At 44.1% G+C, this 72,089-nt stretch overlaps 2 protein-coding genes across 2 annotated transcripts; both read left to right on the plus strand.

The window, feature by feature from the left end:
* Positions 1 to 22,031: 22,031 nt before the first annotated feature.
* LOC309562168 (uncharacterized protein) lies at positions 22,032 to 22,819 on the plus strand (the record flags this gene model as incomplete). Its single annotated transcript, XM_082266291.1, has 2 exons — positions 22,032 to 22,754; positions 22,802 to 22,819. 2 exons carry the CDS (start codon positions 22,032 to 22,034, stop codon positions 22,817 to 22,819), a joined length of 741 nt encoding a protein of 246 aa, XP_082122417.1.
* Positions 22,820 to 22,909: 90 nt separating this feature from the next.
* LOC309562169 (uncharacterized protein) lies at positions 22,910 to 23,647 on the plus strand (the record flags this gene model as incomplete). Its single annotated transcript, XM_082266292.1, has 1 exon — positions 22,910 to 23,647. The coding sequence occupies one exon, from the start codon at positions 22,910 to 22,912 to the stop codon at positions 23,645 to 23,647; it is 738 nt and encodes a 245-aa protein (XP_082122418.1).
* Between the last annotated feature and the right edge of the window lie 48,442 nt (positions 23,648 to 72,089).

The raw sequence follows: 72,089 nt of genomic DNA on the forward strand, positions 1-72,089 counted from the left end.
CTCCTTCATTATTTTAGCTGTGTGCTTAGGGTCATTGTCTTGTTGGAAGGTAAACCTTCGACCCAGTCTGAGGTCCAGAGCACTCTGGAGAAGGTTTTTGTCCAGGATATCCCTGTACTTGGCTGCATTCATCTTTCCCTCGATTGCAACCAGTCGTCCTGTCCCTGCAGCTGAAAAACACCCCCACAGCATGATGCTGCCACCACCATGCTTCACTGTTGGGACTGTATTGGACAGGTGATGAGCAGTGCCTGGTTTTCTCCACACATACCGCTTAGAATTAAGGCCAAAAAGTTCTATTTTGGTCTCATCAGACCAGAGAATCTTATTTCTCACCATCTTGGAGTCCTTCAGGTGTTTTTTAGCAAACTCCATGCGGGCTTTCATGTGTCTTACACTGAGGAGAGGCTTCCGTCGGGCCACTCTGCCATAAAGCCCCGACTGGTGGAGGGCTGCAGTGATGGTTGACTTTCTACAACTTTCTCCCATCTCCTGACTGCATCTCTGGAGCTCAGCCACAGTGATCTTTGGGTTCTTCTTTACCTCTCTCACCAAGGCTCTTCTCCCGATAGCTCAGTTTGGCCGGACGGCCAGCTCTAGGATGGGTTCTGGTCGTCCCAAACGTCTTCCATTTGATGATTATGGAGGCCACTGTGCTCTTAGGAACCTTAAGTGCAGCAGAAATCTTTTTGTAACCTTGGCCAGATCTGTGCCTTGCCACAATTCTGTCTCTGAGCTCTTCAGGCAGTTCCTTTGACCTCATGATTCTCATTTGCTCTGACATGCATTGTGATCTGGAAGGTCTTATATAGACAGGTGTGTGGCTTTCCTAATCAAGTCCAATCAGTATAATCAAACACAGCTGAACTCAAATGAAGGTTTAGAACCATCTCAAGGATGATCAGAAGAAATGGAAAGCACCTGAGTTAAATATATGAGTGTCACAGCAAAGGGTCTGAATACTTAGGACCATGTGATATTTCAGTTTTTCTTTTTTAATAAATCTGCAACAATGTCAACAATTCTGTGTTTTTCTGTCAGTATGGGGTGCTATGTGTACATTCATGAGGAAGAAGAATGAACTTAAATGATTTTAGCAAATGGCTGCAATATAACAAAGAGTGAAAAATTTAAGGGGGTCTGAATACTTTCCGTACCCACTGTATATCCATAATATTGTCATGTTTTGCATGTGTTCTTGCACTATGATTCAGCCCGGGGGTGTCACTGCGCAGAGTTCCTATTTGGGTCCCATCCGACACATGTAGCGGGTCTTGCCTTGGGGTGAGTGGGGATTGGAGATTCCAGAGCGGAGGGCGGTGCCAATTCCTTTATATACTGGTACACTTGTCCCACTCCCTCATTCCCCATCTTGTGTGGGGAGGTATACTTTGATCAGGTCAACAAGAGGTGAGTCTTTTCTTTTGCATCCAGGCACCATATCCTTTTTTCTCAACCCCATTGTTTGCCCAATCCTTGGTTTTCTAACGATCATTTTCCCTCTATTTAGCCCTCCTTTTCTTTTCTTTTTTTTTTCAGCCATACCCACATTTATGGGTTTGCTTGACCTAATTTTACCTTTATTATTTTTCGAGCCTGGACCAGGACCATATAGGATCTGGGTAAATGATAACAACATATGTCTACACATACATATTTTTTTTCTTTAATATTACCTTTTTTTTCTTATATATATATATATATATATATATATATATATATATATATATATTTTTTTTTTTTTTTTATACATTATTTATACATTATTTATATATATATATTTTTTTCTTTTATACATTATTTATACATTATTTACATATATGTGTAATTCATCATCAGGTCCTTTTATTTATTTTTTGGCTTTTGTTTTTTGTTCCTTATTTGGGTTTTCCCAATAGGATTTTTTTACATGCTTGCCATGTCCCACTTTCTTTCATTTGATTTTTTGGATATATTTTTTCTTATCTTTTTTCCCTTATTTATTTTTCCTTTTTCATTGCCTCCTCTCCGTTTCCCGCCTCTCCTCTCCCTCTCCCCTCTTTCCCCAGATTGGATTTGCTGTGTTCCATTGAGGCTCCTGTTCTTTTGGTCCTCAGAGGGGGGCTCCCGCTCTGACCTGCTCCCAGGCTTGTTCATATGTGGATTGGATACATGTTAAAAACCACAATACATCAGTGCTAAGTCACCTGTGGATGGGCTACACATGTGTGTAAGTTATCTTGCTTGCCTGCTTAAAATCCTCTCCAGATATATATTCTTGATGTTATGTTGTTTGGTATAATGACTTACTCTATGCAATATGTACACAGATCTCTTCTCCCAAAGAAGTGTGGACCAATATATATGTCCCCTCAAGAAGGCTTATATCAAGTTGAAACGCGTTGGGTCTATTGGTCACCCCACTTTTCGTTTTTTCCAGCTGCATTCCCCAGTGTGTGGAACCCACCTTATATGCTCAATGCTTTCTGATGTGTTGAAGGTTTCTCAGATTTATTTACCCTATTAGTGTTCTCTTCACTGATTGGTATTCCCTGTGTTATCCATGTGAACATATTCATTGTAATTTTGTGAACCTTTTTTGTTGTGCTAATCTTTTTAACATGAAATGTATTAATACATTTTGATATTTTTATCTACACATCCGTATCTTTTGCTTCACATTTCCTTTACTCTAGCATCACAACATCCCCCTTCCCCCGCTTTGTTTGGAACATCAACCTTTTGGTGGGGTTTTCAGGTTTTTCTCTTTTCTATTAATGGGGATGGATGCCACAGCATTACTGTCTACTTAGGAGTGTAACTGAGCATATCCGCCTTGTTCTTTTTTCAGTAATATGTATCACACAGGTAATGTGAGAAATGCAATTAAAGGATATTATTACAGAATATCAAGGTAACCAAAACCCATAACTTCTGGAATGTGAATAATAGCTTTCCATGAGCTCACAAAGGATAGAAATTTGCCCCCCCCCCTCCCGCCGCATCCTGGTCCTTTTCCCTGCTTAACGGACCCGCCGGCAGCGGGGAAATCGATCGGGTCCCGGATCCTCACAGACAGGACTCTATGATCTTGGAGGACAGGAGCGACGGCAAACATCATTGCCTAGCAACCGGCTTAAAGGTCCTTTTTTTTTTTTTCATTTTTTTTTTTTCTTCTATCTTTTAGTGTACTTGTGAGATCTGAGGACTTTTTGACCCCAGATCTCACAAAAAAGAGGTCCTGTCGTGCCTATTTCTATTACAAGGAATGTTTACAATCATTCCTTGTAATAGAAATAAAAATGATCAATTTTTTTTTAAAAATGGTGTAAAAATAGAAAATAATAAATAAAATAAATAGTAAAAAAAAAAAAAAAAATTAAAGCGCCCTGTCCCCGTTAGCTCGCGCGCAGAAGCGAACGCATACAAAAACCCGCCCACATATTTAAACAGTGTTCAAACCACACATGTGAGGTATCGCCACGATCGATAGAGCAAGAGCAATAATTTGAGCCCTAGACCTCCTCTGTAACTCTAAGATGGCAACCTGTAGAAATTTTTAAAATGTCGCCTATGGGGATTTTTAAGTACCAACGTTTGTCGCCTTTCCGTGAGCGTGTGAAATTTTGAAGCATGACATGTTGGGTATCTATTTACTCGGCGTAACATTATCTTTCACATTATGGAAAAAAATTGGGCTAACGTTACTGGTTTCTTATTTTTTCATTCAAAAAAGTGAAATTTTTCCAAAACAATTGCTTTTGGAAGACCGCTGCGCAAATACGGTGTGATAAAAAATATTGCAATAAACTCCATTTTATTCTCTAGGGTCTCTGCTAAAAAAAATATATAATGTTTGGGGGTTCTAAGTTGTTTTCTAGCAAAAACAACTGATTTTAGCTTGTAAACACCAAATGTCAAAAATAGACCTAGTAGGCAAGTGGTTAAGAATACATCACAACTGCCCCATTTACTATAGGCTAAAATCAGCCTAAAGTTCCCAAGATAAAAAAATATAGACCAGTCATCCTGCAGTTAGAATGATCTAAATTCAAATCTTGATGCTATAAGGATAACAATGGTTCAGTCAGATGTATATGGCAAATGAATTGCCTTTAAAAAATATAGAAATATATACTTATATAGTGTGACGGTATTCACTGTCACTTTGAGTGAAAGTCAGATAGTTAATGGTTTGAATTGCTTCAGATGGGACAGTAATATTTGTCAGCAATATCTTCATATAGAAATATGAAGATTTAATCCCACTTTACACTGGGAGACTTAGACTGTTGTAGACCATTGCCATGAAGTCTGTGACTCCTAAATAATGTGTGTATTACAGATCCCTCAATGTCAGACAGGTTTTCCCTATTGTTTGTGTATTGAGATAATGTGTATTCCAGCTTCAATGTGAGAGAGACACACAGACTGTCATTGGCAGCCTTGTCCTATAGTTTGTGTATTGAGGTGGAATGTGCCTGTCCCATTGTTAGATGTTAATGACCTCACATTGTTCTGTCCAGATGGCTAGATTATTAGTTTAGGTTAATTATTTTCCTGTATACAATTTCATCTGCATATGATACTGTAATCAGGCAGAGGGGAGGGATTGTGTACACTGTATGGGAGTGTAAAACTCTGTTTTCTTTGGATTGTGAATTTCAGGGCCTGTTCCCAACAAGGTCCACCTGGGCGGTAACCTTGTGGGGGAAACCTGTATAAAAGAGCAGCTGTACCAATAAAGTTGGAGTTCTACTTCACCCTCAATTTAGAGTCCTGTCTCTCATTGGGGGAATCTGCTATAAGGGATTGCTATGCTCTTCATACTACCTTGGATAATCACTAAGCTCTTGTAAGAGCTTGTTCCTGTTCCTGCTGCACTCTCTGGGGAAAGAGGGGCTCACCCACTGGAACCTGGAGCCTTGTCGTAGGTCCAGGGTGGGTAGGAGACGGCGAGACCCCAACCAAGCTGCAGTGGTTCGTGGAGTCTGAGGTGGTTATGGTGTCTGGTGGAGTGCTTGGAACCCTTGGGAAACACTAGGAGCATCCGCCAATGGAGGTATCCAGTCGGGGTGCCAGTTGATCCGCTATATATAGAAGATATAGAAATATATACTCTGAGATGTCACGTTTGAGTAGCCTCCTCGGCTTCAAATGTCTCCCATCAGTGTCGGAATCTCCTTAAAGCATCTTACTCCCTTCATGGTCTGTCCAATTCTCCCCCCGTCTCTCACTTAAACTAAACATTTTTGCTATGGGAATGTGGGCATCGATTTTGTTTTTCACGTGAAATCACCTAAAATAGGGGCTCATTCACTAAATGGCTATAACTTTGCCATATCAGTAGGGGGCACTGTTTGCCTGTATAAAAGTTGGGAGATTGAATTTAATTCAACTTTTTTCTCAAAGATAACCTTCTGACCTAAGCATTGGAAAGAAACTTAAATCTTATGGATGTATACCCCCATGTCACTTTCCTGTCAAGAATGGTGTCTCTACCAAGATATACAGTATATAACCTAGATAGGATTTTAAAACGAATTCAATAAACATTCCTTTTAAGTGAAGCAATTTAAGTGGAATTAGTACTTAGCTCTTTAGGCAAAAAAACAAACAAACAATGCTATACATACAGTGCCTTCCGAAAGTATTCGGCCCCCTTGAACTTTGCGACCTTTTGCCACATTTCAGGCTTCAAACATAAAGATATAAAACTGTAATTTTTTGTGAAGAATCAACAACAAGTGGGACACAATCATGAAGTGGAACGAAATTTATTGGATATTTCAAACTTTGTTAACAAATAAAAAACCGAAAAATTGTGCGTGCAAAATTATTCAGCCCCTTTACTTTCAGTGCAGCAAACTCTCTCCAGAAGTTCAGTGAGGATCTCTGAATGATCCAATGTTGACCTAAATGACTAATGATGATAAATAGAATCCACCTGTGTGTAATCAAGTCTCCGTATAAATGCACCTGCACTGTGATAGTCTCAGAGGTCCGTTTAAAGCGCAGAGAGCATCATGAAGAACAAGGAACACACCAGGCAGGTCCGAGATACTGTTGTGGAGAAGTTTAAAGCCGGATTTGGATACAAAAAGATTTCCCAAGCTTTAAACATCCCAAGGAGCACTGTGCAAGCGATAATATTGCAATGGAAGGAGTATCAGACCACTGCAAATCTACGAAGACCTGGCCGTCCCTCTAAACTTTCAGCTCATACAAAGAGAAGACTGATCAGAGATGCAGCCAAGAGGCCCATGATCACTCTGGATGAACTGCAGAGATCTACAGCTGAGGTGGGAGACTCTGTCCATAAGACAACAATCAGTCGTATACTGCACAAATCTGGCCTTTATGGAAGAGTGGCAAGAAGAAAGCCATTTCTTAAAGATATCCATAAAAAGTGTTGTTTAAAGTTTGCCACAAGCCACCTGGGAGACACACCAAACATGTGGAAGAAGGTGCTCTGGTCAGATGAAACCAAAATCAAACTTTTTGGCAACAATGCAAAGCGTTATCTTTGGCGTAAAAGCAACACAGCTCATCACCCTGAACACACCATCCCCACTGTCAAACATGGTGGTGGCGGCATCATGGTTTGGGCCTGCTTTTCTTCAGCAGGGACAGGTAAGATGGTTAAAATTGATGGGAAGATGGATGGAGCCAAATACAGGACCATTCTGGAAGAAAACCTGATGGAGTCTGCAAAAGACCTGAGCGTGGGACGGAGATTTGTCTTCCAACAAGACAATGATCCAAAACATAAAGCAAAATCTACAATGGAATGGTTCACAAATAAACATATCCAGGTGTTAAAATGGCCAAGTCAAAGTCCAGACCTGAATCCAATCGAGAATCTGTGAAAAGAACTGAAAACTGCTGTTCACAAACGCTCTCCATCCAACCTCACTGAGCTCGAGCTGTTTTGCAAGGAGGAATGGGCAAAAATTTCTCTCGATGTGCAAAACTGATAGAGACATACCCCAAGCGACTTACAGCTGTAATCGCAGCAAAAGGTGGCGCTACAAAGTATTAACTTAAGGGGGCTGAATAATTTTGCACGCCCAATTTTTCAGTTTTTTATTTGTTAAAAAAGTTTGAAATATCCAATAAATTTCGTTCCACTTCATGATTGTGTCCCACTTGTTGTTGATTGTTCACAAAAAATTACAGTTTTATATCTTTATGTTTGAAGCCTGAAATGTGGCAAAAGGTCGAAAAGTTCAAGGGGGCCGAATACTTTCGCAAGGCACTGTATATGTTCCTAGAACCTACTAAATTTAGTAGGCCTATGTATATGCCTCACATAATACAATAACATAATAATATTGTTGCTAATACAATTACTACAAATAATAATGTTTCCTCAAGCATATTTTTAAATGAGCCTAAAAAAAAATTAAACATTCTGATCTCTTGTTCATTGTTAAAACTTAGACAAGACTGACATCACTCTCATTATAACCTAGCTTGTCACCATGACTAGCCCTTATCTTGGCATGTAGTCTGGGGCCCCTTTAACCACTTTACCCCTAGAGCATTTTGCTGTCTTACGTCTGGGCCACTTTTTGCGATTCGGCACTGTGCGACTTTAACTGACAATTGTGCGGTCGAGCGACACCATATCCAAACAAAATGTATGTCCTTTTTTCCCCACAAACAGAGCTTTCTTTTGGTGGTATTTGATCACCTGTGCGATTTTTACTTTTTGCGCTATAAACAAAAAAAGAACATAAATTTTGAAAAAACAATATTTTTCACATTTTTTTATATGAAATTCCCCCCAAAAAAATGTAAAAATCAAAATTTTTTTAAATTTTTGGCCAATTTGTTTTTTGCCACCTATGTTTGGTAAAAAAATTCACAATAAGCGTATTTTGATTGGTTTGCGCAAAAGCTATTGCGTTTACTAACAAAGGGAAAGATTTCTGTCATTTTTGGTGTTTTTTTTTTTAACGCGTAATGGCGGTGATCTGCGATTTTTTTTGCGGGACTGCGACATTGCAGCGGACAGATCGGACCCTTGACTGACATTTTTGATACTTTTGGGGGTACCAGTGACATTACTGCAGTAATCAGTGCTATATACAGTATATGCACTGTTACTGTAAAAAATGACACTGGCAGGGAAGGGGTTAATTTTATTGGAGAGGGAGGGGTTAATGTATGCCTGGTGCTTACTGACGTGTGTGGGGGGAGGTGACTAAGTGACACAAGGACAGATCCAGGGTTCAGCTATGCTGAACCCTGCAATCTGACCCTGCCTGTCACTTGGGAGATCCGCCCGCTTGTGTTTACACAAGCAGGCGGATCTCCACACTAGATCCCCGACGATCGGGGAAGAGCGGCGGCGATCGCCGCCGCTCTTCCCCTGGCCCGACTCCCGCTGTGACTGAATACAGTGGGAGCGAGTTTCCGGCGGCGCGAGCGAGGGAGGGGGAGTGTCTGACGATGTAGTACTACGTCGTCAGACGATAACGAGCCACTTTGCCGCAGTAGTACTACTCAGACGGCAAGTGGTTAATTTATGGCTTGAGAAAGTCTTTGCTGAGACTCTAAGATTTTGTATGAGAAACCTTACCCAAGGACAATGAATTTACAGTCACATCATGACAAAATGGCTGCCAGGCTGCCCAATAGAACAATATGCATAAACTAATATGTATGTGCCTTTGGACATTCAATCTTGGACGTTGGTTTCAATAATGAATGGTTTCCTTGCATGTTCTAAAATGTCTCGCACCCTAGACTGAGCTCTGCTTATATGTGCAATAAACCATTCTTGCATCTCCTCCAACTAAAAATAGGATGTATTGTAATTCAATGGATATCTTTGGATCCAAACTCACAAAGATCTTCTGAAATAAAATCTTCCTTTCCATTAATAAGAATCCTGGGGCAACTTGCAACATAATTCCTTATGAAGGACCCGACTTAATAATAGGTTCTGTCCTGAACTGGACCCCAAAGATTAAGATGACCCATCCGATCGCTGTGTTTTTTGGTATTCATCATCGACTGTACCCATCAACGAGCTGGTTTGGAAGGTCAATTTCCTCCAATTAGATAAAACAGACATTATAAATATATATTCTTATCAATTGATATTTTGAAAGATCAATGCAACTATGGAGAAGCTTTACATGTAAAGATCTGTCAATTGAGAGAAAATATCACAATGTCAAATCATTATATGCACATCCTCTGGATATACTTATTAGGTTTTTTTCTTCAGCTTCACCTTCCAGTATTCTCAGTTGAGACCTAGGATGACAAGCACGTAATTGATTTACATGAACCCATTTTTTACAAAACCATCATTCTTGACAATTTTTATTTTGTAAACCACAGAAGAGATCTTGTGAATGATGTTGTAAGGACCTTTACATGAAGGAAGAAACTTCTTTTCTTTTATTCTATCTTGAGCAAAATTGTACAGATACACCTTATCACCTGTCTCATACTCCTTCTTGGTGGTTTTTGAGATCATATTAAGTTTTGTTACTTACGGCTGCTTTCTCGAGATTCATCTGTACAAAAGCAAAAGCATGCTGAAGATGTTGACGTAAGTTTTCCACATATTGATGTGTCGTGGCTGTATTGATCAGGTTATGATCTGATGTGCGATACAACAGATGTTGTGGAAGAACCATTTTCCTACCTGTCATTAGTTTAAAGGGTGATATCTTGGTAGCAGTGCTTGGCATGGCTCGAATAGCCATGAGCACTAAAGGCAACTTTATGTCCCAGTCTTTACCTGATCTTTAATGAATTTCTTAAGGATGATGACAATTGACTGGTTATAGCGCTCCCCTGCTCCACTAGTTGCTGGACGATATGCAAAGTGTAATTTCTGTTTGACCCCCAAGATTTTCCACAGCTTAGACATTACCTCACTTGTAAAGTGCCGGCCCCGATCCGACTCGACCCTAATGGTAGCCCAAATCTGGAAAATACATGGTTAATAAGCAAAGTGGCACATGTTTCGGCAGTATTATTATAAGCTGGTAAACACTCGATCCACTTGGTAAAAACACAAGTGACTGTTAACATGTATTTGTTTCCCCTGGATGACTTTGTAACAGGACCTATAAAGTCAATCTGTATATCGGACCATGGCAATGAGAAACCCTTTCTCTGAAGTGGGGCAGGATGTGTAGGACCTTGAGGTTGGAACTGAGATCAAACCAGACAATCCTGACAGTAAGTTTGGACATCTTTCAACAGTAGGCATAATCACGTAGTAATTTGTAGGTAATCTTCTCACCACGGTGACCTGCTGTGGGTGCATCATGAGCATGTTGCAACATAAGGCCCAGGGCCGGACTGGCCTACCGGGAAATTTCCCAGTAGGCTGGCAAGTCCCCCTGCGCTGAGGCTGCTACAACCTGTAAAAAACAAATGGTCACGGGCGGCCTGACATGCGCACTGCGCATGCGCCACCGCCGCTCAGGAAAGCCCGTACACGTTTGGCTATGTCCACAGCCCTGCATCTCCTGTACCATGTCCACAGCCCTGCATCTCCTGTACCATGTCCACAGCCCTGCATCTCCAGTACCATGTCCACAGCCCTGCATTTCCAGTACCATGTCCACAACCCTGCATCTTCAGTACCATATCCACTGCCCTGCATCTCCTGTACCATGTCCACAGCCCTGCATCTCCTGTACCATGTCCACAGCCCTGAATCTCCTGTACCATGTCCACAGACCTGCATCTCCTGTACCATGTCCACAGACCTGCATCTCCTGTACCATGTCCACAGCCCCTGCATCTCCTGCACCATGCCTACAGCCCCTGCATCTCCTGCACCATGCCCGCAGCCACTGCATCTCCTGCACCATGCCTGCAGCCCCTGCATCTCCTGTAAATTGTCCGCAGCCCCTGCACCATGCCCACAGCCTCTGCATCTCCTGTACAATGTCCGCAGCCCCTGCACCATGCCCACAGCCCCTGCATCTCCTGTACCATGTCCGCAGCCCCTACACCATGTCCGCAGCCCATGCATCTCCTGCCATGTCTGCAGCCCATGCATCTCCTGCCATGTCCACAGCCCATGCATCTGCTGCACCATGTCCACAACTCCTGCATCTCCTGCACCATGTCTGCAGCCCCTGCATCTCCTCCACCTGCCCGCAACCCCTGCATCTCCTGCCATGTTCGCAGCACCTGCATCTGCTGCACCATGTCTGCAGCCCCTGCACCATGCCCTCAGCCTCTGGATCTCCTGCACTGTGTCCGCAGCCCCTGCATCTCCTGCACCGTGTCCGCAGCCCCTGCATCTCCTGTACCATGTCCACAGCACCTGCATCTCCTCTACCATTTCCACAGCACCTGCATCTTCTGTACCATGTCCGCAGCTCCTGCAACTCCTGTACCATGCCAAAAACCCCTGCATCTCCTGCCATGTCCGCAGCCCATGCATCTGCTGCACCATTTCCACAACCCCTGCATCTCCTGCACCATGCCTGCAGCCCCTGCATCTCCTGCACCATGCCCGCAACCCCTGCATCTCCTGCCATGTCCACAGCCCCTGCATCTGCTGCACCATGTCTGCAGCCCCTGCACGATGCCCTCAGCCTCTGGATTTCCTGCACCGTGTCCACAGCCCCTGCATCTCCTGCACCGTGTCTGCAGCCTCTGCATCTCCTGTACCATGTCCGCAGCACCTGCATCTCCTGCACCGTGTCCGCAGGCTCTGCATCTCCTGTACCATGTCCCCAGCACCTGCATCTCCTGTAAAATGTCTGCAGCCCCTGCATCTCCTGTAGCATGTCTGAAGCCCCTGCATCTTCTACACAAGCCCACAGCCTCTGACGTGTCCTCCTGTACAATGTCTGCAGCCTCTGACATTTCCTGTACCATGCCCACACAGCCTATGACCAACTCCTGTACCGTGTCCCCACTTTGATACCCCTTAGACCGGAATTTTCTTATATATATATATATATATATATATATATATACACACACACACATATACTGTGTGTGTGTATATATATATATATATATATATATATATATATATAGCCCTATATGCTTTCATATCTGGCTAATATATATATAATACACTCTTCAAATGTGCTTTAAAATGCATGATTTTCCCTTTTTGTGAACAAAAAAATAATGGCGTTATGCTGTTGGGTCGGTATAATAATGCTATGGGGCTGGTATTAAATTATTTCCAGGGCTGAATTTTATTCCCAGTCCGGCCCTGATTAGGCCTCTAAATATAGTGGGAACTACCCACTGTTGAACATAATTCTTAGATGTCCTCATTAGTAAACCATCTGGGATATCAAACTGTAATCGGAGGTCTTCTTTTTGGGCATAATCCTCCTCCGATATGGGGTTGCTACTAGGATCTGCTTATAAAAGATCCCAAGTATAGGATCTTCCTTTTGGCTTTTAATTAGATCCTCACTTGTGGATTCTTAACTCCATTGTGCCACATTATTTGTAGTTTGCGCTCTAACTCGTGTTCTAGCTTTAGTGACAACTTCAATGTGTATCAGTCCTAGTAGATGATCTATGTCTACATTTGCTCCATTGATGGCACCTTGCTTGGCAAGTTGATCGGCTAGATCATTACCTTCTTTGTCCATGTTCTGGGTTTTAGAATTACTTTTAGTTCTCTTCCAATAAATGGTTAAACCATTACTTTTGACTAATGCATCAATGGCACAGAATAACTTGGCATGTTTTACAGGTTTGTTATTAGACCGTAACATGTTATTTATTAGCCAAGTAGGCAGGTATTCAACAAAACTGTTACGTACATAATTGGAGTCGGTGACTATAACAAATTTGGTGATATTATGCTCTATAGCAATTTGAACAGTTTTGTATACAGCTGCTAATTCGGCCACTTGGCTGCTTTTAGCACAAATACTGTATCCTACCAAAACCTTTGGGAATTCACTTGTCCAAGTGATTCCAAAACCTGCTATCAGTTTTCTCTCATCCCCTACGGTGGTGTGATAAGCACAACCATTAATATATACACATGGAAGTAAAGGACAGTAATCCTCCTCATATGCTTTATAAGGGGAAGAGATTTGTTCCTCCAATAAATCCTCTAACGACTCCTCTTTATGAGAATGAGCCACACAATCTTGAAGTTCGGAAAGTCCTTGAGCTACTGGACTCTATATTTGTTTATACCGGACTTCTAACACGCAGTTATTCTGCTGTTGGACAAATTGCCATCCTTGATTTTGTCGCTTTGTAAATATTGTAGTGGTTGGTGTGCCGTTTCAATGATGACTTCTAAAGTTTTCAAGGGCCCAGACTGTGGCTAATGGTGCTTTTTCACAGTGATTAAATTTTACCTCTACAGGTGACAGGGAGTTGCTGGCATATGCGATGACCTTGTTCAATTTGTCTTGTTTTTGACACAGTACAGCACTGATACTGAGGTTTGTAAAACCAGTCTCCAGATAAAAGGGTTTTTTTTTTTTATTAAATCTTTTATTAATTTTATCAACATACATATATAATCTCACAACAAAAAAACAAAATACATATTACATAAATTCCCCCATTACCCCCAGTCATATACATTCCGTGAAGTGAAAGTGAAATGTGAAAAAAGTGAAAAAGTGAAAAAGAAGACAAAAAAAAAAAAAAAAGGTGATATATAAGGGAAAGTGCAACCCACCTTTCCCTTGTCATTTAATCACCGTGTCAACATATCACTAAAAAAAAAAAAAAAAAAAAAAAAACATCATCACATCCAGTGTTTTTCAGAGGGGGTCTAAATTGGGGGTGGGGTCTAAATGGATATCATATCAAAAGACAGAAAAAATAAATAAATAAATGCAAAAATCTGTCACAAAAATCTCTAGTAAATCAATTCAAATTAAACTGCATCATGAAATATGTGCCGTTCTAAAATATAACATGTCATGTTCAGTACACTCCATAGCATCATCGTGAGGGCCGTGGATTATCAGTGGGCAACTGTTAACCAAACTGGGCCCCTCGGTCCCTCTCCAGGATCATTTTCCATGGGGAACACTCACCATCAGAAGACCACTGTCATTCAAAGATAAACTAATTCCCAAGCTCTGTAACATCACCATGTCGTAAATACATTATCACCTTGCCTTTCTATGGTTTTTGCCCCTGATGTAACCTGTTATACCAAACTCTGTAGCATCGCCATATCGTATATACTTTATCACCTTGCCTTTCTATGGTTTTTACCCCTGATTTACCCTATTATACATAACATTTTGAAGACCTATACCATTTTTTCTTGTTACCCATGTACTTATCAGGCCCCCAATTAACAGAATTAAACACCTCACCCCAACTTTCAGACTCCGCTAAAGAGGGGGCCAGTACCCAAAAAATAAACCCAAGGCCTCCATCGTTCCCTGACCACCTCTTCCGTGTTACTCAATGCGGCAGTAAGCACTTCCATTTTGTGTATCTCGTTTACTTTTGAGATCCATAAGCTATCTGGTGGTGGAACAGTTTGTTTCCAAAAAACAGGTACACACGCCTTGGCCGCATTGAGAAGACGGAGGGTCAAGGACTTCCTATAATTCTTAATTGAAATTTGAGTCATATGTAATAGGCACAATGCCAGATTATCCTGTACATCTACATTAGTTAATAATTTAATTACTGAGGCCACTTTTTGCCAGAAGGGCCGTAGAAGCGCACATTCCCAAAAAATGTGTATCATAGTTCCCTCAGCCAGTCCACAGCGCCAACATGTCCCCGCCTGGGTCGCATCCATTCTTTTCAGCACTGAGGGGACCCTGTACCATCTAACAAGAATCTTGTATCCCAATTCCTGTATTTTACTTTCCATCGATGACCTATGTACTAGGTTCAAAATTTTATTAATTTGTTCCTCAGACAAACTAATATTCAGCTCCTGTTCCCATCTTCGAAGAAACCGTAACGGCTGGGCTTCCGTCTCCTCTATTAACATTACGTAAAACGTTGATATCAAATGTTTAGGAGATTCACCTGATAAACATATTTTTTCTAATGGGGTCAAATCCCGCTGAGTATATCCTTTTCAGTGAAATGCCCGAATAAAATGGCCCAACTGATAGGCACTTAGGTGGTCTAGTGAACCACCCGACCACTCCCTGATTTCCTCAAATGAAGGTGGGCGCTCCCGTTGCCATACGTCGAGTAGTCGAACTTTACCCTGTTGTGCTAAATTTTGTATTTTGGTATTGGTACAACAAAGTTACATAGTTAGTGAGGTTGAAAAAAGACATCAGTCCATCCAGTTCAACCTATGATGTGTGTGTGTTTGCTTTTAACCGTACATTGTATACCCCTGTATGTTGTGGTCTCTAAGGTGCCCATCTAATAGTTTTTTGAAACTATCAATGCTCCCTGCTGATACAACTGCTTGTGGAAGAGAATTCCACATCCTTACCGCTCTTACAGTGAAGAACCCCTTACGCACTTTAAGGTTAAACGGCCTTTCCTCTAGTTTTAGTGAGTGGCCACATGTCTTATTGTATCTCCTTTCTCTGAATAGTTTGTTCCTTATGCTAGGGTCACCAGTACAGTATTTGTACATTGATATCATATCCCCCCTCAATCGTCTCTTCTCCAGAGAGAATAGGTTCAGTGCTTGAAGTTTTTCCTCATAGCTGATGTCCTCCATTCCCCTAATTATTTTTGTTGCCCTTCTCTGGACTCTTTCCAGTTTCAGCACATCCTTCCTGAGGACCGGTGCCCAGAACTGGACAGCATACTCCAGATGTGGCCAGACCAGAGTCTTGTAGAGCGGGAGAATAATCTCTTTATTTCTGGAGTGAATCCCCTTTGTTATACATCCCAGTATTCTGTTGGCTTTGCTTGCAGCGGCTTGGCATTGCATGCCACTGCCAAGCCTGTTGTCTACCAGTACCCCCAAGTCCTTTTCCATCCTAGACTCTGTGAGGAAAATGTGTATCTTGAAATGCCATTTTGTAGTGTTCAGCTTAGCATAAGTCATCTCAGTATATATTAGAAGGTTAGAGTATCCCTTTATATCTCTTGAATGTATCTTTGCTTAGTGTTTGAGATTATAAGTTTTACAATATCACACCTGCTCCGTCTCAGCCGGATATAAGCTTGTGGTCAGGTCTAGCATCAAAGACAGGATGCTAGAAGAATTTGCTGAAATATATGCAATTAAAGATATGCCAAATTATCAGAAATGGTTTGTATAATGAAAGAATATTGATTGTTGATATATTCATATAACATGCAATAACACATAGTTTAAACACATATTTGCATTAATACAGCTTGAATACATTTCTTTTTGGGATAGTTAACAATTGATAAGTGAATAGGAATTTACTAAACATATTATTAAGTATGAGAGATGGTTTTGCAAAAGCTGAGATGGTTTTTGCTGAAGTTACGTAACCGCAAAATGTTCAGACAATGCTGAAAGTTGGAACAGGGAAATTTTTTGTGGTAACCGGTGTTATGAACTGATGTCACAATAACATGTTTTTTTTATACTCTTTGAACTATATTTGACTTTTTATATCTCTGGGGAGACTTTATAACCTGGTTAATTGATTGGCTAATTGAGCTAATTGGGAGTGGGGCGGGTGTCTGAGCAAAAGGGAGCTTCATGGGCGGTATAAGATAATTTTGTGGTTTGAAGCTATATATTCTCAATGATGTCTGAAAACAAACGCAGTCATTAGAACCAAGCTTTTGTGTATGGTTTTCATTGATTGTCCGGCTAGCTGAAGATTCATCCACAGGACAAACCTAGGGTGCACCCAAACTCGGGATCCTTACAGAATGGTACCAGAAGTGGGGTGCTGACTATCCGGGTAAGTGATATTTCTTCCATTTTTTTATGCTGGTTGAGATGTTGCTTTCCTGGATACAGTAGAACCCGGTACTATTATTAGTGTTGGCAGGTTATTGGTAGGTTAGTGTTGGCAGGCTGGTTTAGTTTTTGGCATGGCTGTGACAGGCACAGATTAGTACACTGTGTTCTGTAGGTTTTCAGGAGGGGCGTACTCCTGGACAACACGCAGCGTGGCTGGCAGGGGACGGTGTTTTATAGTAACACGCGTCATACGTTGGCAGGGATTTTTCATAGAGAATTAGTCTCATTTGGCGTTGGCAGGGATTATCCAAATGGAGAAATAGTCTCGTTTGGCGTTGGCAGGGATTTTCCAAACGAAGAGCTAGTCTAGTTTGGTGTTGGCAGGACTTATTGAGTTTAAGGATCACTCAAGGAATTTATATAAAGTACAAGGAAGTACAAGGAAATACATATATAAAGGTAAAATAAGATATATAAAAGGAAAAGGAATATACGCACAGTAAGTGAAACTAATATATCGAAAAGTATATGTTTGTTATCAACTTACTTGGACTGTCTGTGGATTGAATCAATTGTGAAACATAACTGTACAGTCAGATTTGGTTTGTATTGGTTGAATGGTACAAATAGTGGTATTTGTGAATACTTCTTATCAAACTCATAGATTGTGGTGCCCACATTGTCAAAGAAATTCTAGACACATTGTAAGAGTATTTTAAAGTATTTATGTATTAAGTATTTATTGTGCTTGCTCAAGCTTATCACTAACATAACGCTAATTATACAACTGCTGCTATTCTTTATCCGCATTGTGCTATTGTTTGAAAGAATATATAGAGCTTGTTTTAGATTTCATTTAAAAAGTTATGGGTAACGATTTGGGAAAGGATCCGGATGGTGAGCCGGAGACCAGACCCACACCGTTACTCTTTGTATCAGGCACCTGTGGGATAACAGTTACCGATCCATTTTGGGCGAACATATATGAGCGCGGTCCGCAATTGGGAATTACGCGGCTCAGCGCTATAGGTCCTCGCAATGAAGGGGACTGGGTGGAGGTTAAAAAATGGTGGGGCTTCACCCAAAATACAATTATCCCCTCCGGGTGCCTGGGATGAAATGTATGTGATGCAATGTTGTAAGAAATGGGAAAAGGCATTAAAGGAATAATAAATAGTTAACTAGGGCTTTTAAGAGTAGGTCCTCATTACCCACAGCAATTGCTTGTAAGTAGAAGTCAGGTGAAACTGTCCTGGATTTTTGGACAAGGTTTAGAAATGTATGGACTTATGAGGCCGGTTTAAGTGTCACCCAGGAGTGGCACAGCCTCATGATTCAGACATTTATCAGTAATTTTAAAGTCCCAGTACATGCTAAGGTTTCATACTGGGCTGATAAAGACATGGATGGTTTTCAAAAAGCCATAATAGGAAAAAATGCAGCTGGCTGTTTTTGATCTGCTGAAAGGAAAACAGCCTGTCAGCGCGCATTTTCAAGGGTGTTATCAGAGAAGCAGAAGAAAGGGGGAATTCAGAGGCAAAGTAGGACATTTTCAAACTAGGTCCCCCCCACAATTGAACAACCTCACAACAGCCTTACAACAACATCACAACAGTGAGTGTATTTACAGTGACATCAGGATCCAGGGGTATGGGCCATAAGTCCCCTGGATGTAGGATTGATTCCATGTCCCCCTTTGGAGGGAGGATTGAATCAGGCATACATTAGATAGATTCTTGGCCGAAGGTACATTTAAAATAGTATTACCTCACAAGATAACACTACTCCCCTGTTGTGTATAAAGCATAGCAACCTCTGTGAACAGTAATAATAGTGAATAAAAAAAAACATATATTGCCTTTGTCGGCAGGATATTTTGAAGTTATTTTTTATAGAATTATAGATAATGAAAAATTACATTTTGCAAATGGTCCCCTATGTGAAGGGGAGCCTTCCTGCAAAATTTTGAAAATTGGCTACTTGCCAAGAAAGCGTTCAAATGTCATATCTTTATTCCTGTTAAAGTTATGGAATTTAATTTTTGGACAGAAAAAGTTACTGCAATTAGTGTGACCATTGGACCCTGTTGGCACAGAGCCAAAAGTTTCAAATCAGATTAACTTTTTATCTGATTATAGTTTTTAAATTATATTTTATGGGTATCCTCTATTGAAAGAGGGGAACCTCTGGCCAGATTTTTGTTAGAATGGCACGAAGCAAAAAAGAAAAAAATAAATAAATAAGTTTTTGGGAAAATTGGCACTAAGCCAAAAAGTTTTTTAGTTCTTTATCTGATCATCATAGCATGCAAGTGATGTGCCATCTCTACTGACAGCCATACCATCCGATGCTACCCACTTTACAGTGATTGGTTTAAGTAATGTGTTTTTTTTAAGCGTCCTATTTGACAAGGAGACACAGCCATGTTTGTTTCTTGTTTTTTAGTCCAGGTAACTGACCTGGTGTAGAGCAGTTCGCTTGTCCGCTCTATAAGTTCTCCAGACCATGCAAGAGGGGATGGACACCTGCTCATGGGTCAGTCCCGCTACAATATGTATATGACATATGTAGTCACTCTGTGGAGGCCAGTCAGAGCAAGTGAATTTATTGAAGAAATGTACATGTATGTGGACACAAAGTGTCACAGGAATTATGACAGTGGTGTCAGGAGAGTGTTGTTTACCTTGGTTTTGTTCTCACAGAGGGTGATAGTAGAGTCAGTCACATAAGAGCTGCTGCTGTAGTGGGTCTTGCCAGCCCACAGTGGGTCTTGCCCGCCCACAGGATCATTGATTGTTATGGATCCGGACTGCTCCTATCTATAATAACATTTTGAGACAAACCACAGGTCCAGAAATGTCACAAGAAATGTTAAATGTGTTTATATATCTGAAAAATGCTATGGTTGTAGTGCCTGCACTGGGCCTCCCAAATCATGGAAAAATGTTTTGTGTTTATGCAAGGGACAATTGTAAGACCATGACAGGTGTACTTGTCCAGGAGTATGGTGGTGGACTTTTCCCTATAGTTTTTGTCCAAAGATGGTCGCAGTCCAGGTCTAAAGGCATGCCTGAAGTGACTCCAAACATAGCATCTTGTGAGATGGTAATAGGGATGGCCACATCATTTGCCCTAGGTAGGCCCCAGTTTTAAATGGGCTACTGGTATTAAAGAGTGTGTTACACCACAACATGATATGTAGACAGCCATTGAGGGAGCAGAGGATGTTTTTGAAGATGGTTCCTGCTCCAAGCCAAAAGATCACACATTGTTAGAGCTACAAACGCATGTTACAGAACAGGTTTTAAGGAACTGGGTGGTGATTTAGGAAAGAGTAGAGAATAGCCTTTTTCTAAAAGAGGGGAGATCATGTATCCCCGCAGCTAGCGCCCCACTGTCTATTGCCTAGTATCGTGGAATAGGAGTAGGGGGTGGGAAAGAACATATGAAGTATTACTGAAGTTTTTTTTTCTGCATTTACAGGTCTAAATTAGTGCAAGCATATGTTGCTAGGTGCATCATCTGTATTAGGAACAATACAACCAAACACATAAGGCCAAACATGAACATCTACAAAATGTTTTCAAACATAAGCCCAACACAGGGTAGAAACAAGAGTTAATAGTGGACATGTTCAGCAGATGAGTAGAAGCTTTTAGGACCACAAAAGGGAGATGCCCACACGGTGGCACACATTCTTAATCGGGAGATTATTCCTGGATGGGGATGCCTGCCTTGAATTAGTTCTAATAATGGTCCAGCTTTCATATCAAAGAGGATGCCAGAAACTAGTTAAAATCCTGAAAATAGATTGTCATCCACAGAGTTTAGGTATAGTGGAAAGGATGAATAGGACAAGTAAAGAGAAGTTGAGAAAATAAAAAAAAGGTAATTGATACTTTGAATCAAGTGGAACGAAAAGGTTGCTCGCACCTTTCTCTTTCTCTTCACAGATTCCCTGCCATCCCTTGAAGAGAGGAAATGAAGTAGTGATCAAGCTGCTGCCACATCACAGGACCAAGGCTGGATTTCGTTTTGGACCAAAAGACAGAGGTAGTCGCAGTGACCAGAATCGCTGTCCTTGTGGAAAACCAACAAGCCCAGATCCATGCCAGTCGAGTAAAAGGTCAAGGTGGAAGCAAGACACAGATAAAGGAGATGAAACAGGTGTTGAAAATCCTTAAAGAGCGAGTGAAGCAGGTGTTATAGTCTCTGAAAAGTTGCAAAATGACTGTACTCATAACAAGGAACTTTGGCAAGCTGTGGATTTTGTTGGGGGCACTAGTATTTTTAGTGTTCATCCCAACCTGGATCATAACTAACTGTATATATCAACTAGCGGATCTGGGGCCCGTTAGAGGAATTTGTGGGACCCCTAACGCCACCAGCCCAGACATAGTATTAGAGACACCTCAGGAAAAGAATAAAAGAGCCCTGTCCCATAGTTCACCCTACCAGATAGCCATCACACAAACGAATGGCATGACATAATTTTAGTAGAATTCCTCTAACACACAAGTACTACAGGGAAACAAAAGAGAGAGGCTTCCATGGGAGGTTTTGACCCATATGGGTGTATGTGTATGTATATATGTATGTATATGTATGTGCCATCTAATGAGTTCAAGGAAAGAGATCAGGTTAAAGCCAGTTATGAGTCCTTTATCTCTCCCCTTGTCACCATAAATAAAAATGTAGATTGGATAAATTATAACTATTATAATCAGCAGAGATTTGTTAACTATATAAAGAAATCCCTAAAGAGCATAGCAGAACAACTAGAAGCCACTTCCCAGATGACATTCCAGAACAGAATGGCTCTGGATATGACCCACGCAGGAAAAGGTGGTACCTGTGTATATATTGATAAAGTAGATAGATGCTGTACTTACATTCCTGATAATACTGGCCCCAAAGGGAAGGTCATTCTGGCCATTCTGTGGAACTAAAGAAGAATTTTGGCATTGACAACCCTTGGGATCAGTATTTTGGATGGTCTAATACTTGAAAACAAACCCTAGTGCGGCTAGGAATTATCATTGTTATTATATTTGTTATAATAGGTGTTGTAATACTTTGTGTAGTCCCGAAAGCACACTGACTAACGCAACATGCAACCTCCCACGTGCACAGACATAAGAGGTCCCCTTCTATTTTTGAAAGACCCAATTTTGGAAATGCAAAGGTTGCTTGCTGTACAAGAGCTGGAAATAGGTTGGGGAAGACAATGTTGAATAAGGTTATAGGATGGAATGAGCAGAAACTAGGAGGGCCATGTAAAATAGCAGCCATATCATTGATCATTAAGGCCTCGCTCCAGAATATCTCCTTGTGTCTGACACCCAACCCAACTGATACAGCCACCAGAAGGAAAGTACAGGAGCTTAAGCGATTAATTCCTCAGTCTGATAAGAAAGATATTCTCCCCAAACCAAACTTTAGGGAGACAGAACAAGTAGCAAGGCATTTTAATTTAGCAATACAGAAGTACATAGATCCCTTACCATCGATTCTAGGGAATGTACATCCTCAAGGTTTCCAAGATATGAATAGAATTCCCCATCATTTTCTGCTGATGCATGAATATGGTATACAACAATCACAGGGAAAGGGAGATTGTTGGGTTTGTTCTCATGTGCATTCAGGAGAAAATATATTCCCAATGATAGCAAAACCATTATCTATAACACAGTTAATGAATGAGACATGTGTGTTCACTGGACAGGCAAGACCAGACAATAGGCCATTTTTAATACAGGGATACACACAACCACCAAAATTTTGTTTTCTGAATGGGCACCCACTGAATAATGAAACAAACATTTATGCCAATGGTGAATTTTGTTATGACACAGATGTCAATTTTACACTTCTAAACATGGAGAAATACAAAACATTTAACTTGGTAGACATTACAGGCCTAAACACTGATACCACTGCTGACATAAATGCAAGGATGAGAAACTTGTCAATGTACAATATTTCTTCGTGCCCTAGATCAAAACCAACCTATAACAAGTCAGAGGTATATAAATGGTTAAATTTGGTGAATAAAACATTGGTACTTGATAGCAAGTTCAAATTGATACATATAGCGGAGTGGTTATGTTTAATTGGAATGCGAACAGATCTGACTACTCAAGAGATGATATCCGCCCCAACGAGGGTTGGGTAATTTGCTGCCGGCTATGGTGTCACACCACTATTCCTTTTCCTAAGGGAGAAGAATCAGCCGGGTGGCGCTCCATAGTTAGATTGTTCCCTTACATGAGTACTGAGTCAGGAAGACGTGTGAGTATGGTGCCAGCCTCAGGGGTACTCACATTTCACTATCAGGGACGATATAAGAGGGCACTGACTAGTTCATGGGAGAAATTCTACATGAGCATCCTACCAGGGGGTACAGCACTGGCACTTATTAAGCTTGATGCATTTGCCGATATTATGGAAAAATGGATCAACACAACAACAAAGGATATAGGATTAATCAATGAAGAAATGAGGAAAATTAGGATGGAGCAGGAGGTAATTAGACAACGACAGGAAAGACTTATGATGGCAGTAACAGGTCTGTGTGATCAAACACAAAACAAACAGATATGTTGCATATATTTTCACAACTTCACCAAAGAGACTAAGGATGTTCAAGTACCAGATTATTATGACATTATTAATGGCCACCAACTAGAGAGAGACTTCAGGGAGAACTGCATAATCTTCCCAATGCCTGGAATCCATTTGATTCCAGGCATTGGGAAAAGAGGGGATTGTGAGGAAAATGTGTATCTTGAAATGCAATTTTGTAGTGTTCAGCTTAGCATAAGTCATCTCAGTATATATTAGAAGGTTAGAGTATCCCTTTAGATCTCTTGAATGTATCTTTGCTTAGTGTTTGAGATTATAAGTGTTCGGCCGCAGGCCGGTATTTGTGGGAGGAGCTAGCGGGCTTTATAGCGCCGCCCCTCCCCTATACCGGCCTGCTGCTGCTCGGATCGTCACTCGGCTGGTCAGGTGTTCTTGTTTGGTCACCTGACGTCGGCCGGATACTGCTGCCTTGTGGACCGGACTTCCAGTCGGGACCTGTGTCAGGAGACACCGCTGCGGGAGCCGAGCTCCTCCATCCCGGCGGCGCTTCCCTGCACGGTGCCGAGCTCATCCTGCACGACCATCCGCCCCATCTTCTTTGCCTCCAGCCGCCATCTGCATTTCCAGCTGCCAGCTCTACTCTGCTGCTTCTCCCCGCTGTTCAGCAGGGGGTCAGGTACCTGCAGGGTATGGGGGGGAGGGGGGGGGGAAGACTTCCTGCACACACTGCCTGCCTCCGCAAGGCCACGGCTAACTCCTTCTTACAGGCCTCTTGCACACACTGCCTGCCTCCCTGTAAGGCCTCGGCTACTCCTTCACTAGGCTCTCTTGCACACACTGCCTGCCTCCCTGTAGGCCACGGCTAACTCCATTACACTGGTTCTTGCACACTCTCCCTGCCTCTCTGCCAGGTCACGGTTACCTTTGACTATTGTGCCCCCCCTGCACTCACTGCCTGCCTGTAAGCCTCGGCTACCTCATCTCATGTATTGCATCACGGTGCCACGGGCACCTTGCTTGGGGGGGGGGGGGGTCGCTGTGCCTCGGAGAGGGGGGGGGTTGGTGCCTGGGGGTTGGGGGGGGGGCTCATCAGCATTGCAGGGTTGTGTTGTTCCTGGTTCCATGTTTGTATCTTCTAGTGGGGGTCATGGGTTGACCCCCCTTTTGACCTTTTTGCCTTTTTTCTTCAAGTTCTTCATGTCTTTCAACGCCGGCATCAGGTATTACTTCAGGTTTAGGTTCCTCATGTATTTCACGGCTCCTCTCATTTTTAGTCTTCACAGACGCCATTGGTGTCACTCTTAGACACTGTTAGGCCGGTTCTTCTCTTTGGCCACCACACACATAGTCACTTGTCGGGCTTGCGCCAGGTGGTTAGGCCCCTTCCGGTTACACTTCAGGCTCGTTCCACACTTCTGTGTTTCACCTGCGGATGCCATTTGGTTCCTGTGCTCCGTCACGGGTTCATCACCTCTGTGCACATACCACACTTCATGTCGTTTGTCCTCTTCGTAGGCACTATTTTGCTGTTGCACTACAACTGTGTTGTTCTTGTCATGTTTGGTCCCCCCCCCTCCCCTGTAGGGCAAGTTAAACTGGCTGTTAGGGTTTCAGGTGCTGGCCCTATAGTCCCCCCCCCTTTTTAGCCGGTCCCGCGAGGCCAACCTCCCAATCTCGTCGGAGATTATTCCGCCCCTCGGGCCAAACCATAGCTAGCGCCTTGCTCCACCCTTCTCATGGGTTTATAGTTAGGGCCTCACCTGTCACGGCCACACGTTTAATTCTGTACTGTCACCGAGAGGCCAACTTCCCGCCACCACGTCAGTGGCTCTCGCCCCTCGCCCAAATCATAGGTAGAGCCTCTCACCAGCCGCTTGGCATCTAGCAGGGCCTCACCTATCACGGGGTAGTTCAGTTTTTCGCCTATGGGCACTAGCTAGCCAGCCAGTGGTTCTCCTTACACGTTACGGTTGTTAATCGGACTTGGGCGTTTTATTTTTTGTTTCCTTCAACAGCGGGCCTCAAGGAGCCATCCTGGAAGAAGGGTCTTCATCCCCCTCCACGCCAGCCAGACCCAGCACCCCTGTCGGATCTGGTACCCCCAGGGGTCGTCGGGTTCCATCTCCGCTGGGTTCCTATGGGTCTTGGACCATTCCGAAGATCTCGGCGGTGCTACGCCAGAAGGGTATCCCGTTCCCGGCCACAGCAAGGAAGGCGGAACTTTTCAGATTAATGACGGATCATCCAGAAGATCCTGGACTGGGCACCAGCTCTCAGGGCTGTACGTCTGCTATACAGGGGACCCTGGACTCCATCCTATCTTCCTTGCAGTCCATCGGTGATAGGCTGACTAAACTGGAGGACGCCAGTCCGGCTCAAGGGGGTCCTCCTCCTTCCTTGCCGGTCCTGACCCCAGTTCCCGTTAGTGATCAGGGTAGGCCCCCAGTTCCCATCTTGCCTTCTTCTACGGTTTCTCCTATTATCACCCCGGCCCACTTGGTCCCCCCAGCTCTCCGCAAGGATATCTTGGAAGGGAAGGATGTCAACCTGGTGGCTCTCCTCATCGCCTCCCAGGACATGGTCGAAAATAAGGTCTATAGTTACGGGGATTTGTCTGTAGTCATGAAGGCCAGGGACCCCAGGCTCAATAAGAAGCTCACTATCCCAGAGTTTGTCCTGGCCTTCGGCATCTACAGGGACGTTTTGTGTTCCGTATACCCACAGCGTCGGAAAAGAGTTAGATCTTTACCTACATAAGATCGTGGATCTAGGGCACAAATACGGGGGTTTCACCTTCTTTGACTTCCACAAGTCAGTCTCGGCCAAGGCGGCGGCGGCCTTGGCTCAATTCAACGTTCGAGTTGATTGGAGTCTTTTGGATACCGAGCTGTTCTGCAGGCACTTTGCAGGCTTGGCACCTCCCTCCTGTGCCACATGCTCCTCCACGTCACACTCTGCCAGCCTTTGCCCTGTGGAGGCTGAATCCGCCCCGGCCGGGGTCCTAGGGGGGGGAGCTGGAAGGTCAGAGCAGCGTGGCCTGAGGGATAAGCTGGGTCGTCCCATTGTGTTCTTAGGTAAGGCCCAGGTTTGTAACAATTTTAATGGGGGGGGCGTGCAGCTTCAGTGCTTGCAGGTTGCTCCATGTCTGCTCCATCTGTTTCAGGGCCCATACTAAATCTATGTGTCCGTCCAAGATCAACCCTAAACAATGACTAACCGGGGTCAAAGTTGAGGTGTTGAAGTTTTACCTGCAGGCTCATCCGTCTCCTCACCTGGTGGAGTATCTGGTTCAGGGGTTCTCGGGAGGGTTCCACACGGGGCTGGTGTCTCTTCCCACTGGGACATTGGAATGTCCCAATTTACTGTCGGCCAGGGAGGACCCGCAGTCGGTGGATCTACTGCTCGAGAAGGAAGTGCAGGAGGGGTTCATGTTAGGTCCCTTCCCGCCCCCCCCCTTCTCCTCCTGGCGTACCAACCCTATCGGTATCTCCACGAGTAAATACACCAATAAAAAACGTTTGATAATCGATATGTCGGCTCCTCATTCTTCCACCAACCCCAGCCTTAATTCCCTTATTCCTTCAGCCGAGTTCTCTCTCCACTATACCACCGTGGACAATGCCATCCAGGCCATTTTAGGGGCTGGTAGGGCTGCTTGGCTCAGTAAAACGGATATCGCCAACGCTTTCAAGCTTCTGCCCATTCACCTCTCCTTATGGCACGTCCACGGTGTTAAGTGGAGGGAGAAATATTATTTCGCCACCAGGCTGACCTTTGGGTCCAAAAGCAGCCCTTGGATATTCGATACCTTTGCAGAGACGCTCTGCTGGCTCCTTCTGAATATTTCCAGGTGCCCCTCGGTTTTGCACTACCTAGATGATTTCCTGTTGGTCGAGCGTAGCAACTGCACGCCGGTCAGTTTAAGGAGTACCATGGCCTTATTTTCCACCTTAGGGGTCCCTCTGTCACCAGGCAAAACGGTTGGACCGGTCACCAAGTTGGATTTCTTGGGGATTTCCCTGGATTCCGTCTCTATGCAGTCCAGCCTCCCTGAGGACAAACTTGGACGCATTCGTGGGGTGGTAGGCAGGTTCTTGGAACTTGGGTCTTTTTCAAGGAAGGAGTTGCAGTCCTTGATCGGGTCGTTGAACTTTGCCATGCAAATTATCCCCCAGGGCAGGTCTTTCATCTCCCGGTTGCTGCGGCTGTTGCCAGGTCTTCTGGAGGGCGTCATCTCCCACTTGGATCCCCCTGCCAGGGCGGACCTGGGCATGTGGGTTGAGTTCCTGGAAAGCTGGAACGGCATCTCCATGTTCATCCCGCCCATCTCTGCCCAGTCCCCTGTGTTTTGGACGGATGCGGCCGCCAATACCGTGTTCGCGGACATCTTTGGGGATTCATGGTTCAGGGATAGTTGGCCGGCCGAGTCACTTGCCTTACCTGCTTTCCAGGAGACCTCAGCTTTGTTTGAGTTATATCCTATTGTGGCGGCAGCTGTCACCTGGGGTAGGTGCTGGTCAGGGATGGCAGTCAAATGTTTCAGTGACAACATGGCTGCCTGTGACATTATCAACAAAGGCCGGTCATCATCCCTGACTATCATGAGGCTGGTCCGCAGGCTGACCTTGGTAGCTGCCACTTACCAGTTTTTTCTATACTGTGAGCATATTCCGGGTCACTCCAACTCAGCCGCTGATGCTCTTTCCCGTTCCAAATTGCAGGTTTTCTTCGCCCTCCACCCGACGGCCGACAGACTAGCCCGGATCTTGGCGCATTGACGGGAGTTGGCCCGTATGGCTCTGTCATCCAACACCAGGAAGGCCTATGACCGAGCCATGTCCATCTTTCGAAGGTTTTTAGTGGAATTCGGGTTGGATGACCATTCAGTGCAGACTATGGTCGCCTTCGCTGCCTTTTGCCACCTCCAAATTAAGTTATCCGTCAGTACCATCAAACTGTATCTGGCGGGTGTTCAACACCATGTTCTGACGCACCAGCCAAACTCCTTGCCTTTTCTCCGGGCATATCCTCTGAAGAGCCTCCTGAAGGGTATTGGCAAAGTGGATCACCATTCCTCGGTCAGGCGGTTGCCAATAGATGGGGAGAAATTCCGGGCTCTCTCCAACTTGCTGGACACAGGCCCCTTTTGAGCCATACACAAATGCAGTTGTTAAAGCTGCATGTATCTGGCCTTCTACGGCTTTCTCAGGCCCGGGGAGTTTATGGTAGCTTCCTCAGTAGAGGGGCGCTTATGTCTCCTTAAACGAGATCTGGTCAAGTGGGGGGATCATTACGTTTTGACACTCCAGTGCACCAAGACCAGGCAGGTGGGCCACCCCATAACCATCCCGTTTTACCCATCAGGGTGTAATGCTCCTGCGTTTTATGTATGGTGTGGATTTTCAGCTGCAGAAATATTCCACTTCAGTAGTCATATAAGAGAAACGCTGAGATACCATTCCCAACCCTCAATGACTCATCATGTGTGGAAGGTCTCAATTCAGCAAGTAAATACACACACTCAATAAGATGTTTCCTATATTTAAATAAATGAGTTGGATATACTGCACCATGAATAGTCTTTGTCTCTGAGGCACACTAAAGACCGGACAAGGAGGATAGTACTAGAAAAACGATCGAGACAAACACTTATAGGAATTCAAGAAATCTGCTCCAAAAAGAGAGTAAGGATCCGGATTAAGAGAAACAGAGTCTATCGATAAGCTTGGATAGATACCAAAGGCAGATTGGTCTTGCCTATAAGGTGAGAGGTTAGAGCACATAGAGGTGACACACAAGGTGAAGGAGATCACAGTCACTTGATTTAATGAGTGAATCACGGATATAAGCGAGGAACGTATTTACACAAGCTTTTTTCGGATTTTCTCTATATATTTTTGTAGCACCCTTGTCTTTATGCAAGGTTGCTGTTAAATTTAGTTGCTGAGCCTTACTTAGCTTGGCTGTAATTATTCTGTGGTTAATTGGACTTCCCTTCTAATCTGTTTGACTGCGCTTCTCCCTTCTGTCAGTAGGTGGCACTGTAGCCTCTGGCACTAGAGTGAGAATTACAGTTAAGCAAACTGTTGATGTCCAGGTGTCCCTCAGCCAATCGCAGTGTCACTGCGGCATTGTGGGGGATCTTATAAAAAGGATGGGAGGTCCAATGGTCGGTCTCTTCCGCCCCTACCCCCCTGGGGGAAGGGTGTGTGCTGCTGTTGCTGCTGACTAGGCCTGAAGCCTGAGGCCTAGTCAGATGCCTGGGATTCTGCTGAGGAGAGCCAGCGACCCACAAGGAAAAGATCATCCACAGACATCCAGTAACCTGTGTGAGTAACCTGCTTGTATCTTATGGAGGACAGCTGTCCAGACAGTACAGACCACAAAAAGGGATTGGATCTGGTGGAGAGAAGTTGTCTCCCAGATCGATCTGAAGCTCTATGGATACCTAATAATTCTCAAGGTCTGCTATCCTGTACCGCTGTCTGAATAACCTGTCTTTTGCAATAGGAGTCTGCCTAATAGACTGTTCTTAAAGGGTGTCCTGGACCCTACCCCTCTCTCCCCCTGTTTATTCTTGTCCTGTTGAGAAGAAATAAACTATTCCTTTACTTCAGCATAAAAGTGACTGGCGCCCAACCTTTATTTTACCTGCATCACTACCCACCATGCCTGACAATCCACACCCACAGGAGGTATGTAGCCCTCTCTGCCTCTGAAGGTCATCACTAGGCCCTAGGGGGTTCTGGGGGGTCCGCTACATCTGGCGCCCAACGTGGGGCGAAGCGGTATTTTTGTGGTGGTCGCCTATAGCAACCGCGCAGGAATCACCGTTTGGCTCCGTGGGAGAGTGGCAAGTGACATCTTTTGTACCTCAAAGACTGTGTTTTGTCCTTTTTACAACGTGGGAAGAACCTAACTGTCTCTTTGCTCTGGGGAGAGTGTCAGCCTGGTCTTTTGTCACTTTACGCCAGGGCTGAAGGGGTTAAGGCAGACTCCAGAAGATTTTTGGCGCCGCAAAGGAAAAGAGGCGGGCGCTGAAGATATTGCTGAACAGCTGGACCAATCCCTTGGCAGGGGGAGGGGTCGCTGTTCCCACGCGGAGGAAATTAAACCGCGCTTGTGTGCGCAGTTACCTGGCTGCACGTGTTGGAAGAGTGTGAAGATGGCGCACTTTGGAATTCCTTCTTCTGACCTGAGAGTGTTTGTGCCAGGCATCGGTTCTAGCCCCGCTGGGCTGAAGGAAGTCATCACTGACACCGGGGTGCGGTACACACCTAAAGGGAACCTGGTGCTGTACACGGCTGGAGGCTACGAAGCGATCGGGCTGACATGTGTGAAATGTTCTGGACTGGCTACTAGTATTCGGCCCTGGATCACCTGCGGAAGTTGCGGGGAATCGCTCCTGGAAGTAGTCTCACCGGCCTTATCACCCCGGGTACTGCAAGTGGACTGGCTCAAATGTGTTGCAGCTGCCGATTCCGGACCGGCTCCAGTGGTCACTACTACTGTTGCTCTACCTGCTGAAGCTCCTGTTCTTTCTACTTCTTCAGCTACAGTGACCGCTGCAATGCCGGACATCCCAGTGACCTCCCGCCGTGGTCGCGGTCGAGGTCGCCTACTTGCTTTGATGATGGGATCACCGGAAAAGAAATCGCCTGAACCTGGTAAGCCTGATGTGGGTGAGGGTGGCGTACCTGTTGGGACTGTGAGGCCAGTGTCTTCCTTGGGAGCAGAGTCAGGAGAGTCTGTTGCTATAATTTCCCGGCCTAACCTGCTCCCAGCTGAAGAGTTCTCTGCAGAGTCAGACTCTGATATAATGTCTGACCGAATCTCAGAACTGTTTTCTGACACTGTGTCATTTTGTGAAAATTGGTCTGATAGTGAGACTGAACCGCAAGTTGAGCCTACAAAGGAGGATGTCCATTCGCCCAATATTACCTCCAGTATTAGGCCTAACTTGCCTTTGCCTACAAGTCATGAATCTGGTCCTGCAAGTGTCCCTCCAAGACCAGATACAGTTGCAGGGTATCCTGTCAAGTGTGCTCCAGATACCCCTGTGTTGCTTGGATATGGAGACCCTAGAATCTTGTCAAAGTTGTCTAAGTTTCAGTGAATTGTGATGAAGAAAATAGCTGAGGAATATGGCTATTTGTATCCTTATGTGCCAGAGTCTCTTGTAGCTGAAATTCAAGACAAGCAGACTCAATGGATTGACAGTGCAATCAGAGATTACCTGAGAATTCCTGCATACCGTAAAATCTCTGAGTTGTCACCCAGACAAGCAGAACAGTACACTAAAGTTCTGAAAACCTGGGACTATGGTCGTCATATATACCCGGATTGTGTCATTATAAGGAGGCCCAATCAAGCTGATGCACGGCATTACATCACCACTATTGGATCTTCTGGGAAGCCTATTCAACTGCCTGATCCACGATACTATTGGTGATGTATAAAGCTTGAATTTCTGTGTCAAAATCCTATGGGATACAGCTATGTGATGTCAAGTTTGAAGCTGTATCTGTCTCACCAGAAGCTGTTCTGAAAAGTTGCTTTGGGGACACTTCTGTCTGTGCTATGTTACTGCTGGGCTGTGCTCTGAATTGCCAGCAGCTACAGGAGGTGCCCTGAAAAGTGACATGCTGACCTGTTGCTATTCATTGTCAGTGTGTCTTGCTATGAAAAAGGTGAGATGAAATTACATGTGCAGTGGGACTTTGTTTGCTCTGGAAAAGTGAATCAGCAAAGTTCATGATGATGATGATAGTCCTCTGCAAACTTTTTGTGTGGCTGTGTTGCTTCTGGAAGTAGCCATGCAAACAAGCTCAAGTTAAATACCTGCTGGCTTATGCTTTTGAATGGCCAGCATGCCTCTCATCCAGGTGTGAAGAAAACTAGCCTCAGCCTCCTGGAGAAAATGGCTGATGCTATCTTTCAGTTATTGGTGTTGCCTGTTTGCAACACTATCATCAGTTTGGTACAAACTACTGAACTCGAACTTTCCTAAGAAAGGAGTGTGTTTTTCTATTTTTGAAACGAAAGCAATAAGTAAAGTGCCTGTTGGACTTTGGTGTAACAGAGCCAGCAAGAACTAATCTTCGCTAGCCAGAGTTATGAATAGAGCTATTGGGACTCTGGGGTCACAGAGACCTTGTAAAATAGATAGTTAGTCAGGTAGGCTGTGCTATAGGAAACCAGAAAGTCTTTTTCACCTGCATTTTTGGAACTTATGGACTGAAAAGTTTTTTTTGATGATGCAAAGTGTTTCTGTTTTTTTCCACTAGATGGCGTAAGAGTGTCTACCCTAGTGAGCAGTAAAGTTCTATACTATTAGTGAAATAGTTTAAAGTGGATTATTTTCTCTGATGTATTGGTATGTTTCAGGGGATGTGCCCTTATTTGGGGGGTTCTCGGTCAGTCTCTTACCCTGGAGATAGGCACTTTCTCTCTGACATGCAAATATTTTGTATATATTCATGGTAAATTGAGTAGAGTATTAGGATGTGATAATATGTGTTTGCTTATTAAAATCTTGTTTCCCTCGGCTGAGGTTAAACAACATTTTAGATGTATATATGTCTATAGTATAGTAATTGATATTATGAGTATGTTGCTAATTTTTCATACCCACAGTGTTCTCTCTCGGCTGAGGTGAGACAGTGCCTTTGGTGAGTATGGTTTTTGCCTTATAACATTGTAGGATGTACTGACAGTCAGTTAGTCAGTTAGGAAGTATTGTAATGTGCATATTGTTTTATATTTTTGCTTCGTGTGGAATGCCACACGTATTTGTACACCAAAGTTTAACCTTTTCCTTTTCACCCTTACCCATCCATTTTTACCAGGACATCCACTCTCAGGCTTGAGAGTCTCTGTCTCGGCAGACTCCGAGGACGTAGTCTCCTTGGCAGGGGGAGTGTGTAGCACCCTTGTCTTTATGCAAGGTTGCTGTTAAATTTAGTTGCTGAGCCTTACTTAGCTTGGCTGTAATTATTCTGTGGTTAATTGGACTTCCCTTCTAATCTGTTTGACTGCGCTTCTCCCTTCTGTCAGTAGGTGGCACTGTAGCCTCTGGCACTAGAGTGAGAATTACAGTTAAGCAAACTGTTGATGTCCAGGTGTCCCTCAGCCAATCGCAGTGTCACTGCGGCATTGTGGGGGATCTTATAAAAAGGATGGGAGGTCCAATGATCGGTCTCTTCCGCCCCTACCCCCCTGGGGGAAGGGTGTGTGCTGCTGTTGCTGCTGACTAGGCCTGAAGCCTGAGGCCTAGTCAGATGCCTGGGATTCTGCTGAGGAGAGCCAGCGACCCACAAGGAAAAGATCATCCACAGACATCCAGTAACCTGTGTGAGTAACCTGCTTGTATCTTATGGAGGACAGCTGTCCAGACAGTACAGACCACAAAAAGGGATTGGATCTGGTGGAGAGAAGTTGTCTCCCAGATCGATCTGAAGCTCTATGGATACCTAATAATTCTCAAGGTCTGCTATCCTGTACCGCTGTCTGAATAACCTGTCTTTTGCAATAGGAGTCTGCCTAATAGACTGTTCTTAAAGGGTGTCCTGGACCCTACCCCTCTCTCCCCCTGTTTATTCTTGTCCTGTTGAGAAGAAATAAACTATTCCTTTACTTCAGCATAAAAGTGACTGGCGCCCAACCTTTATTTTACCTGCATCACTACCCACCATGCCTGACAATCCACACCCACAGGAGGTATGTAGCCCTCTCTGCCTCTGAAGGTCATCACTAGGCCCTAGGGGGTTCTGGGGGGTCCGCTACATTTTTTTTGGACTATTTCAGTTGATATTGGTATTTGAAAGATTGCAACAGAATTGTTCACATACATTTTTTTCAGCACCGTTTTAATAGAAATTGCACGCAGCACTTTATTTGAGCACATATATATATCTTTTACTTTTTATGAATCAGATTGAAGACCAACACTGGATTTATATATTTAATTTATTGAGGTTCACTGGCAAAGAAGAAGCACTTTGATATTTATTTATTCATTTATTGATATACACATTGAAGACCAACACCGTATTCATATATTTATTTATTGATGCTTATTTGTAAAGAAGAAAAACCGTGATATTTATTTATTTATGTATTTATCGATACACGCATTGGTTTGATTGACACTACGCACCTGCACTTTTATTATTTATTTCTTGGAATATAAACGCATACACAAATTTATCACATTGAGCACTTTCAAATCAAGATTTAGACACACCACTTCCACCAACCCAAATAGAGATCCACAAGAGCTAACCCCTGAAGCGCACCACTACTCCTATAATTATATCGTTTACTGTTTTAGTATCAGTCCCAGTGGCGCTGCAGCAGGGATTTTCTTGCCATCTCAGATAGCGCAGGGATCACACACACCCCTTGATATATTGCACCCTGGTAAAATACTAGACACCGATCCCAGCAGCAGTCATGGAGGTGTTTGACTTCGTAGAAGATAGAGAGATCAATTTGGAGGAGATCTTTAATATAGATAATCAGAGAAAAGAGAATGATATGGAAAGCCTAATTAGGAAATTAAGACACAATCTGGAGAATAAAATAAGCCTATGGTGGGATATTAATACATTCGATAAATACATCAAAGAAAAAATAGTCCCAAGAAGACTGAGATGGGAGGTACCAATAAATGATGGATTGGCCGACCAAGAATCCATAGATGAGTGGTATAATTTCTTCAACGGTAAAGGTCTGGAACTAATACAATTCCTACTTAAAAGAAAACAGAGGAAATTAAAATATATAGAATCATTAATAATAGAGTTAAAAACTCTATTAGAACCGTTCAAAGAAACCCAAGAATTTAAAAGACTAACAGCCCAAGTCAATAAAGATCTAAAAACGAAAGGTAAAGAGACACAGCAAAGAAAAACGAAGAAATATGTAAGAGATATGAACGACTATAAAATTGACCATGTATTTAAATGGCAGAGTCAAATTGGCATTAATGACCCCATTTCCACATTCTCAACACCTGAAAAAATTGTCAGAATGGAAGAAACAATAGATGAGGAATTTGAAGAAAGCGGAATAGAAAGATTAGAAAATAACGAACCTATTACACCTGAGACAAGAAATGAAGAAGATCCACAAAGAACTACACCGCGCACCTATAGGAACGAAAGAAGTGACCAAAGAAATCCTGGATATACTAATTATGAGCAACAAGAACGACCACAATATTACACTCCAAGGCAATCCAGAAATGAAGAAGGAAGGAGGGACTATAGAGAAGTAGATTCATACCGACATCCTTATCAAAATACACATCCTTACCCTCCTAGAAACCAGGAAAGAGAACAGAATTACACGTATTATCCACCAAGGCATCAAGAAAACAGATCCCCGAGAAGACCTAGATCCCCTTACAATTCATGGAACCGAAACTATCCTCCAAGAAAACCAGAACAAAGATCCCCCTACCATTCATGGAATCATAATTATCCAACCAGAACACCAAATGACAGAACACCGAATGGTTACAGAACACCACAAAACAACTGGAGAAAGCCGCACCAGTGGAGACAGAATTATAATAATAGACCCTACCAACATAATGGACAAAGAGAAAGAAGGGATCATCCACAAGAATATTACAGAAGAGAGAGAAGCCCGATCCCAACATACAACCATTATGCCCCCCTTAGGGATCTTAGAGATGAAGATAGAAGAGATCATAGAGAAGAAGGCAGAAGAGATCACAGAGAAGAAGACAGAAGAGACAATAGACAACAGGAAAAGAGAAAGAAAGAAAAAGATCAAAATAAGCCTTTTTTAGAGAGAGGCAAAGAGAACCACTCTCCCAGAAAGAAAGAAGAACCAAAACCCCAAAGAACAGAAAGAAGAGAGGATGCAGAGGAGGGCAGAGAAAACAAAAGGAAAAGAGAAAGATAGGTGAAGGGATTTTTAATCTAAGCGGCAAGACCCTTACACAAGAAGAATTAAAAGTTCTAGATAAGGGTCTTAAATATGCACCAAAAAAAAGTCTAGACAAGTTCGAAACATATGTAGGGATTCAAAAATACATAAGGAAACTAAATATAAAGAAATATGTTCTAGGAAACCCAACTAAAATAAAATATAGTTCGAATAACAACCACAATATCCAACATAGCGTTTTAAAAAACAAATCAACTTTTAATCCACAAATTAATGATAACAGATTTGTAACAACTTTTAAAGAATTGGTTTTAGAAGATCTTAAAAATATAAAAGTAAAGAAAATGGAAGAACCTAAAGCGATCCAAATAGGAATAAAGAAACTTGCGACCAGACAAGATGTAGTCATCAGACCAGCCGATAGAGGGGGAGGAATTGTTATCCTAGCCAAAGAGAAATATCAAGAAACAGTAACGAATATGTTGAATGATGAAGACACATACACCAAACTACTAAGTAATCCGGTTTTCAAACATAAGAAGGAACTAGAACAACTAATACATCTCGGACTAAAAAAGCATATATTGAATAAAAAGGAAGCAACATACTTAGTCCCAGAATCCTGCAGAACACCAATTATATACGTATTACCGAAAATACATAAAGATAGTGAAAACCCACCTCCAAGACCGATAGTAAACTGTATCGATTCATTAACGACAAGACTAGGACAATACATTGATACCTTTCTCCAACCGATCATCCCCAAGACAAAATCATACACAAAAGACACAAAACATATTTTACAAATCCTGGAAGAATTCCCACAACACAAAACATTGCAGATGGCGACAATCGATGTCGCATCTCTCTATACCATAATCAAACATCATGAGGCATGCGAAGCGACAAAATGGGCATTAAGAGAATACACTGATCTAATATGCAAGCAAAGAAAGTTTTTAATCAAATGTTTGGATCTTTGTTTAAAAAAGAATTATTTCTGGTACCAAAATTCCTATTATCATCAGAAAACAGGCGTCGCAATGGGCGCGAAATTTGCGCCAAGTATCGCAAACATATTCATGGCCCAATGGGAAGAAGAAGCAATATACAAGGACAAACCTACTGAATTGGTCCTCTACAACAGGTTTATAGATGATGGCCTACTGTTTTGGAATGGACCGAAAGAAACACTAGAAGAGTTCCTAAACAAATTAAATAATAATGAGAAAAACATCAGACTAACTTGGCATATCAGCGAGGAAGAAGTAACGTATCTGGACTTACTCATCAAACAAGAAAATGAAAGAATCTATACTAAAACATACTTTAAAGAAGTCGATCGTAACAGCTATCTACCTGTCACAAGCTGCCACCATAAAAACTGGATCTGGAACATACCGAAAGGACAATTACTTAGGATAAAAAGGAATTGTATGAAAAATGAAGACTATGAAGAACAAGCGCAAATCCTAGGCCAGAGATTCGCCAATAAAGGATACGAACAGCAATTTATTGAGAAAAAGATTGAAGAAGTAAAGAATTTACAAAGAGGAGAACTATTAAGGAATAAAGAAAAAAATAATAAGTTCACAGATACCTTACCCATTATATTGGACTACAACACGCAACACAAAGCAGTAGAAAAAATAATAAAGAAACATTGGCATATCCTAAAAGCAGATAAACATCTAAAAGGAAATATTCCCGAACTACCGAAATTTGTCTACAGAAAAGCACCTACAGTTAGAAACAAAATAGTAAAGAACGTTGTAGATCCCCCAAAAAAGGCATTTTCATTCTTCACAGGAAAAGGGTTCTTTCCATGTAAAAGATGCTTCGCATGCCAAAAAACTAAACTATCTAATAAAAAGATCTTAGAGTTTACAGCCACGAGTAATGGAAATAATTTTAAAATTAATGACTTTGTATGCTGCAATACAGAAGGAGCAGTATACGCACTAGAGTGCAGTTGTGGGTTACAATACGTGGGTCGCACAAAAAGACTACTGCGAATTCGAATCAAAGAACATGTGAAAGGTATTATCAAGGGCAGTGACAAACACAATGTTTATAGGCATTTTGCAAAATATCATCAAAAAGATCCAACACAATTGAAATTCTGGGGTATAGAACCCTATAAAAAACATTGGCAAGGTAGCCACAAAGTCCGGACCCTAAGTAAAATGGAATCCAAATGGATTTTCAAGATGGATTCTTTTACCCCCAAAGGCTTGAATACAGAATTCGATCTTAATTGTTTTATTAGTGATTTTTAACCGTTTTTTTATATATATTTTTTTATATATATATTTTAATATCTTATTAACAACATCCCTTGTTTTAAATGAAAAATATCTTTTATTCAGTGCATCACACTCGTATTTGAGTTTTATTTAGTATCCCGGACCTTCACATCATACAGTTTATAATGTATCCCCTCCTCTGCAGACACTCCGAATTTGAGAAGTGGTTCACACAATATATCTCCTTTCTTTCAATCAAACACACTGCTAACATCAGATACATTATAAGTCCTTGTTTTTAAAGGAGGTTGTTGGTTTTTAACATGTTCGTTTTTAATATGTTCGTTTAAATAAATTTTAGTTTTAAGATGTCGGAATTGAGCTAAGTTCTAACCCACTTCCGGGCTGTCAGCTAATATCCCGAGTGAAGGAAAGGGTGAACAATGAGCTATTCTTATTAGCATAATGAGTGGGCGGGCAGAAAAACAAAAAATGGCCGAAGGAGGACTTCCGCCAAGAAGGAATGTAATAGAACTCCAAAAAAATGGCGACCGGTGAACATCCGGTCTCGCCGCTACATAATGAACGTCACTCCAGCTATAGCCACTCCCTGAGGAAGTCACGTGACCTCGTGACGTAACGCGTAGGAGGAGCCCTATACCCGGAAGTGACGTTACAACGGAGCCCGATCTCCACAGCGGCGGCTGTTTTTTTGTTTACATGCTGATTTTTCTTGCCAAAAATGTAAGTGCAAACCTATATATTTAAATAAATGAGTTGGATATACTGCACCATGAATAGTCTTTGTCTCTGAGGCACACTAAAGACCGGACAAGGAGGATAGTACTAGAAAAACGATCGAGACAAACACTTATAGGAATTCAAGAAATCTGCTCCAAAAAGAGAGTAAGGATCCGGATTGAGAGAAACAGAGTCTATCGATAAGCTTGGATGGATACCAAAGGCAGATTGGTCTTGCCTATAAGGTGAGAGGCTAGAGCACATAGAGGTGACACACAAGGTGAAGGAGATCACAGTCACTTGATTTAATAAGTGAAGCACGGATATAAGCGAGGAAGGTATTTACACAAGCTTTTTTCGGATTTTCTGTATATATTTTTTTTGGACTATTTCAGTTGATATTGGTATTTGAAAGATTGCAACAGAATTGTTCACATACATTTTTTTCAGCACCGTTTTAATAGAAATTGCACGCAGCACTTTATTTGAGCACATATATATATCTTTTACTTTTTATGAATCAGATTGAAGACCAACACTGGATTTATATATTTTATTTATTGAGGTTCACTGGCAAAGAAGAAGCACTTTGATATTTATTTATTTATTCATTTATTGATATACACATTGAAGACCAACACCGTATTCATATATTTATTTATTGATGCTTATTTGTAAAGAAGAAAAACCGTGATATTTATTTATTTATGTATTTATCGATACACGCATTGGTTTGATTGACACTACGCACCTGCACTTTTATTATTTATTTCTTGGAATATAAACGCATACACAAATTTATCACATTGAGCACTTTCAAATCAAGATTTAGACACACCACTTCCACCAACCCAAATAGAGATCCACAAGAGCTAACCCCTGAAGCGCACCACTACTCCTATAATTAGACTTATGTATATAGTAACACAGTGATGATAGACTGAAGAGACAGGTTGGGTGGAGATGGTAGATGACAGACACTTGAAGGTAAGATAGTAGCAGATGGATGCAGATAGGTTTAGCAATCATGTATGGTAGCAGATGACAAAGTAGCAGGTGGACATACAAGAGAGATCAACCCAGTGCAGGAATAGGTGGCAGTAGGCTCAAGAGCTAGCAATCTAGATATGCAGATGTGGTAACAGTCCTTACTATGCAGAGCTAGATAGTGTAAGCTTTAGTATAAAGGTTATGGAGGTTTCCCCTGTGGGGTACTTATCACTAATAGCAATGTAGCAGAGGAGAGGTTTCCAGCAAGGGCGGATGATCCAGTAGCGGGATACAGGGATCAGCGCAGCGTGGTTCCAATAGCGAGGTATGCTTCAAGACAGGTTAGCATCAAGGCACAAGGCAGTTTGAACGAACACATGTGAGTGAGAGCCGGCGATCTAAATAGCCATCCAGTCCGGCGCTCAGTGATGACAGCATCAGTCTTAAAGGGAAACACACCTATATGTGCTTCATCTATCTAGGTAGATGGAAAGCACCCGGAAATAATGTGATAGGAGGCACTGAGAGTGCCAGAACCTTACAGTACCCCCCCCCCGTAAGGCCGGCTCCGGAAGGCCTCTAAGGCTGGTTGTCGATATAAGAATCGGAAAAGACTGGTTGCCGATACGAGAATCGGATAACACTGGTTGCCGATACGAGAATCGGATAATACTGGTTGCCGATACGAGAATCGGATAAGACTGGTTGCCGATACGAGAATCGGATAAGACTGGTTGCCGATACGAGAATCGGATAATACTGGTTGCCGATACGAGAATCGGATAATACTGGTTGCCGATGCGAGAATCGGATAAGACTGGTTGCCGATATGAAAATCGGGAAGAAAAAAAAAAAATAAATGGTATCAGGTTGGTAACCGATCTGAGAATCGGATCACTTGTTGCCGATATGAAAATCGGATCAGGTTGGTAACCAATGTGAGAATCGGATCACTTGTTGCCGATATGAGAATCGGATCAGGTTGGTAACCGATGTGAGAATCGGATCACTTGTTGCCGATATGAGAATCGGATCAGGTTGGTAACCGATGTGAGAATCGGATCACTTGTTGCCGATATGAGAATCGGATCAGGTTGGTAACCGATCTGAGAATCGGATCACTTGTTGCCGATATGAGAATCGGATCACTTGTTGCCGATATGAGAATCGGATCACTTGTTGTTAGGGTGTCTGCTACATGAACCCCCCACTAGAATCGGACGCATAACCATCCGAAGTAATCCTAGAAGTCCTAGCAACCAATGCTTCTTCAAACATCCTCAGATCCTTCCTACATACCACCGTGCCATTAGAAGCGCGTACGCAGTCAGGTGCAAGAATCTCAATATTTTCATTGGAAGCTAAAAATGTGCTTGCAAAAATAGGAGTATCTATACCAACATCTGCCAATTTCTGGGTGTCCTTTTCTGATATAGAACGGGGACAGGGCTGGCAACAGCTTTGGTAATTTCCAGGCTGTTTTTCAGGGAAGACCCTTCGGATTCGCCTGGCCTCCATTGGGAGAGCCTTAGGCCTATGGGGTCTGGTTGGGCAGAATGTAATGAAATGTCCCCCTTCACCACAATAAAAACAAAGGCCACAGATTCTCCTGTGATCTCTTTTTTCTTGTAAGGACAACTTAGTATGTACGGCACCAATCTCCATAGGCTCCTCATCCATCTCTGTAGGATCAGGGTTCAAATGGGATGTGTCAGAGTGACAAGGCTGACTGTTTAAGGCAGGCTTGGACCATGACCAGGCAGGATCACCATATTTATTTGGTTTCCTATTTTCCCTAGGTAGCCGGGGTCTGTGGTTACCTGGAGCAGGTTTAGGAGTGGGGTCAACGGCCGAAATCCGAGAAGAACTGGATAATGGCATTCCCATTTTTTCAGACTTCCTTTCTCGTAGTCTTCTATCTATGGTGATACTGAGTTGTATCAATGCATCCAGGGTTTTTGGCAGATCCGCTCGGGCCAGCTCGTCTTTAACGGCCTCTGATAGGCCAAGCCTAAATTGGGTTTTCAGAGATGCATCATTCCATTCTGAATCAAGGGTCCATCTCTTGAATTCTGCGACAAAGTCTTCCACAGGTCTCCCACCTTGGTTCAAGGATCTTAATTGAAAATCGGCAGTACTCTGCCTATTGGGATCATCATATAGGCTAGTAAGTTCTGCTAGAAACAAGGCATAGGAGCTGAGAAGCTGGTCGTTTTTCTCAAAAAGAGAGTCTGCCCAGGCCCGAGGATCGCCTGTTAGGTAAGAAATAATAGTACAAACCTTAATATGATCAGTAAGGTAGGTACGGGGTCTTAACAAGAAATGTAACTCACATGCGTTTTTAAATTCGCAAAATTTTTTGCGATCGCCTGTAAATACCAAAGGAGGATTTATTTTGGGTTCAGGAGACTGCGCAGAGGTAAGTTGTGTCAGTCTAATTACCTGCTGCGACAGAGCCTGATTATCTTCTTTTAATTCAGCAAGTGCGTGTATTAACGCAGTTACTTGCTATTTTAATTGTGTCACCTGAGTGGTTATTTCTGCTGAATTCATTTGTGGTTCGTTCAATCTGTAACGCTCCTGCGTTTTATGTATGGTGTGGATTTTCAGCTGCAGAAATATTCCACTTCACTAGTCATGTAAGAGAAACGCTGAGATACCATTCCCAACCCTCAATGACTCATCATGTGTAGAAGGTCTCAATTCAGCAAGTAAATACACACACTCAATAAGATGTTTCCTAGAGTGACTTATGTATATAGTAACACAGTGATGATAGACTGAAGAGACAGGTTGGGTGGAGATGGTAGATGACAGACACTTGAAGGTAAGATAGTAGCAGATGGATGCAGATAGGTTTAGCAATCATGTATGGTAGCAGATGACAGAGTAGCAGGTGGACATACAAGAGAGATCAACCCAGTGCAGGAATAGGTGGCAGTAGGCTCAAGAGCTAGCAATCTAGATATGCAGATGTGGTAACAGTCCTTACTATGCAGAGCTAGATAGTGTAAGCTTTAGTATAAAGGTTATGGAGGTTTCCCCTGTGGGGTACTTATCACTAATAGCAATGTAGCAGAGGAGAGGTTTCCAGCAAGGGCGGATGATCCAGTAGCGGGATACAGGGATCAGCGCAGCGTGGTTCCAATAGCGAGGTATGCTTCAAGACAGGTTAGCATCAAGGCACAAGGCAGTTTGAACGAACACATGTGAGTGAGAGCCGGCGATCTAAATAGCCATCCAGTCCGGCGCTCAGTGATGACAGCATCAGTCTTAAAGGGAAACACACCTATATGTGCTTCATCTATCTAGGTAGATGGAAAGCACCCGGAAATAATGTGATAGGAGGCACTGAGAGTGCCAGAACCTTACACAGGGAATCATTGGTGCCCAGTCAAAGTGTTGGATGAATTTGTGGCACAGACCCTGAGCTCTCCCAGCCATGCTCCGCTCTTTATGCTACTGGACGTTCCCCTCACCACGTCCAAATTCATATACTACATCCGTACACTTTGCATCAGACTGGGTTGGGACCCTGCGGCGCACTCTGGTCACTCCTTCCGGATAGGTGCGGCTACAGCTGCCTCTGGGAATAACACGCCAGGCCATATTATTAAAAGGCTTGGTCGGTGGGAGTCTGACGCCTTCCAAGTTTATATTCCGCACCCAGAGAAGGAGTTGAGACTAGCGTTTCGCAGGCTTGTGACTTAAGTTGTATTGAATAAAGTGTGTTGTTTTGCTTCCTCTTTTGCCCACTTTATTTACAGGCTACCCCCCTTACGTCGGTTCAGGCACACCACACAGACTTTCCATTCCAGGGTGACGACTTTAAGTATTGACCACAAGTGTTAGGCCGCAGGCCGGTATTTGTGGGAGGAGCTAGCGGGATTTATAGCGCCGCCCCTCCCCTATACCGGCCTGCTGCTGCTCGGATCGTCACCCCACCCTCCTTCACCCTTTTTCTCAACCTCTTCCCTTTGGGGTGCCCTCTTTATTTACAGGCTACCCCCCTTACGTCGGTTCAGACACACCACACCGACTTTCCATTCCAGGGTGACGACTTTAAGTATTGACCACAAGTTTTACAATATCACACCTGCTCCGTCTCAGCCGGATATAAGCTTGTGGTCAGGTCTAGCATCAAAGACAGGATGCTAGAAGAATTTGCTGAAATATATGCAATTAAAGATATGCCAAATTATCAGAAATGGTTTGTATAATGAAAGAATATTGATTGTTGATATATTCATATAACATGCAATAACACATAGTTTAAACACATATTTGCATTAATACAGCTTGAATACATTTCTTTTTGGGATAGTTAACAATTGATAAGTGAATAGGAATTTACTAAACATATTATTAAGTATGAGAGATGGTTTTGCAAAAGCTGAGATGGTTTTTGCTGAAGTTACGTAACCGCAAAATGTTCAGACAATGCTGAAAGTTGGAACAGGGAAATTGTTTGTGGTAACAGGTGTTATGAACTGATGTCACAATAACATGTTTTTTTTTTTTATACTCTTTGAACTATATTTGACTTTTTATATCTCTGGGGAGACTTTATAACCTGGTTAATTGATTGGCTAATTGAGCTAATTGGGAGTGGGGCGGGTGTCTGAGCAAAAGGGAGGTTCATGGGCGGTATAAGATAATTTTGTGGTTTGAAGCTATATATTCTCAACGATGTCTGAAAATAAACGCAGTCATTAGAACCAAGCTATTGTGTATGGTCTTCATTGATTGTCTGGCTAGCTGAAGATTCATCCACAGGACAAACCTAGGGTGCACCCAAACTCGGGATCCTTACATATATATATATATATATATATATATATATATATATATATATATATATATATATATATATATATATATATATACACACACACATATATATATATATATATATACACACACATATATATATATATACACACACATATATATATATATATATATATACACACACATATATATATATATATATATATATATATACACACCTATACAGAAGTTCAATTGTCATGCCTGCCTCCAAAGACGCCCAAAAAACACCCAATAAACGCCTGAAACAAAAACGCCCAAATTCTAAGAAAAATTATATTTTTTTTCTGGTTCTGGACATGCTACAGAGCTGAAACTTCACAGGTAGACGTTTTAGACCCCCCAGACACTAAATCCAAAGAAATCTCATTTTTTTTCAATAATTTTTTCAATAATTGCCTCTCTATCAAAAACGACAATTTTTAAGAACTTTTTTTGTGTGATTAATAGTCACTGGGGCATGACCCAGAACCCTAGGCACTTTTTAGGGGCATTTATTGTGTTTCAGGGCTTCAAAATGGTGTTTTTTGATTCCAGAAGTTCGGGTCCCATTGATTTCAATGGGGTTCTGGAATCCGAACCGAACTTTCAGGAAATTCGGGTGCTCTGGTCGAACCGAACTTTTCAAAAGTTTGATCATCCCTAGACCCGGGGTACTCACCAGTCGCTAAGATACTCACCAGTCGCTAAGATACTTACCAGTCCTCCCGGGTACTCAGTCGCAGAGCACGGTCAGTCAGTCGCAGAGCTAGGTCGCTGGGCACGTCGGTCACAGTCAGTCGCAGAGCAGTCAGTCACAGAGCACTATCAGTCGCAGAGTACAGTCAGTCAAGGGGCACAGATAGTCAGTCGCATAGCACAGTCAGTCACTGGGCAAGGTCAGTCAGTCACTGAGCACAGTCAGTCAGTCGCAGAGCACAGTCAGTCGCAGAGCACAGTCAGTCAGTTGCAGAGCAGTCAGTCCGTCGCAGAGCATTCAGTCAGTCGCAGAGCACAGTCAGTCAGTCGCAGAGCACTGTCAGTCAGTCGCAGAGCACTGTCAGTCAGTCGCAGAGAACAGTCAGTCACTCGCAGAGCACAGTCAGTCACTCGCAGAGCACTGTCAGTCAGTCGCAGAGCACTGTCAGTCGTAGAGCACAGTCAGTCAGTCGCAGAGCAGTCAGTCACAGAGCAGTCAGTCAGTCACAGAGCAGTTTTAGAGTGAGCAGAGCAGAGCAGATAGATCAGCTCAGTGCAGATCGATCCACAGCTACCCCTCTTAGTCTAGAGTAGCCTCTTAGTAACCTGTATTGCTTGTAGTTTTGTACTTGTAGTCCCCCACCAGCCCTCCCCCTACCAGCTGATCAGCTGTTTCCTACTTACGTCCCCTGTCTCTGGGTCCTGTCAGGTCAGGTCCTTTTCTCTGCCGCCGCTGCTCTGTCCCCGCTCTGTCTCCCCAGTCACCTTCCTGAGGCTCCTGCACCCGGCCCCCAGCTTCCTAGTGCGGCTTCCCCGCACGTGCGGCTCGCGGCTCCTCCTCCACACCACACACACACAGCTCCCCTCGCTGTGCTCAGATCACACGCAGCTTCCAGCTCCTCCTCGAGGCTTCCTAGCGACATGGACATGTCCTCTACTTTATGTATGCTAATGTGTGGCCGCGGCCTTGTACTCTGTTTTTTGGTGGTGCTCGGGTGGTGGGTGGCTGGCCTGCCCCTTCTGGTGTCGGTGGTGTGGTGGTTGGTGCCCGCCCCCATCAGTGGGTCTCTTCTCTCTCCATGGCTAAGGTTGACGTGATCTCCTGTAATGTTTGGGGCATGAATTTTGCGGTTAAGCGCTCATTGGTCTTTACCCTCCTGTGCAGATTTGCTGGGCTCTAGTACTCTGGGCCTCAAGCGGGCTCTCACTACCACGCCACATATTCTAACTATGCCAGGGGGGTCAGTATCCTCGTCCACAGGTCCTTGCCCTTTCACTTGTTGGAGGTCCGGACTGACCCGGCTGGATGCTGGATGCTATGTGCTGTTACATGCTACCATTTATTCTGTACCCTTTCTCCTTGTGGGTCTGTACTTACCTCCCCCTGTAGACCCTGCATTTCTCTACACACTTATGCAGCTTGTTATTTCCTATGATGTGACTGATGTACTCTTGTTGGGAGACTTTAATCTGTCCCCTACTCCAGATCTGGACCGCCCTCACCCTCCTGCTACCTGGTCTGACGCCTTGGCCCGCTGGATGTCCATGTTTTCCTTGGTGGACGTCTGGCGGTGCTTACACCCGTCGGACAGGGAATACACCTGCCACTCAACCTCTCATCAGACCTTCTCTCGCATAGACTTGGCCTCTACGGAGGTGCTGAGGATGGTCACATCTGCCTCTATCCTGCCTAGGGGTATATCTGACCATGTCCCATTATTGCTCTCCCTCCGAATAACTGCTGAAAGGTCGCAAGGGGGCTGGAGGCTGCCCAGGAACTGGATCATGGATCCCTCGATTTTGGCTGCCCTGCCGGCTGAATTGTCTCAATTTTGGCTGCGTAGTGAAGATCACCCTGACCCATTGGTCTTGTGGGATGCCTTTAAGGCCCGGTTGCGGGGCCTGTACATGACTCGCATTGCCGCGGCCCGCAGAAGTTCTGTGCAGTCTCTGGAGCAGTTGGAGACAGCCCTCCGCTCTGTGGAGGAGTCCTATGTGGCCTCCCCTGACGCTGACCGCTATGCATCCTTCCAGCGTGCACTTCGTGACCTTGCTGTGTGTAGGACTGCTGCCACTCAGAAGTCTCTCCTCTCGACGGCCCAACGCATCTTTGAATATGGAGATAAGAACGGGCGCCTTCTTGCCTGGCTGTCGAGAGAACAGACTGCCCTCACGCACATTGGTCGGGTCCGCTCGTTGTCCGGTACCCTCCTGACTGACTTGGACGCAATTAATAGTTGCTTCAGTGATTACTGCCGCACCCTTTATACTTCTAGGGCAACTTATAGTGCAGAGGACCTGGAGCACTTCCTTGATGGCATCTCGCTCCCTGAGCTGGATGCCGAAGTTAGAGACCGGTTGGACGGCCCTATTACACTGGAGGTGGTCCAGGTCGCCTTGGCCCGGATGCAGTCTGGAAAGGCCCCGGGCCCGGATGGCATTCCCATCGAATTTTTCTTCTATTTTCAGGAACAACTAGCTCCTCGTATGGTAGAGCTGATGGGCAGGTTTACGGACCTGGACGCCTTGCTAGACTTATTCTCTGAGGCCCTTATTGTACTTATACTCAAGTCTGGTAAGGACCCGGAGGACTGTGCCTCGTATGGCCCGATCTCCCTGCTAAACGCAGATGCTAAGCTCCTGGCCAAGATACTGGCTATTCGCTTGGCCTCGGTTATTGAGGATATTGTACATCTGGATCAGACAGGTTTTATGCCGGGGAAGGGGACGGACATTAATCTCAGTCGCCTCCTCCTTAACCACTTGCCGACCGCCGCACGACTATTTATGTCGGCAGTAAGCCCCGGCCAGGCAAAGTGACGTGACGTAGTACTACGTCACTACTTCCCGCCGGTCTGGTGCGCGCTCCCGCGCCCCCCCGCCACCGCTGATGGCTTGATTGGGTTCAGAACCGATCAGTCATCAGGTCCAGGCCAATGATTTTTGGCCTGGACCTGTTGATCGGTCCTGCCCAATCAGATTACATGCTGAGCCTGTGTAATGTAAACATTACGTGTGTATTAGTGTGCATAGATCCCCTGATCACCCCTACACCCCCTGTCACAACACACACTGTATACAGTAAATAGCATTTTCTATATACCCGTATAAGTGTGACTTGTGACCAGGTTTAGCGCTTGCCGCCGTTCCTTTTATACTTAGGATACCCGTCACCACCTCCCAATAAAGATTTAACCCCCTGTTCCCATCCAGTTAACCCCTTCCCCCTGTCACATTGCACACTAATACACACGTAATATAGCGTTTTACTGTATTTTGTATTAGGGTGATTGTGACTTGAGTTTGCGCTAGCGAGCTAGTTTCTATCCCAAAAGAGATTTAGGGTCTCCCCCACCCCCCCAATAAAGATTTAACCCCCTGATCCCCCCCTGATCGCCCCCAGTTAACCCCTTCATTGCCCTGTCATAGTGTCACTTTTATAGTGTACAGTTTTTTTTCTGATCACTATTATTAGTGACACAGGTGACATTAGCTAGTGTTAGTGTCAGTCTAAAATAGCACAGATCCCTGGCACATAGTTAGAAATAACCCCTTGATTACCACACACACACACACACGCGCACATACACTTCCATTACTAGTAAAGTGTTTGAACAGATCAATATCTGATCAGAACTATACTAGCATCCCCATAGCGCAGTGTTTGCACGATCAGCACTGATTCCTGCCAGCACCTGCATTTAACCCCTCTTCCCAGCCCACCCCACCCAGGCAAGTGTAATAATCAATAGATTACTGTCACTTACAAAAAAAACACAACACACAAAACCGCTGTGTTAGCAGAGTCAGGCCTGATCCCTGCTAGCATTAGCAGTTTTTTTTGGTAGCGTTTGAAATAGTCCTTGACAACCAGGTGATTTTATTACCTGTGAGTCAACACAAATCAATGTACAAATACTGTACTGGCGACCCTAGCATAAAGAACAAACTTTTCAGAGAAAGGGAATAAAACAAGACACGTGGCCACTCACTAAAACTTGAGGAAAAACGGTTTAAGCTTTAAATACGTAGGGGGTTCTTTACTGCCAGAGCAGTGGGGATGTGGAATTCTCTTCCACAAGCAGTCGTATCAGCAGGGAGCATTGATAGTTTCAAAAAACTATTAGATGGGCACTCTAAACAACATACAGGGGTATACAATGTATGGTTAACAGCAAACACACACACACACACCATAGGTTGAACTGGATGGACTGATGTCTTTTTTCAATCTCAAAAACTATGTAACGGGCAGCCGAATTTATAAACACTGCAGCTTCAGACACCTTTGGCTTGTTTAAGACTCGCCGCTTTCAAATCAATTAACTTGCGCTGTGGCGAATTGGACAGTGGGACAGCAACAATGAATCCCGCCGTCAGCGGTATTCAGTTACGATCACGGCTTCGCAAATTCATCATACTTATGTCTTTGTGCACACAGTAGTTTCACATAGCAATGTGGTCTAGTCTGTAATTCATCTCCCTCTGATGTAGGTTCGAGGCTCACCATCTCCACCTAACTTCTTTTCTCATTTTTTTTTTATTTGTAAAAAACTATCACGGATTGGATCATATATATTGCTAAATAATGTTACACCCAGAAGCGCTTGCAAACTTACATCATCTTAAGTGATTTGATGATCTTGCCTGTCTGTAGAATCGATCCTATGATTCCACGTTGCAAAGCCAAGTCATCAAACCACTACACCACTTCAGGTCAACATTAAACCTCACAATTTTTCTATGGTCTTCTTCCTAGATTCCATACAATGTTTAGTACTTTAGCTATATGTTCTTTTTAGCTTTAACACACTCCTTTTTTTTTCACCAAACAGCTCTATTCTGCACAATAGCTAAGTGCTTTGCAACTTCACTGCAGTTAACAACGTCATGGTTTCAAATCCCAACAATCATTACACTTGGGATCTCTTTTCACTCTCATTAATTTTATATATTTTTTACAGAATATCTAATTTTGGGGGTGGAGGGTGTTCTACCCAAATTTCCAGCATATTAATGGAACCAACACAATTTTAATTCTATGAGTGTGGTCCTAGTTTTCTGGAGCTGCAATTCTTTACACATTTACCATGGTTCTTACAATTTCGGGACCAATAAACATATGTGTCTGATATTGGACTCTCTCCATATTTGAACAACACAGACCCTTATAGTCCAACACTACATTTGCCTCACACCTCAACACAACACTGTCCCATCCCTACCCTACATTCCAACCCCTCACATCACCAGTACAAGCAGCATGCAAAGTGCAAATATCCGGCCTTGGCAGCTTAATGGACCATACACTATAAGATTTTTTATAGACTTTTTCCTTTAGACTTACCAAAACCATATAATATGAGGTCAAACCTAAACACTTTCAATTTGTATGCAATCAGGCAGGCCCTTGCACTACATAGAAAAAGTAAATCTGAAGGATAAAGTCTTCTCAAAATCTTATAGTGTGTATGGCCCTTTAGTCTGTAGCCACCCACCCAAAAAACAAACACATGTTCCATTCAAAAGTATTTATTGTTCATGGAATTACAGCATAAGGAGGGATGCAGCAAGCTAATATTGACAGTCTCCAGTCCGTGTGCCTTTACAGCGCCAGCCCACGATCTTTGCTCCATGGCTCCTGGGTGAGAGGATGGCCAAAAAGTTAGAGGGGCTTTTAAACTAGGGAATGGGGGGGAGGGTACAGATGTAGAATTAGCCAGTGGAAAGCAAGTTTCAGAGGGCAGAAATGGGGGCATTAGTGGTAGAGTGTTCGGAGCTCCTATACCCAGGGTGGGTACGGGGAAAAATCAAGAGAGCAGCCTAAAAACATCAAAATTACGAGGCTTATATACCAATGCCAGAAGCCTGGCCAACAAGATGGGAGAGCTGGAGCTGCTGATGTTTGAGGAGGACTTAGATTTTGTGGGGATAACTGAGACTTGGTTTGACAGCTCTCATGACTGGATGGCGACCATTCAGGGGTATTCCCTTTATCGCAGAGATAGAGAGGGTAAAAAAGGGGGAGGGGTATGTTTGTATATTAAGAACAGTATACAGGTAAATATGAGGGATGATATTAATAATGGAGCTATGGACGAAGCAGAATCCCTATGGGTAGAGCTTCAAAGGAAAGGCACGGTGGGGAAGGTAATATTGGGCGTATGCTATAGGCCCCCAAACCAGAGGGAGGAGGGTGAGGTGGACCTCATGTTACAGATAGGATTGGCAGCAAGGATGGGAAATGTCATTATAATGGGGGACTTTAATTATCCTGATATAGACTGGGCAGAAGGAACCGCGCATTCAGCCAAGGCTCGACAGTTCCTAAATGTTTTGCAGGACAATTTCATGGGTCAGATGGTGAATGCACCGACAAGAAACAATGCGGTACTTGACCTACTGATTACCAACAATACAGACCTGCTCACGGATATAGAAATACAGGACAACTTAGGGAACAGTGACCATAGGTCAATTGGTTTCAGTATTAATTACAGGAATAGGAAACACAAGAGTAATATAAGGACACTGAATTTCAAAAGAGCCAATTTCCCTAAACTGCGCTCGCTGCTAGAAAATATCAAATGGGATAGAACCCTGGGAACAAAGAACACGGAGGAAAAATGGGAGTGCTTCAAGAGCATACTTAACAAGGGGGTGGGCCAGTGCATTCCACAGGGAAATAAATTTAAAAGAGCAAAACTAAACCCTGGGTGGCTAAACTCCAACATAAAAATGTATATTAGTGCTAAAGAAAAGGCCTTCAAAAAATACAAGACTGAGGGGTCATTGGCAGCATTTAAGCATTACAAAGAGTGTAATAAGAAATGTAAAGATGAAATCAGGGCGGCTAAAATAGAACACGAGAGACATATAGCGGAGGAGAGTAAAAAGAACCCCAAGAAGTTCTTTAAGTATATAAACAGTAAGAAAGTGAGGCCAGAACACATTGGCCCCATAAAAGATGATAAAGGAAAAATGGCCACTGAGGACAGAGAAAAGGCGGAAGTGTTAAATAATTTCTTTTCTTCAGTCTTCACAAAGGAATCGGGGGGCTACACGAACCCAGCTTGTAAGGCCGAACTAAATAATACACCTCAGGAAGTGCCGCCATGGCTAACAGAGGATAGACTTAGAGCTAAACTAGAGAAACTTAACATAAATAAATCCCCGGGACCGGATGGCTTGCACCCAAGGGTTCTTAATGAGCTCAGCCAGGTGATTGCCAGACCATTATTCTTGATCTTTAAGGATAGTTTACAGACAGGTATGGTGCCAGCTGATTGGAAAAAAGCCAACGTGGTACCAATATTTAAAAAGGGGCCGAGATATATCCCGGGTAACTATAGGCCGGTCAGCCTAACATCAGTAGTCTGCAAAATTTTGGAGGGGATGATAAGGGACCACATACAAGACTTTAGTAATGAAAACGGTATTATAAGTAGTAATCAGCATGGATTCATGAAAAATCGTTCATGCCAAACCAATCTATTAACCTTCTACGATGAAGTGAGCTGCCACTTAGATAAAGGTAAGCCTGTGGATGTGGTGTATCTGGACTTTGCAAAGGCCTTTGACACCGTTCCCCACAAACGCTTACTGTACAAACTAAGGAAGGTAGGTATGGATCATAAGGTGAGTACCTGGATAGAGAACTGGCTCCAGGGGAGAGTCCAGAGGGTGGTGATTAATGGGGAGTACTCGGATTGGGCGGGTGTGGAAAGTGGGGTCCCCCAGGGTTCTGTCCTGGGACCAATCCTGTTTAATTTATTCATAAATGATCTAGAGGAGGGGATATCTAGTACAATCTCAGTATTTGCAGATGATACTAAATTAGGCATGCCAATATCTTCTATGCAGGATGTGGAAATCTTGCAAGCAGACCTGAACAAAATAACGGGGTGGGCAACTACATGGCAGATGAGATTTAATGTAGAAAAATGTAAAGTAATGCACTTGGGGGCCAGTAACCAGAAAGCAAGCTACTCACTAGGGGGGGAACCTCTGGGTGAGTCTAGGATGGAAAGGGACCTGGGGGTACTGGTAGACAACAGGCTTGGAAGTGGCATGCAATGCCAAGCCGCTGCAAGCAAAGCCAACAGAATACTGGGATGTATAAAAAAGGGGATTCACTCCAGAAATAAAGAGATTATTCTTCCACTCTACAAAACTCTGGTCCGGCCACATCTGGAGTATGCTGTCCAGTTCTGGGCACCGGTCCTCAGGAAGGATGTGCTGGAACTGGAGAAAGTCCAGAGAAGGGCAACAAAAATAATTAGGGGAATGGAGGACATCAGCTATGAGGAAAGACTACAAGCACTGAACTTATTCTCTCTGGAGAAGAGACGATTGAGGGGGGATATGATATCAATGTACAAATACTGTACTGGCGACCCTAGCATAAGGAACAAACTATTCAGAGTAAGGGAATACAATAAGACACGTGGCCACTAACTAAAACTTAAGGAAAGGCGGTTTAACCTTAAAGTGCGTAAGGGGTTCTTCACTGTAAGAGCGGTAAGGATGTGGAATTCTCTTCCACAAGCAGTCATATCAGCGGGGAGCCTTGATAGTTTCAAAAAACTATTGGATGGACACCTTAAAGACCACAACATACAGGGGTATACAATGTATGGTTAAAAGCAAACACACACACACATCATAGGTTGAACTGGATGGACTTGTGTCTTTTTTCAGCCTCACTAACTATGTAACTATGTAACTATGTAATATGTAGCTACATTAGGTAAGGATACGGGATTCTGATATCTTCAGCAACTTCATGCAGAGTCAAGAAGCAATTCTGCACCTCTACCAGCTCATAGAGGACAGGCATGGCCAGGTTGCTGTTCAGCTTCCAAGCCACTTCTGAAGTTCCAGGGTGTTCATGTTGGTCATCGATGCCAGTTCTGGCCATGTGCCTCACAAAATATACACTGACCACAAATGAAGACGAGTGGAGTACATGAAGGTGGGTTTCTACCAGCTACAACCGCAAGCAGTACCACTCCTGGAAAAATAAAGCAAAGGATAAGCCATTTCATCATGAAAATCACATCTTAATGCCCGTTTGCTTCCTTCTGAACTTCATTTAATTTCTACATCACGAGTGAAATAACACATTTTCTCACAATTTACACAAACCAGAAATCATTAATGCAAACATTTGAATACACACCTGTGACACCAGACAGCCCATCACCACAGGCTTCTCATGGTACGTGCCATGATTCCAATATAAGATGTCCAGATTCTGAAAAGTTAGGACACCATAAGATACCAATACCGCTCATGTTATCAATAACTACACAGGTGGCAGACACACAACAGAACACCTGCCAGCTCTTCTCAGCCCTTTCCACTATTCACAATACCAACATGGTCAGAGGTGCATGTTCTTGCTCAAGTAACACAGTTTACAAATGTTGACTACACTTTATCTACAATGGCAAGTGTCACTGGCAGATGATAGTTACCATCTGTCTCCCTGTGAGTGGCACCTCTGCAAACTAGCAAGTTAATACACATGCCCTATCTCGACCGGTTACAGTACTTACATGTAAAGTGGCTAGCAACCAGGGTATTCCGGGTGGCCATACCTGCAGCGGTGCTCCGCCGCCTGGGGGCCGCCAGCTGACGGACCTCTGGCTCCCTCTCCTCCGTCAGCTCCCAGGATTCATCCCGGGCAACGCACATGTTGTGCAACACGCAGCACGCTAGGATGATCTTGGAAGCCTTTGCAGGAGAGTACTGGAGTTCTCCCCCAGGCCGGGCCAAGTGGAGAAACCGGGATTTTAGAAGACCTATGGTCAACTCAATGATACTCCGGCTTTTCCGCAAGGCCCTGTTGTAGTTCAGTTCTGCTCGGCCCTGGGGGTACCTGATTGGAGCCATCAGCCACATCAGCTGCGGGTAACCAGCATCCCCTAAAAACAAAAAAAATATACATTAGTTCTTCATATCATGTGACTTTAGATGACTCCTCAAAATGGGAGACAATGATGCATTTTTCTAAACAACCTGCTCATCTGTGTGCAAAAACTCATATGAAACATCTCAACTCTGTCTAACTGGCTAAATCACTAATACAAATGGAAAAAGGACACACAAAGTGGTGTGTTTCTTTTGCAAGTTCCAACTTTTCCCCTATTTTGTTCCTATTACATTAGCATAGGCATTACTTCTGGAGTATATCTTAAACTAGAGTGAGGAAACCAATATTGACTCACTTATGCAAAGTACTTTTGGGATATGGCAATACCATTGGAATCACTTATGTTTTACTTGTGTGGCTATAGGACACCATTTACACATTGGTTAACCACCTTCATTTGACTCAAAGACAACTTTGGAAATCTTTCGGTTGTGAGCTGGTAGGCTGATGATCTGGTTGTGTGCAAACAGCCTGCCAACTCATAACACATACATTTTATGTAGGCTTTGCTTAAATCAGGGTGTACACCTATGTAGCTTATTCATATGTCTATGTAACCTTACAGTTTATGTTGTTGTCACAAAATAATACTTTACCAATAAGCCACCCTTCTGGCATTTGGCCCCTTTCAAACTCCTGGTACAGAGTACTGTTTTGTAACATCCTGGAATCATGGCACGACCCTGGGTGACCAGTGTTGGCACTCATTATGCCCTGTTTGGCGTCACACACCAATTGGACGTTCAGGGAGTGGTACTGCTTGCGGTTCCGGTACTCGATTTCGTGGCTCCTTGGTGGGCTGATGGCTAAGTGGGTGCCCCTATTGCCCCTAGGATTTGCGGCATCTGTGCCTGCTGGTAGAAGCCCAACTTCACTTCATTCCACTCATTTTCATTCTGTGGCCAGTGGATAAAATCGGGCACTATATCCACTATGGCATTAATGACCAACATGAACACCCTTGAAACTGTGGGCTGGCTAATGCCCATTATACTTCCAGAAGTGGCTTGGAAGCTGCCACGCCCTAAGATATACAAAGTGGCCAGCAATCTGGCCATGCCGGGCACCGCATGGCCGCTCTGTGTGTCCGCTTGAATTTTGTTCTCTATCAGCTGGTAGAGGTGTAGAATAGTTCCTCGCTCGAGCCGGAACTTCCTCCTGACATTAGAATCCCGCAGCTTGTCCAAATATATCCTTGGAGCAAAAATGCGTGGCTGGCGAGGTAAGGGCACACGGACTGGAGGTGCTGTTGCAGCTGCTTCCCCAGCACCTGCTTCCCCACCTTCTGCTGCCTCCTGTGCTATGGCCTCCTCAAACAGGGCACCGATAAAGGCTAACATCGCACCTTCTAAAACGCTTGGGTTTTGGTTCTCCATTTTGAGCGCGGTAATTCGCACATGCGCAGATATATATAGAAACGGCCGTTAATTGCCACACCTGTGAGCCAGCTATAAAATGAGCACATGGCCAATATGGCTGATGGATGTTATAGAGTTATTGATGGATGTTATAGATGCTATTTGCTAGCAATACCCTGTGACCCACAACGTCCATTATCTTTAGGTAAGACAATTGTATCTCTCTCTCTCTCTCTCTCTCCAAATAAATATATATATATATATATATATATATATATATATATATATATATATATATAGATATGTCTGTCTGTGTGGTCTTGCTCACCATTATTGTTTCCTGAAGGAGATAATTTGTACTTATCTTGGGTGTGCTTTAGTTGTCTATGGTGAATCCCCTCCAACCCACAATACCTTGGGAACCCCCTCAGGTGTCTTTTAATCATTGTCAGTTGGCCCCATGTGCATGTGGTTTTGACATGTCTTTTCTCATGTTTGGTAAAGGTATGCAGTCTAGATTTGGCGTCTAAACCTGCCCCCTTACCTTCCCAGCTTCCAAAGACCCCATTTTTGCTTTCCTGCTAACTGTAATTTATTATGTGCACGTATGTAGGTCATGCGATTTCTCATGTATGTTTAATGTTTGCAGCCTCCTTTTGCCTCTAAAATCTTCCACCACTACCACCACCAAATAGATTTCGTTTGTGCTGTTAGGTAAGTGTTTGGAGGGCCTCGTGTGATGTTTGACCATATGTGTTTTCTAATTTTTTTTTTTTCTTTGCAGCCTCCTAGGCTCATATTTTCCTCCACAACCACCACTAACACCAAATAGATTTCGTTTGTGCTGTTAGGTAAGTGTTTTTTTTTCTTTGCAGCCTCCTAGGCTCATATTTTCCACCACCACCAAATAGATTTCGTTTGTGCTGTTAGGTAAGTGTTTGGAGGGCCTCGTGTGATGTTTGACCATATGCGTTTTCTAATTTATTTTGTTTTCTTTGCAGCCTCCTAGGCTCATATTTTCCACCACCACCAACACCAAATAGATTTTGTTTGTGCTGTTAGGTAAGTGTTTGGAGGGCCTCGTGTGATGTTTGACCATATGCGTTTTCTAATTTTTATTTTTTTTTCTTTGCAGCCTCCTAGGCTCATATTTTCCACCACCACCACCAAATAGATTTCGTTTGTGCTGTTAGGTAAGTGTTTGGAGGGCCTCGTGTGATGTTTGACCATATGCGTTTTATAATTTTTTTTTTTTCTTTGCAGCCTCCTAGGCTCATATTTTCCACCACCACCAACACCAAATAGATTTCGTTTGTGCTGTTAGGTAAGTGTTTGGAGGGCCTCGTGTGATGTTTGACCATATGCGTTTTATAATTTTTTTTTTTTCTTTGCAGCCTCCTAGGCTCACATTTTCCACCACCACCAAATAGATTTTGTTTGTGCTGTTAGGTAAGTGTTTGGAGGGCCTCGTGTGATGTTTGACCATATGCGTTTTCTAATTTTTTTTTTTCTTTGCAGCCTCCTAGGCTCATATTTTCTACCACCACCACCAACACCAAATAGATTTCGTTTGTGCTGTTAGGTAAGTGTTTGGAGGGCCTCGTGTGATGTTTGACCATATACGTTTTCTAATTTTTTTTTTCTTTTATTTGCAGCCTCCTAGGCTCATTTTCCACAACCACCACAACCACCACCACCAAATAGATTTCGTTTGTGCTGTTAGGTAAGTGTTTGGAGGGCCTCGTGTGATGTTTGACCACATACGTTTTCTAATTTTTTTTTTTTCTTTGCAGCCTCCTAGGCTCATATTTTCCACCATCCACCACCACCAACACCAAATAGATTTAGTTTGTGCTGTTAGGTAAGTGTTTGGAGGGCCTCGTGTGATGTTTGACCATATGCGTTTTCTAATTTTTTTTTTTTCTTTGCAGCCTCCTAGGCTCATATTTTCCACCACCACCAACGCGGCTTTGAAACCAAGCAGTGGCTAGCTTTGGTAAGTGTGTTCTGTAACTGTTCACTAATTATACTGTATATTAGAGCATTCTGCAACTCATGTTTTTTTCTGTTTTCTCTTTCCATTTTTCTCTTTTGTCATTTCAGATTTTGGCGTTTTGGGCTATTTGCTGCTGCTGGACAACCAGATTATCTGCCCACCTCGTGCTCCCATGGCCCCACCCACTGGAAGGCCTAGGAGAAGTAGTAGGGTAGCGGGTAGGGTAGCGGGTAGGGTGGGCAGATCGTCTGGCTCTGGTGTGAGGGAGGCTCCAGCTGTATCCAGGAGGGAGTCCACCGTCTCCATCCCGGAGGAGGAAGCCGGGGGAGGTGTTAACACACCAAGTGGACAAGCTGCCTCTTCTCCCAGTAGTCCTGGAGAGGGTCCTTCCACCAGAGGCAGCTTGTCCACAATACCCCGGTTTCCCCGTTTCAACCCCAATCAGAGCTGGGTCCTGGTCCAGGCCTATATGGCCAGATATGATTGAAAAAAATGGGACCAGGGCCCAGACTACCTCTGTCACTGAGAGGCAAAGATTGTGGGATGAAATCCGGGATGCGGTAAATGCACTGGGTGGTCAACGTCGCCCGACTGACAGTGTGCGGAAGAGGGTCAACGACATCCGTGGGTCCGTTCGGAATAAGCTAACTGCATGGGCTGCGGAGGGTCTTTATGACGACAAGGTCGGCTGGATCCAAGTGCACAAGCTTCTCTCTGGAATTACGAATTACCTTTTTTGAGGATTCTTGGCCCCGATACCATCTTTTCCAGAGAGGGCGTAGATTCGGATGCTTTGCGCCAAGGTAGGATATTAACTTGGATGTCAATTGTGTGAGTTGTTGTGAAAAGATGAATTACTATCCTATGTGTGACATGAATAGACTTTTTTACTTGGCCTTCCAATTGTCCTTTTTTCTTTTCCCCAACCTGAAATTTGTTCATCTGTAGCACGGATCTCATCCCCTCCACAGCCCATGCAGCTTGGCGACCCAGACGGACTCACGGGTGCTGACATCAGTGATGACCCTCCTCCTGGTAGGTCCCATATCGTACTGTGCCAAACAATGTAGATGTATATTTTATCCTTTCCAAGATAGCTCATATTGCTATGTCCTCTTTACAGAAGATCAGCAGCAGGGAACCCCCCCCCCCCCCCCCCAGTGCAGCAAGGCCTGGAGGAAGGTGTTGGTATGTATAGCAAATGTATCTTTTTAGGAATCTTATTAACCCAGTTAACGCACATGTCTTTTCTTTTGAAAGAGTGTTGCCTTTTAGATGTTTACCCTGCAAAACACCGTTGTCAGCATTAATGGGTGCCGTAATTAGTATTCAGACCATGCCTTCTTAACCTTTGGGAGGGTTTTAGCAAGTGTCCTATGAGCCCAGGAAAGCACTTTTGAATGTTTGGCCTCAATGCTTAATTCCTGAAGCTAGGAGGGAAATCCGGCCCTAATCATTACTGCATAAGGTTATGTACTAAACCTGTTTTGTACTTTTTTTTTCAAAGAACATCAGGCCCCTCTTGAAGTAGCAGCTGGAGCTGCATCAGGAGCTGGCGACGATTCTGCATCCAATGCTGGGGTATGTGATATAAGGGAACAAGGTGCACATGTAACATTTCAATGGTAGTACTGTTTTTGGGCTAGATGTGGCTTACATTGTCTGTGTTAAATTTGTGCAAGGACATTCTGACGATGCACCAGCACAACAAGAGTTAGATCTTGAACGTCAGGGAATTATTGTATAATTTGGGGTGCCACAAACGTGGCAAAAATATCCAGGACCTTTAAAGTCCGGCCAGTCTTTGATTTTCCAGGTCCAAATTCATGTGTGTCGTTTTGTTGGGTTGTCCTGTAGCCGATTGATGGCGAGATTTTAGACAACATACGTAGATGTTGAAAGTCATTGGTGTAATAACAGACTTACCAAAACCAGAAACAACCTACCAGACCAGGGTTAATTGGGAACAGCTTCATGTTGAAACGGTTTTGCCTTTGTCATATTAGTCATACCAACATAATATGTACCCATTATCAGAAGTGTTGCTAGCTTGGATAATATTACAATGAACAAGTACTTATTAGAAGCACATCCAACTTTTCGAAGTTCTGCTTGGGGTGTTAAGTTGTCAAACTAATCTGAACTATTTAGTAATGATGTTTTATAAAGATTTGGTATATTTCTTCTGATTTCAGGCAGCCTTGGATGCAGCGGGATTGTCACCTACCCCACCTCGTCCATCTCTGCTGGATGTGGCCCAGATGCTGCTTGCCGAGTATCGGCTTCAAAATGAGTCAAGGAGGCCTACTGAGCAATCTCGTGAGTTAGTACGGCTGCTAGGGCTCATACAGGAATCTGTAGCAACGATGGCCAGAAATCAGACAAGTTTGTTACAGGTTCAACAGGATATGCGTGACTGCTTGCTAAGGTTAGCAGACCAGCATCAATGGGATCGGCAAAGTGTTGACACTCAGGTGCTGGCCACACACCAATGCCTGGTTGGAGCTGAAGATGCCCCATTGGCAGAGCCCTCCCAAACATCACAATCACCTGCTACTGCAGGTTGTAGTAGTGGGAGGGAGATGCCAGTGTCGGCCACTTGGCAGGCAGCTGGGGAGGGGACAATTCCTCCTGTAGCCACTCCCAGCACTTCACACTCCCTTCGGAATCTCACACCCCTCAATGAGCAATCCTCCTGCACAACCTCATTGCGCACTGGTTCCACAATACTCCTTCCAACAGACTACACTCCCTCCACACCTTTCTCGATTCACTCCTCCCCAGGCCGCCCCCCTTATTTGTCACCACTCCGACATCTCCTTTCCCCCCGCACCATGGCCCACAACATCAAACAATTCAGCACAAGTCCCCACACATCTTCACAACCCTTGCAACACCAGCAGCATCAAGTAGCCTGGGTGCAGCAGCCACAGCCGCAGCAACAGCCACAGCCACAGGCACACCTACAAAACCTTGTTCACATGGGACAAATTGTACAAGGTCTGAATCTGAACCAGGAGCAGACCGTCCGTTTGGCACAGCTATTGTTGGCAGGAACTTTCCCAGAGTCAAGCACAACTCCTCCTCAACCCCCTTAATTTTATATTTGTTTTATTGTTTTGTTATATTTTTGTTATATTAGTGATTTAGACATGTGACCATTGGCCAAATTGTGGGGCCATTTTTATGTTCAATTTGAGGGTGGCAGGATATGATTTATTATTGTTTATTTTGGTGATGCAATACAATTATCTTGAAAATGATTAGTTTGTGTTTGATCTTTGTTTTTTGGGGAGTGTGGCCAAGTAAGGGCCCTGGTTAATGTAGGCATTTCTACACACGTGCTTCTCTATCTCCAAACATATGGTTACATTTCCATTTTTTAAACTCAATGTTCACATAATGACCCAAGAAAAGGTCTCCCTTCACATTTAGCCTCAAAACAAGTCTCATGGATAACATAAACCAAATACAACATGCTAACAATTACAGACCACACCACTCAGAATCAACTAAACAAATACAACACACAAGAGATTAGATGTGTACACCAAACAAACTAATTTTGTAATAAAACATAAATATTTATTTTACTCCAAAATGTAGGAATATAAAATCTTTTACTTTAAAAATATATTATTTAAATATCTCAACTGCCAGAAACGTTAGTTGCAACGTGCAACATAAAAACAAAACATGGCCCAAACTTCACTCCAATGGGGTGCAATTGCGAACAAAGTGCTCCTCGGGGTCAGGATCATCCCCCCACCGCCGCTCCAAGAGGGCTATCCGAGCTGCACACCACCTCAGATGCCTACTGGCCACCTCCACAGTGAGGTGGGTGTGCCCTGGGTAGAAAAAAATAAATAAATTAGTTTGATGCAAAATGACCCTAACAAGGATTGTAATTAATGTGCCTCAACAAATATGCTTTTTAGTCTATTGGGTGACTTTTCTCAACACTCTGGAGCAAATATGATAAATTGCTGTTGTAAACCTTGATCTCAAACTTCCACAGCAAATTGTTCAAAAGGTTACACAAGATGGCTTGGAATGTTATTAGCAGTTCCACCAAAGCTAAGTAAAAGGCTTTTCATGTCAACATAACCAATCATTTTGAAGAATGTAAGGTGTTGTGTTCAATTGGTCAACACGAAACATGTGCACACATCTACCTCTATAACCATTGGAATTTGTGTAGAGTTCTCTTTCCCTCTTACTGTCTATAGATTGAAACAGACACATAGTAGAGACTCACCACTTGGAATTTTTACTACGACTGGTGGCAGGGGTTGATCCCTCTTCGCCTCAGATCCCCTTTGCTCCATCACAGCTGTGTTGAGAGAAGAAAAAGTTTCTCAAGGAATGGACTCATGCTAACTGTAGGTTAGGCAGTCACGAAAACACTCTAACACCCACTCCTTCCCCCTCCACACTTCCCTGAAAGTTTTAGTTAGACATTGATACGGTGGTGATGCAGATTTGTACAGTGCAAGCTTCATTCTTCTGGGTGAAGCTTGTAGCCTTAAGGATACGTACTCCATGCTTTTGTACTGATTGTGTTTCTCAGATGTTGTTTCTGCCTCAGCCCTGCCTGTTCAAAGTGTTGGTAACATCTCCTTTTTGGATGGCTGGGCAAAACTAATCAGGTAAGACTTACCCGCTCTAGTTTTTTTGGGACGAGAGAAGTCATGATCCTCCTCTTAAAATGGCCCCTCTACACCCCTCTAGGCACCTCCCTCCTGTTGATTGACCCCACAGCAGGCAGCTTGCTTTGGAGGCACATGAGATGAAGCCAAGCACCCCTCCCTTCCGATGGTCTCAATGATTTGGAGTGACAGCATCAGGAGCCAATCTTGGCATGCTGTCACCTCAGCTAAGGAGGAGGGGGAGTCCAGACCGGACAAGTGTTTGGGCGAAAATTTGTCCAGTAAGAAAATGGGCCTGGTAAGTCTAAGGGGGGATATGCACACCTATCACTTGGAATACTAATGCATAGAATGCATTCACATAAAGAATCTGCTGCCTTTAGAACTACTTGAAGCCTGATCGGGGACATACAAATGTAGCATTTCTCCACTTACTAAGTAGACACATTACAGCAAAAGCACACATAACTTACCATCACCACGTTTTTTTGGGCCCACAGAGCCAGATGGCATTTGGTCATGAGAAGTTGCACCAAAATAACACAAATTGTGAACTGGAATGTGTGACATTACCGGGGAAGAGCATTTCTTAACGGTTGTGAAACACACACAATGTTCAAGCCAAGCCACACGCATTTTAAGTGTTGGCTAAATCAGGACATGAGTTTTTTAACATGGCCCCAAAGAATTTAGAGGTCCAAAGCACTCCATTTCCTTTGTAGGGAAACTAACACAAATTTAGAGGAGGGTGGCTTGATAAAGCTTAGAAATACTAACATGTCCAGTAATGCTCCCCAATACCACCTTCCAAACATGAAGGTTAAGCAATAGTGTTTCCTGACCAACCTTCCTGTCACATGAAGCAAAACTGCACTTGCTTTGACTACAACTTAGATTATCACAGATACACATCATCCTAGCACACACAATACATGTGATAATCACATTTAATGTACTTACAGTCTAGTTCTGGGGAGCCACACACAACTGTGGAGTAAGCAGCCTCCACCCCTGGAGTGGGGGAGGATGGGGGAGACCCATCATAGGGTGATGGTGTTGGAGATCCTAGAAACACAAAGACAAGAATACAATCCTTGAACAACAGCTATTTTATAAAGGCACACAGAAAGTAGCCCCTAAACCTTGAAGGTAGTAGTTACAGTGGACTGGGTAAGCAGCAGCCCCTCTTCCCCAGTCCTCCACAACAAACATCCTCCATGTCAGCTGCTACATAACCCCAATGGCAAAATATATATATTACAGCCCTTATATTTACCAGGACACATTGAACACACAAACACATGTAGAATACTTACTTCCCATTTGAGGAGTGCTGATGTCCTCATGGGACGATTCTGCCTGGTCCTGCCCCGGTGCCAAACTACTTGGGCCTGCCTGCTCAGGCTCCTATGTCGCTGAAGCTACATCAACCACAAAACAAAACACAACAAACAATCATTCCTCTAAGTTAGACCTAATATACAACACACCAGCACATCCACATTACTTTCAGTGGGCCGGAGAAGGCTGAGCCTCCAGCTCCTCGTCACTGGTTTCTAAAAAATTTATGGACACAAATAGCCACCAACCTCTCATCATGCTAGCACCATACTCAATGCCCCTACAATTCAGAACATAGAAGTGCACTTACACCAATGAGATGCATTGACCATGTTTAGAAACAGGAGGCAAACATCCATTCACAATGGGTCCCCCCCCCCCCCCAATATCATATGTTCACTCTGCAGTCACATTAGTCTGAGTTCCAGAAAGCGGATGATAAAGTTTGTTAACCTGCCCTTGATTGTACACATTGACCATGTAAAGTTTCATTTATGAACATCTAGCTAATTCACCATGGACACATCTACACACTTCTCAAGTATTATACAATGACTTTAATTTGTCAATATTGCTTAGACACCTCCACTCCCGAGTAGTTTGCTGTTACCATGCTGCTCTAATACAGTTCAGCGGGGCCGCCATCAGACATTTTGGGGCCCCTTACACAGTTTTAGGCCTGGGCCCCCTGGTCCCCCCATCTCCCCCGTCCCTAGACCTGACCATCTACATTCCCCTGGGCCCGCCCACTGGCAGTCCCACTGAGTCCAATTCCATGTCCTCCTCCTCCAGTCTCATCTCCCCGATCCCATGTCCTTCTCCTCCTCCTTCAGTCCCATCTCCTCCATCCTACGTCATTCCTCTCTGTCCCATCTCCTCCATCCCATGTCCTTCTCGTCCTCCATCCCATGCCCTCTTTCTCCTCCATCCCATGCCCTCTTTCTCCTCCATCCCATGTCCTTCCCCTTCTCCAGTCCCAACTCCTCAATCCCATGTCCTTATCCTCCTCCAGTCCCATCTCCTCCATCCCATGTCATTTTCTTCCTCCTCCACCCCATGTCCTCTATCCCATGTCCTTCTCCTCCAGTCACTCCTCCAGTCACATGTCCTCCTCCTCCAGTCACATCTCCTCTTCCTTCTCCAGTCCCATCCCCCCATCCCATGTCCTCCTCTTCCAGGAATTCAGAATCCAGGATAATTCAGCACAGACACAATGAACAGACACATTCAGCAGTGTATGAGCACAGCGTCATATCCCAGGATCACACTATGGGGTTTTAACTCCTCCATAATTTAGCCACTTTGGAAACAAAGTGCTTACTTTATGTATACTTTTTATACGGAACTAGAATTTCTAATAGGGTTATATCATTGCATGAGATTTCCCCTCACTTCCTGTCTTAGTGTCACCAGAACAGGAAGTGGGGGAATCTCACTGTGGGGAAATAGCTTGCAATTGTTGCCTTATAATGTCCATATTATATATAAAAGGAAACAATTGCTGGCTATATCCCCACCGGGAGATTCCCTCACTTCCTGTCCCGGTGATACCAAGACAGGAAGTGAGGGGAAATCTCCTGCAATGATATAACCCTGTTAGATGTTCTAGTTATGTATAAAACTTAAGAATATACAAAGCAAACATCTTTTTTTTCCATTTTGGCGAAATTATGGAATAATTAAAAAAACATTAGTTTTTTTGTCCCATGGCTTGCAGGAAAAACATTTTTGCTTGATTCCCCCATCAACACAGACAGGGGAAACCCTCCTGCGGAGCCATTGTGTTCTCCCGGTGCCGCCCCTGCCAGGAAAACACAGCGATTATTGCTAGCGGCTACAAGAGCTGCTAGCGATAAGTGTATGTAAAATCTGACAGACTGGTTGTACGTTGTACTCAAGTTGATCGATCAATCGACTTGGGTACCTTCAGCCTGCCCATACATAGTTTAAATCTGCATTTCAAAAGAAGCAATCCCAATTACATCTAACACTCCATAAAGGAGAATGGAGGGTCTGATCAGGTCTGCCTGAAAAATGAACAGCCAGACCCAATCAGACGGCTCATGTTAAAAGGGACCTGAAAAGCAATCTGCATGGATTGCTTTTCAGAGCATTGGCTAGTTTAGTGAACCTGGACTAATAACAGCCTGGACTAATAACAGTCACTGTAATGCTACCCATACTGCTGTCGTTTTAACATGGTGACAAAAGCTGATACCTATGCTACACGTGTGTAAAGTTACTTTCACCCTGCTAAAAGGACAGCAATAAGGTTGTAAATACAGTGACTGTAATTAACAGGGCAAGGGCTATGAACTGTACATGTCTTCTAGCTAAATCTAGCAGCTTCAGTAGGAATTACGGATTTTTGTAAAATCTTACCCTAAAATCCTTTTCTCTTAGCTCATTGACAGACGTAGTCCTCGTTGATTCAACACACTCAGGTTATGCTGCCCTCCACAGGAGTAGGACTAGACAGGAAAGAAAATACTCTGGCCACACCCTAGGGGCAGTCCCCGAGGGTATATCCTCTCTCTCTCTGCTACAGCAAATCAGTTATGTCACAAAGCAGTGTTTAGAGAATTTAAGCCAACCCAACTCCAAAACAGAGGGGCGGGTACTACGTCTGTCAATGAGCTAAGAGAAAAGGATTTTACGGTAAGATTTTACAAAAATCCGTTTTTCTCTGTCGCTCATTGACAGTCCTCGTTGATTCAACACACTCGGGACGTCCCAAAGCAGTACCACAAATGAGGGGTGGGAAAATGGAAATCAAATCCAATCTAGAAGGCCCAACCGGTGCCAACTAGAAGTTTACAATGCTCATCCTCAATGATGAGACTCAACAGAAAAAAACCCTCGAGGTAGACCACCGGTCTCCTCAAATTGCGGCCTGCAAAACCTTGCGGCCAAATGAGGCATCCGCCGATGCCATCACATCAGTCTTGTAAAATTTTGTAAAGGTATGTACTGACCACCAGGTGGCCGCCTTACATACCTGGACCACTGACGCCTGATGGCGGAAGGCCCAGGAAGTACTGAGCGCTCGAGTGGAGTGCGCCCTAACAGAGAACGCCGGATTCCGACCCTTAATAGAATAAGCCTGTACCACCGTCTGTCTGATCCATTTGGAGATAGTCGCGGCAGATGCAGGCAACCCCTTTCTGGGGCCATCCGGGATCACAAAAAGTGAATCCGTCTTACGGAACGATTCCGTCGCCTTCAGGTATACCCTGATTGCCCGAACCACATCCAAGGAATGCAACTCATGTTCCCGATGATGATTGGGCTGAGGACACAAGGAAGGTAGTACAATATCTTCATTCAGATGAAAATCTGAAACCACCTTTGGAAGAAGGGATGGCTTAGGATGAAGCACTACCTTATCCCTATGAATCACTAAGTATGGGGACTGGCATGATAATGCAGCCAGTTCTGACACCCTGCGTGCAGAAGTGATAGCCACCAAGAAGGCTACCTTCTGGGATAAAGTAAGCAAGGGAATCTCCCTGATGTTTTCAAAGGGAGGTTTCTGTAGAACCGACAAAACCAAATTAAGATCCCAGGGCGATAAGGGCGCGCGGACTGGTGGAGCCAAGTGCCGCACCCCCTGGATGAAATTCCGCACCAAGGACTTAGTAGCTAAAGGCTTCTGAAAGAAGATTGCTAATGCTGAAACTTGACCCTTGATGGTGCTCAAGGCTAGTTTCTGCTCAACCCCTTTTTGCAGAAAGGCCAATATTCGAGTCACCGAATAGGTACGTGGAGGAATCCCTAAAGATTCGCACCACGCGATATACGTCTTCCATGTGCGATAATAGACCTTGCTGGAAGTCGCTTTCCTTGCCTTAATTAGCGTAGGAATAACTGAAGCTGACAACCCTCTGTCCTTCAGTACCTGGGTCTCAATGGCCAAGCCATTAAAACCAGCGACTGTAAAGCACGATGGAAGATTGGTCCTTGAGACCGCAGACACTCCCTGAGATGAAGTTCCCAAGGAACGTCCGCGACTAGCATGTCCAAGGCGGCCAGACCGGCTTGACGAGGCCAGCCTAGAATTTCTAGGACCACTGGCGCTGACTGAATCTGAACCAGGCGGCCCTAGAGCTATCTGGCCCCGACCATCCGACAAAGTCTGATCGTTCTCCGTTCCCACACATTTATCAGACACCTGATTCCTATCAGGAACGGTGATCTCTCCTGGTTGAATCTCAGGGACCGAAGTCACCCGACTAGAGGCTTCTTGATCTGTCTGTTCAACTGGATCCGATTCTTGTGGGGAACTGAGACTAATCTTTGGAAAAGGTAAAGAAAAAGATCTGTTCAGGGAACGGTAACTACCGCTCCCTGTAGTACTTAAATGTTGGAAGGGAAGAATCGCACCGGTAGCAGTGGTCGATGCTTGATCTAATGCCCTGAATACCGGTGAAAACGTCCCCCCACCCTCAAGCCGGGTGGGGGCGCACCTTCAGGCTGTGTAATCCTTTACTTCGGGTTTGGCTGAGTCGGTCTTTTGTTTGTCCGACCAGCCCTTCTTGAACCCTCCTGGAGGAGCCTTGCCTTTCCCGCTTGTTCCAGCCGGGCGCACGAACCCTTTTTGAGCGGTAAAGAAAGGTCCTCGCTTGTTACGAGGTCCTTTAGCTTTAGCAGCCTGTGGCAAGAAAGTGCTCTTGCCCCCAGTGGCATCCTTAATGATCTCATCTAGGGTGGCCCCAAATAGGCGATTCCCCTGAAAGGGGAGATTCGTCAAGGTCTTTTTGGACCCTAGGTCCGCTGACCAGCATTTTAACCACAGCACACGTCTGAGGATTACCGCTGACATAGATGCATGCCCTAATAGGGGGGTAGCATCCAAGGCTGCGTCACAGACGAACTGTAGTCCTTGTATAATCTGTTCCATCAATTCAAATGTTCCCTGGGGAATATCTTTCCCCCTCAGGTCCTGGCGCACCAATCTCGCCCATTCCGTTTGTGTCTGGGAAACTAGACCAATGACAATTACTGGTCTAAAGGCTGACCCTATCAGGGAAAAGATAGTGCGGGACTCCGCTTCTACCTTCCGATCCACCGGATCCTTAAAGGACGAAGTGTCCTCCACTGGAATAACCGTGGCTTTATTCAGTCTGGAAATAGGTGGGTCCACCACAGGTGGTACCGTCCATTTCTTAATGAGGGATTCCTCAAACGGATAGCGTCTAGCAATACGCTTGGAAATAGTAAAGGTACGCTTAGAATGCTCCCATTCTTCTTTAATCTTATTACCAAAACACTTGGGTACAGGAAAAACCTTCACCGTTTTGGTGGGTTTGTTAGTACCAAAGGGAATCTCTGTTTCAGTTGCCTCTGCCGGTAAAACCTCAAGTCTTAAGGTTTCCCGAACCGCCACAACTAGTGCGTCCACCAATGCTTCTTCCCGAATTATGGCGGAAGTATGAACGTCCTCCTCACTGTCTGAGGGAACTTTACCTGAGACAACAGCCCTTGCAGAGGGACCTGCAGCTGCAATGACCAACTCAGAATCTGAGTCTGAAGTGTCAGATGATATAGGGGTAGGCGGGGGTCGCTTTCTTGACCCCCGTTCCTGACAGGCCGTCTCCACCCGAGCCACTAAAGACTCCAAAACTGCTGTAAATGCATCCATACTCTGTGTACCGGCGGGTCCCGTGGCCCCCTCGAGGGAAACAGGTGGGGGTACCTGTGTGGCAGGGTCCATGATAATTCCAGTTACTATCCGGAAAATTCAATCAAAAATAAAAACTTTTTTTTTTTTTTTCCAGACCCCCAGCGCCACAAAGCCCCTCAGTGTTACCTGCTTAGGGACCCCTATCGAGCGAGAGAGAGAGAGAGAGAGATAGACCCCCAGGCTCACCACTTGATGCTCAGAGTTTCCACTGCAACTTGTCTCAGTACTGTCTAGAACAGACAGGAAGTCTCTTGGCTGGCTGCCCGGGAAGAAAGGAGGCGGCTCCGCCCCTCTGTTCCACGAGGTGTTTGGGTCACCTCAAACATGGCCGCCCCCATGCTGGAGACACGAGGCTACGCCAAAATGGCGGCCTCGTGCGATCTACCAGACAATGGCGGCGGTCTGTTACAGAATAGCGGCGTGACTGCAGAGTATCTCGGCATCACAAAACCCTTCTCTTCATGGTGATCCGCGTGGCCAGCGGTACCGGACTCTGGCGGACCGTGTGGCCGTCGAGAGGCATGCTTTTGCTGGAGGAATGACCTGGAAAGCAGTATACATGTCCTGTGGCTTCTGAAAGGTAGGATACCTTATCTATCACAGAAAGATTCTAGTACTGCCACTGATTACAATCATTTAAACATACTTGCAATTAGATTGTCAGCTCCCAAACCAAGCCTCCTGGCTTTTTGTACACAAAATCACACTCAAATAGGGGGATCTGTTCCATGTTATAGGATAGAGGGGAACCCATCCTTACCATACAGAGAGGGGCCCGCGTTCACCACAAGACCCGTCAGGGGAAAGGGGGGAACATAGTACTCACCATACCGGAACCAGGCGGGCGCCATCTCCTGACAGTACCCCTCTCCACCGAGGTGGGAGGGCTGTCGACCAATACGGGCGCCGTGACTCATGGTCTTTGGCGTTTCAGCGAGACGTTTAACTCACAGGGTCAGTCCCCGTCCAGTGGGACTATGTCGCGGCCGACCCAGCGCGGAGCTATGGCCTGCACGCGCTCGCAGGCTGAACTAGGGTGACCACTGGATCTCAACATCCAGCCCGTCGCCCAGTTCAGCTTTCTTGCTTGAAGATCTCACAGGAACACTGGAGAAAAAAGCTGTCTAAAAAATCTTTCTAAGAAAAAAATCCTGCCAGGACCGAAGATCCCAGCAAGGTATCTAGGTCCTTACTCCTAACTAGACAGAAAAAAAATGATTTGCTGTAGCAGAGAGAGAGAGGATATACCCTCGGGGACTGCCCCTAGGGTGTGGCCAGAGTATTTTCTTTCCTGTCTAGTCCTACTCCTGTGGAGGGCAGCATAACC

The sequence above is a fragment of the Pelophylax lessonae genome, assembly GCF_965119305.1.
Source record: "Pelophylax lessonae genome assembly, chromosome: 8".
NCBI classification, from domain to species: Eukaryota; Metazoa; Chordata; class Amphibia; order Anura; family Ranidae; genus Pelophylax; species Pelophylax lessonae.